This window comes from Taudactylus pleione, unplaced genomic scaffold (genome assembly GCF_031769625.1).
Source record: "Taudactylus pleione unplaced genomic scaffold, aTauple2 ptg000145l, whole genome shotgun sequence".
Lineage (NCBI taxonomy): Eukaryota > Metazoa > Chordata > Amphibia > Anura > Myobatrachidae > Taudactylus > Taudactylus pleione.
The window spans coordinates 7,304,341-7,362,571 of NW_028284547.1; the positions used below are offsets into that span (position 1 = coordinate 7,304,341).

The window sequence follows — 58,231 nt, forward strand, 5'->3', positions numbered from 1 at the left end:
AGGCTGCAGGAGATATAGCTTTCTGCAGCCTGGTCAGGTCCTGGCAGCTTGTGTGGCCAGGAAGTCTGCATGCACCCATTCATTTAAATGACACTCTTTCAGCACCAGAGAATTCTTCTATTTATATCTATCTGCACTTAATGGTCTGGGAAACCTTGTTTTCTCAGGCTGCAGTTAGAGGGTAACCTCTGATCCCGCCTATACCTATTTATTTTATATACTTTTACAATATAATGCAGAGTACTGATAATACAGTAGAAGGAAGGTACAGTATGGCAACAATATGAAGGTATAAGGGAAATAATAAGGAGGTATAAGAGAGATCAGAGAGGAGACCTGTAGGGTGATACAGGACAGCATGTAAGGTTCCTATAGAAATATCCAGAACACAAATCTCATAGGGCCAATTCAATTAGATGTGAGGTTTCTGAACTGTCATTGCAACAACATGTCATCTCTATCAATTACCCCCTCACAGCCCAATATCACCCTGGACTCTTAGATTTCTCTTCCCAGGGCTGAGGGTCTGCAAACAAAAATCCATGAGTCCTGTGTTACTGTGAGTGCGGCATATAGCTGCTCTTACTCATGGAAGAGAGAGTCACATGTAATTGAATAGACCACATAGCAGAATTCCCAGTACTGAGAGGAGCTGCTGGAAATCTTTATTGGATAAAATGTTCTTTCCTCATCTAGTCCCAGCACCTGCATGAGCAGAGCAGCTGTATATTATAGAGATCAGCTGTATCATCATCACTTGTACCAGCCCCAATGATTTTCTATCACATTTATATACCTAATTGTCACTTTCCTTACTATATTTTATATTTCACTGATATTTTATAATTTGAATAAAGTTATGTATTAAACCAGTGCACTTCACCAAGAAAATTATCTCTCTTGTTTGTTGTATACTATTGTTTTAGTTGTTATTAGTAGCTCTGCCCAGTGCACCTATTCCAGCCTAACACCCCTGTATTTCTGTGCAGGCCCATGGCATGTGCACTTGCAGAAGGGGGTGTGGCCTCATGCACTTGAAGTGACTTGCATGTTATACCCCCATTCACATTACACTGGGGTCTTGCCAAGGCAGCCCTCAGCCTCTCCGGGTACAGTGTGGATGACAAGAGCATTCGCACAACTGTCACCGCTGCTTGGTAACATGGTCAGAGCAGCTCTGCTATTTGTTTTCACCCTCTTAGATAGTGTCACCTGGTGCTCACCCCTAGTGATGCTTCTGGCACTGCTTTATGCAAATATAGTAAAAAGACATTTTAAAATAAATAATAATTTCAGACAAACTTGGGAGTTTCATCATACACATTGTTTATTACATTACACTGGTGCAGAGGATAAGATGTAGATATTTCTCCTCTCTTCAGTGTTTTACAATATTGATTTCTATAAAACACTTGTCACATTCAGAAAACAAAAATGTCCTCACATGTAAATATATTGAAGTGATAAAATTTAACTTACTTAAGAAACACATTATACATTTAGGTCTTTTAAATGTCTCCTCATGTGATTAATAAGTGATCTTTTACAACTAAAGCAGTAGTGACATTCACAGCATTTATATGGTTTCTCTCCTGTGTGAGTCCTCTAATGTATAACAAGATGTGACTTGCGGGAAAAACATTTGCTACATTCAGAACATTTAAACGGTTTCTCTCCTGTGTGACTCCTCTGATGTATAACAAGATGTGATTTATGGAAAAACATTGGCTGCATTCAGAACATGTAAATGGTTTCTCCCCTGTATGGCTCCTCTGATGTAGAACAAGATTTGGCTTTTGGGAAAAACATTGGCTGCACTCAGAACATGTATATGGTTTCTCTCCTGTTTGACTCCTCTGATGTGCAACAAGATGTGACTTTTGGGAAAAACACTTGCTGCACTCAGAACATGTAAATGGCTTCTCTCCTGTGTGAATCCTCTGATGTGAGATAAGAGTTGATTTATATATAAAGCTTTTGTCACACTCAGAGCACAGATGCGGTTTCTCTCCTGTGAAACTCATCATGTATTAGATGAGAAACAAATTAGCTATAAAATATTTTTCCTATCCAGAAAATGAAAATATGCTTTGTTTTGATCCTTTAGAAGAGTAAGAAGAAATAGCGTCTTTAGTTGGATTGATCAGAGAACAATATCCCTTTAACACTATATCTTCTAATAGTTTTCGTGGGGATCCTGCTCTTTATTTGTCCTGCAAGAAAAAAATATTATATTTAAAAGGATAAATGTTACCCAAGTAAAAAAACCTTTACAGTAATATTGTAAGTTTTTATATATAAAATTATATATATTTAAATACACTAACAAACATGACAGCTATTTACTCACCCCCTGCACTGACCTTACATGCTACTTATTCTGTCAGTTGATGCATTAGAACGGGCTAGATTATAGTTGGGCAGGATGGGGCCACACATAGGGGGCCCCCACACAGACACAAATATTGCCCTGGCCTGGCCCACTCTGCACCATCCCAGGATTGACTGACTCCCAGCAACATTTCAAATACAAAGACATCACCCTACTCACCTGCCAGTGCTAAGTCTGCTATGTCACCAATCTACTGGTTATACTGTTTTGGTTCATAGGTTAAACAAATCTGGACTATGCAGAATACCAATAATTGTTAATTTCATGAACCTATATATAAGAGAATGTGAAATACCAAGAATAGGATAAATACTACCTCTACATGTGAGTCTTACAGTCATAATTGGACTATATTGGTTTAAATGAAACAGCCTTTTATATGATGCAGAGATGCAGACTCTATACGCCTGCAAATTGTGAAACAGCTCCACCCAGTGACAGCACCTAGCATCAATTATGTCTCATTCTAATTGATGCTATCTATATTGTCACTTAGAAGGTGTTTATGTGGATCTTTCCTGTAAAAGGCTGTATTTTTTCAAGCATTAAAATAATTAGGAATAATACAGACACACCTTAACCAGAATAATGTTATTGCATTTTTAAAGATCACGGTAACAGTATGAAATCCTTGTGTTAGAATCAATAGTGTCAGAATTATTAAGCACCTATCATTATCTGACTTAAAATAAACTATATACAAGTGCCCATATGTTTATACATTAATAACTCCCTCATTAATTACTCAATAACGCCCTCATTAAGAGTTACCCCTTTTTATTTAAAGAGTGTTTTTCTTTGTTTGTTTGTCCTAATTACCTTATCTATTTAAAAGAAAATTAAATAGAAGGGATATTTTCACAATTAATTCTCTATGACTATGAGAGTGCCCCCAAAAGAGTTTTTCTCTCTATCACAATATGAATATACTGACTGTAGGGTCTACCACCAATCTAACAAAAATTGATTTTAGCGACTATATAAATTGTAGGCTTTAATACTATCACATAATCTAAATTTCTAACCATTGCAGATGACACTTTGTCTGTTTTTGCACAGTAATCTGTAATTTTCTATGGGCTCATTCCAATTACATGAAATGTACTCATGGGTGCAAGGCATCATGACAACGGGTGCTCCATGGGGTTTTGAGCAGAATTTTGCAAATATTGGCTTGGAGCGGGTCATGAGGGGTGCGAGGTGTTGTTGTTGGTGTTTTTAACACAGTAGTAAAGTAAACTTGTACCCTTCTCAATTTATTAGAGTGACCCTGATAGATGGCCTGTAGCTTAGGTACCCCTTTATATACACTAACCTGATGCACAGAGTAATATGTAAGATAATATGATGGAGCTGCCACCTAGATATCCCTATATATATATATATATATACTTATCTGATGCACAGAGTAATATGTAAGATACTAGGATGGAGCTGCCACCTAGATACCCATTTATATATAATAACCTGGTGCACAGAGTAATATGTTAGATAATATGATGGAGCTGCCACCTAGATACCCCTTTATATATACTAACCTGATGCACAGAGTAATATATGAGATGCTATGATGGAGCTGTCACCTAGATACCCCTTTATATATACTAACCTTGTGCACAGAGTAATATGTAAGATAAAATTGAAGAATCTGTCTCCTACATACCCCTTTATATATACTAAATAAATAGTAAAAAGTTAACTCACATCTTATGGGAGATGATTAAGTACAATAAATTAAAGCTATTGTTATGATTTTTATTTTAAAAATCAAACAAGAAATATTTTGAATTCTTTAATCCATACTAATAAAGAATAGTTAGTAATTTTACAAAATATAAGAATAAAAGAGATATAGTTTACATGCTACTACAATATGATAGAGAGGATGTACGTATATTGATTGACTGATCAATAGATCAATCGATCTATAGATAGATATATCCCTAAGTACTGACAAGAGATATATTAACCACTGGGTTCCACAGTGATCAGATTTCGGCCTTGACAATTTGGGTGGGGGGTGTGACCTAAATGCTGGAGGCATCCCATCTGAAAAAAATATGAAAAAAGATTTTCTGAGCACGGAACAGGGGGGTTTTTATGTACAATTATGGGACAACTGAATTATTTCTGGCTTCTACCATTTATGTGCCAGAATATAAGTGCCCAACAATAATATTGCTAATTTATTACGAAATTATATTATTCATTTTTTACATTAGTTCATGGTTATCTCACATCAGTCACCCAGAGGAAAATGTGAAATCATACAATATACAGTATAATATCTGGATATTTGAAATGTTTCATTTGCAATTCAATATTTGTTACTATATAATGAAAAATATAGTATATAAAGCTTAATGTATTGTACCACTTTAAAAATACAAATATTTTAACACTAACTAAATAACTATTGTTGAGGTGAAACTTTTTGAGTATTGACAACAAGACAACATCTACAAAATAATATCTATGTATGTATCAATATATTCTGATGTATAATGTAATTACCTTACTCTGGAAATTTTTCTGTTTGTCTCTTTATTAATCCTCCATCCATTCAGCTCTCCAACCAGCAACTAAACCAGCAACTTGTCCATCAGCTGTCAGTAGCCTGATACAACCCTTTTATAGTCATTCCCCCATCTCTCTCCAGTAGTTCCCATGATGACTAGTCAGAATTCTTATACCTAGAGGTGACATGTAAATTAGGGTAAAGTAAGATTTTTATATATTTATATAACAAAGTAGCTTCTCCTGCCTAGCTCCTTGTCTTGTAAATGAGGTGTAAATATTCCTAAAGTAATTTAATACATTGGGAAATTCGAATTATACCTTGGCAGGGGTAACACCTTGTATTCTAATTAGATCATAGCAGCCTCTGGCATCCTGTTATGTCACCACAGGGACCTTTTGTTTAGGAGTCACCTATTGTCTGGGCAGAGTTTCAGCAGAAAGATCTGTTCTACGTATCAGCAGGAACCTCACAATTATTCTGTAAATAATAACATCAATAGATATATGTATAGTATAAGTCAAAAGTTTGCACAAACTTGAATATTTAAGACATTGTGATATAAACACTTGATATGACTTTGAAATAGACAAATCTCAGGTGCACAACTCCAATTTATTGATAATATATCAATGGAATAAAATTGTGCAATCAATAGAGGTTTTTAGCATAATCTTTTGGAGTTGTGCACCTGAGATTTGTCTGTTTCTGTGCCTGCAATTAGTCTCACCCGGTAGCACCTCCCATTATATATATATATATATATATATATATATATATATTCAGAGTGTGCAGTCCAGGTATCTTTCCCATATACTCCATTTAATGTGCTTTATTGCACTTCTGAGGGAAAGGAGATGCCCTCATTCTGGACTAGCACCCTTCCTTATTGGTTTAAAAACATGGAGTCTGGTAATGTATATTCAGACTGGTATTAGGCACAATTCTACGTAAGTACTACAAGTTATATACTGTAGTGCAACTTTGGTTCATTTTTGGGGCATGGATCCCCCCTGGATTGCTTTGGTTGATCTGTTTCAGGGCACCACATTATAACACATTTTTCTTTTATAACACATTTTAACCCTTCACTGTTTGTTTATTATACATGTACTTCACTTTTGTATTTTCATTCTTTATATGCAGCTGTGGCTGTTCTTAACTATCTCTTTTACACTGCACTTTTCTTACTATGGCGGTGCCCTGGGGAATATTTAGTAATTTTACAAAATATAAGAGTAAAGAGATATAGTTTACATGCTACTACAATATGATAGAGACAATGTAAGTATATTGATTGACTAATCAATAGATCGATCAATCTAAAGATAGATATATCCCTAAGTACTGACAAGAGAAATATTAACCACTGGGTTCCAGAGTGATCAGATTCGGGCTTTGATACTTTGGGTGTGGGGGTGTGACCTAAATGCTGTAGCTGTCCCCTCAGAAAAAAATAAGAAAAAAGATTTGCTGAGAATGGAACAGGGGGTTGCTGTGTGCCCCTTATCCAGGAACAAATCCAGGGAGGGTGCAATCAGTTAGTTTGTTATACCCCACATCCAAACAGACAGGGGCGACTACTGTACCTAGCAGCAACAGCCTTCCTGCAGCAAAGAACAAATCAGCATGTGCTGGGCTGGGGAGGTAAAAGGGAAGAGGGGTGGTGGCAGACCCAGAACTTTCTAACAAGCCCGATTATGTGTATTTACTCAATCCCCCCTCTCGGCACCCCTGTATATAGATACACTATACACAAAGGATACATTAGCACTGATAGAGAATGTTTAGCTATGTTACTCATAGGATCCCACAATTTGGGGGTACATTTAAGTAATTGTTTAGCAAAAGAGTTGTATGTAAAATTATGGGACAACTGAATTATTTCTGGCTTCTACCATTTACGTTCCAGACTATAAGTGCCCAACATTATTTTTGCTTATTTATCACAAAATTATATTATTTATTTTTTATATTAGTTCATGTTTATCTAACATCAGTCACCCAGAGGAAAATGTGAAATCATAAAATATACACTGTAATATCTGGATATTTGAAATGTTTTATTTGCAATTCAATATTTGTTAATATATAATGAAAAATATAGTATATGAAGCTTATAGTACTGTAACACTTTAAATATAAAAATATTTTAACACTAACTATATTACTATTGTTTAGGTGAAACTTTTAATATAATACAAAATATCTATGTAATACAAAATAATATCTATGTATGTATCAATATATTCTGATGTATAATGTAATTACTTTACTCTGGAAATTCTTCTGTCTGTCTCTTTCTTAATCCTCCATCCGTCCAGCTCTCGAGGGCATGCTTGTTCCTGTAGTGCCATTAGTAGGACTTAGGGGTGACTCCAAGGTTAGCTGGCTCTCATTTATATATATGTTTAGGTATGTGCCATTATCATGTGGCCTTACATTTGGCAAATATATACCCTTGATTGTATGTCATTTTTGGGGATGAGTTTGTAGTGCGTTGCTCCTTGGGTTAGTGTGGCAGGACTGCTTTGGGGTGGCACACTATAACTCTATTTAGCATTTTCTTAATACTTATTTTTACTATTACTACTTTATTTAGCATTTTAATTACACCCTTCACCAGTGTATCACTCCCTAACACATAGCTTTTGATTTATTAATATTATTATTATTATTATTATTAACACTTACTAACACTTTTAGTCTTTCACTGGTGTGCTACCCTGGGGTGTCTGGCCTTTACTGGCTTTTTGGGGTTCCATGCCCCAGACTTTGACCTTAGAATTAGATACCTCCAGTAACAGAGACGACGTGACGTGGCCTGGAGGCTTACACATATTTTTGCAAACATATGCAACTAAGATCTTTGATTTATCTACCACCATGTAGTTTTTCATGTTTTATTGCTGATATCATTCTGAGTGCTGGGGGAAACCTTTTTTGTTTCTTACCTAGAGGTGACATGTAAATTAGGCTAAAATAACATATTTATATATTTATATATCAAAGTAGCATCTCGTGCCTAGCTCCTTGTATTGTAAATGAGGTGTAAATATTCCTAAATTAATTTAATTCAATGGGAAATTCGAAATGCATCTTGGCAGTAGGTAACACCTTGCATTGTAATTAGATCACAGCAGCCTCTGGCCTCCTGTTATGTCACCACAGGGTCCTTTTGTTTAGGAATCACCTATTATCTGGGAAGAGTTTTAGCAGAAAGATCTGTTCTATATATCAGCAGGAACCTCACAATTTATTTCTCTAAAAAAATAATATCAATAGATATATGTATAGTATAAGTCAAAAGTTTGAATAAACTTGAATATTGAAGACATTGTGATATACACAATTGATATAACTTTATTAGTTAAATAGTGAAGGTGTGTCTATGTAAAAATGTATTTCATTTATTTTTTCAAATGCACCCCAACAAGTTGATTTTATTTAGAACATGAGTAAAATTTATAGGTGGAAAACGTTGGGCCACAATGATTTAATCCAGTGATTCCCAAACTGTGTGCTGTGTCACCCTGGGGTGCTATAGGATACTTGCAGGGGTGGTTCAGCACCAAATCAAATTATTGATGGTCAATGTAATTTAAATATGTGGACAAACAAAAGTGCAAACCTATCCACCACCAAATAATTGAACCTAAAGATGACAGATCAGCACAATTTACTTCACTTTACTACTTACTTAATTTTTTTCTGTATTTCTATTTAACAAACTTTGGCTTAGGGGTGCCGTGAGAACAATGTTGATACTCTAGGGTGCCATGATTCAAAAAAGTTTGGGAACCACTAATTTAATCATTTATTTTGTTTGTTAAAGCCGAATGTCAATTAATAGTGCTATGAAAGGGTTTTTTGGGTATTAAATTTGTATAATACCATATATTCTTGATGTAGACGTCCATAATATTTCAAGTACAGCTCACTTTAGCACAGATGCTGTAGACAATCCATCATTATTTTAAAAGATTAAAGTTGGGCAATCTGAGAAATTGCAACAACTTTGAAAGTTTCATCAAGTTTCATCAAGTGCAGCTGCAAACTGCATAAAGCAATGTCATGGAACAAGTAGAGATAGAGCGGGTTTGGTTTCCAGAGATCCAAACCCACCCAAATTTAACAGAACCGAGTCGGATCCAATCAGGATTGGAGTTTCCCGCCTGACTTGGATCTCGAAACCGAGGCAAAATGATAGAGTCTGAAATCTCGCGGTTCGCGAGCTATCGTCTCTATGATCAATGTAGAATATAAGGGACCACGCAACGGGTGCCATTTCACTCCAGCTGTGCAGACTGAACAGGGAGGGTGGGTAGTGTAGGGCTGGGAGAGGTGCTGGTGCTGTCTGCTGTGTCCTGGGCTGGTGACTGCTGATCCATTCTGGGCTGGTGCTGTCACTGTGCTGTCTGTTGTGTCCACCTGGGCTGTTGCTGATCCATCTGGGCTGTCTGTGTTGTCTGCTGTGTCCTGGGCTGGTGTTTTTCATGTCTGCTGTGTCCATCTGGGCTGGTGCAGAAATGCAGATACATCTGAACTGGTGCTGTGTCCATCTGAGCCCAAGTTCTGGACTCAAAAAATAAAAATATATAGTAAAAAAAACTCAATCAAAGTGTCTTTTATATTATTCTGTGTGTGTGCGTGCGTGTTAGGCTTAACAGCAGTACCGCACAAGATCCAGCCATCAACACAAGTTGCAAGCTAGTGCTGGCCGACTCCAGTCGTGCTAAAAAAAAAATCAATCAAAGTGTTTTTTATATTTTTCTGTGTGTGTGCGTGCTTGTTTGGCTTAACCGCAGTACTGCACAAGATCCAGTAAGCAATGTAAGTTGCAACCTAGTGCTGCCCAACTCCAGTCATGATCAATCTGTACTCTGGGCCCAGATTCTGGAGCATAAAAAAATTTAAATCAATTGTCTTTTTTTTATAATAATTGTCTGTGTGTCTGTGCATGTTAGGCTTAGCCACACAAGATCTAGCAAGTTGGCAATGCAAGCTAGTGCTGCCTGACTCCAGTTGTGATCAATCTGTGCTCTGGGCCCAAGTTCTGGAGCATAAAAAAATTGAAATCAATTGTCTTTTTTTATCTTTAACTTTAACTGTCTGTGTGTGTGCATGTATCCAGCCAGCAACGCAACTTGCAACCTAGTGCTGCCCAACTCCAGTCGTGATTAATCTGTGCTCTAGGCCCAAATTCCGGAGCAAAAAATTAATAAAAATATATTGTCTTTTTTCGTCAAATTTTTTTTGTGTGCATGTCAGCCACACCTGGCTTTCACTGTCATCGATGAAGGTGCACAGGGGTGCTGTGCTCCTGTCTGTTGAGGGGCTGCTGCCCAAAATAAGAAATAAACAAATTTTATTGTGTGCATGTTAGCCACACCTGTCATTGGCGTAGCTACACAGGGGTGCTGTGCTACTGTTTGTCAAGGGGCTGCATGAATTTTGCAATGAAAACTTTTTTGGAAGTTTTTCGGTTACAAAAAGTTGTTTTTTTAATCTTAAACATAGCAGAAATATTATCCTAACAGCTTATAAAGTTTTATGCTCTAAACAACTAAAGCCTATATTTATTTACAAAACTGTATAGAGTAGACATCGTAAATTCTAAAACTGTTCTATTCAAAAACATTAACAAAAGTCAGAAGAGGCCTCAGAGAACATGAAAAAAGATGCTCTAGGTGCTGAACTTCAAGGGATTTCTCCATCATGTTCTGCAGTGTGGAAAGGTTTCATTCACATGTTTTCTATAAAGCAGTTCAAAGTTACAGCCTTCAAAGTACCTGGCTATAACACACACCTTTGCCAGGAATTACCAAATATTATTACAAGCAAAGGGTTCATCTGTCCGGAATCTGTCTGGGAATTCATGGATCGTATTTGGCCTGAATGCACTAAGACATCCAGTGATTCTGTCACTGTGTTCTGTAGCTGACTTTATTCCTACCTGAATCGCAAACTGAAATACGGAATAGTAAGCACAGACAACATGGAGGCCTTTGTTATTCTGCTGCCAGCATCCCAACCAATACCTCCCCGACTACACCCTCTGGGGAACCAGGTCTTGATAATGACGATCCCCATCTGTTGCTAAGCCTTCTTCTTCCAAACCATCCATCCTGGACTTCCTGTCCAAAAAGTGTGAGCAGGGTACAGAAAGAGGAGCTAGATGTCCCTGATGCCATTTTTTATCTTCTATAATAGATGATGTGGAGAGATAAGAGCTTCAGTTGTTGGAACAGGGGCTCCCACCTATTTGGCTTCCCTCCAGAGAACAGAGTTCTGTTCCTGAGGAAGTGTCTATGCCTGAGCTGATAGGTAGGTAGTCTCTGTCTGTTGGTAAACACCCTTCAGGAGATGGCAACCCAAAATAACAACAACTATAATAATGTGTCCACTGATGATAACCAGCCTGATCCCTTAACAGCAACATACCCCATATGGCAAACTCATAACATGACACCCAGTTTGCAGCCACCTCTTCCTTATGACACTAATCCAGTCACCATGGTTGATCAATCAGCCATGTGAGGTCCACCCAATTTTTGGCCTTCTACATTCTAACATTCACATATCTAAGAAGTGGACAGTGGGAGCAATGGCAATTTGAAGGCCACTAACTAACTCCCTGTACAGGCTGGGAAATTCTGTTACAGAACAGAAGGTTTGCAGAGGATTATTTAAGTCAATTGTTTATTTATTTTTGGAAAGCACGCTTTCTGGTCCCTGGGATGAAAAAAATCAACTCCCAGCAAGCAGGCATGGCGCTCAAGAAAGAATTCCCAAGAAAGACACAATGTAATACTTAAATCTTAAGTCTGAAATGTTGCATTTGCTGCTCTGTTCCACTTGCTCACAATATCTCATATGGTTAAGTGGACAGTGGGAATAATGGCAGTTTGAAGGCCACTAACTTACTATGTTTTTTATGTCCCTGTACAGGTTGGGAAATGCCTTTAGAGAAGATTTGCAAAGCATTATTTAAGTCAATTGTTTATTTATTTTTGGAAAGCATGCTTAATGGTCCCTTCTGGGATAAAAAAATCAACTCCCAGCAGCAGCAGCCATGCTGATGGATTATTCTGTGGCAGGGACAGATGTAAATGTACTGTATCACATTTTTTTGTAAATGCATCCTCCCCTCCCCTTCTTCCTCATAAATTTTCTTTGGAATCAAAAAACGAAACTAAATTTACTACCAATCAACCCTTCCTGTCCCTGCCCTACCTTCAACTACATACATTCTCCATCTCCCTCAGGCCTCTCTTGCATAATCAAAGTGTTTCCTGATGTGCCATGTTTGAAGATGAACTGCCATGTGTTTGTGCTACCCACTGCAGAGCTTAGCTTAGTCTGCCAGCTATCTTGGTGCAAATTTTGGAAAGGTGGTCAAAATTGACTTGAAATGAGTGGAAATAAATGTTATTGAGGTTATTAATACTGTAGGAACAAAAAACGCCCATTTTATGTGATTTTAGCTGTTTTTTTTTATTTTTTAAGAAAAAATCCAGATACAAAACCAAAACACGAAAACAAAACATGGAGGTGAGGTTTTGGCAAAACCAATCCAGATCCAAAACCAGGGAAGATCCAAAACCAAAACTAAAACACAGGGGTCGGCGCACATCTCTAGTAACAAGTTCCCATGAGAATCACCACAGCAGAAGCAGAAGATACATTTATTAGTTTCACCACCCTTAGAAATCACATATTCATGGCATCATAGATTATAGACCAAGCAAATGCTAAACTGATATCCTTTTTCCACCAAAAGCCTGGGTTTGTTTAAGGATTATGACCCAGTTTCCACTGCATCCTCATCCTGGGTTTTTCCCACGTCGCCTACATTTCAAATGAAAGATTGTAAGCCTAGCAAAATCAGTGGATGTCTTTAAAAATGACCTTTATTCAGATAATTTTTAATGACATTCACATTTAATTACATTTTTAATGAATCCTTTATTATTTATTAATTTTATTTCATTTGTATTATTTATTTAATTAAATTCTTACTATTATTATTTATTTTATTTACTATTTATTTAATTATTATATTTTATTACATTTTTAATGACATCCTGTATTTAGGCATCTCCTTTGATTTCTGGGTGATTACATCAGCAGCCAGCACCCTGAAAGGACCAATTAGTAGTTTATGCAATTACCTGGGTCAAAAAACCAAGGTGAGAGCTGTTTCCACTGCAGTGTTACCAGTTTTACCTGCTAAAACCCTGCTCAATAGCGGAGAACAAATCCTGGGTCAGTAGACATAGCTATTACCCTAGATTTTTAGGCTGTGGAAAAGGGGTATGACATCAAGCTGCAGACAGATCTCATCTTTAACTATTCGAAGGGTTATAAATCTGATTTTAATTTCTGCAAACAAAGTATTACTGTAGGACAGAAATAAGAAGAGACTTGCTTAGGCCAAGGTACACAGGCTGTGGTCATCAGACCAGCACATGAGTCCAAATTTATGTTTCCAACTGCCTCACCATCCCACTGCCAATCTTGTAAGGGATATTAGCCATTTTCATTTCTGTAACAAATCACCACATTAACCAGTAACTTTAACTGATGACTTAAATGAAGAGCTAAGATCTGCTTTGAGATTATCGACACTGTTTGGATTTGGAGTGCACTTTATGAAATTTTCACAAAAATATATTATTTAAATAAAAGAGGGTGGAACACTGCTACTACTGCCAGTGATAGTACTGGGAGGCTCCTGTTCCATACACTGATCTATGATTGACAACGGCATAAAGATACTCGATATTACATCAGGTGATTGCAAAATATGAAGGACAGTTCAAGTGCAATTTAAACACTGTCCACTAATATAGTGTTAAATCAAAATAATGCAACTGATTAATCTTTTTAAAAAATATTTTGGTTTTTGGGGTGTTCCTGACCAGTCACCCTGTGTTTATACTGATTCTATTAAATATGTGATACTGGTCACCACACACTAATTAATCACAATAGACATACAGCGATTCAGAGGTGGACGGAATTGCACAGCCGCACGCAAGCGGCTGTACAATTCTGTCCTTTTAAAATGCAAATGCAGAAGGATGTTCATTCAGCCAGGCTGCAGGTGATATAGCTTTCTGCAGCCTGGCCAGGTCCTGGCAGCTTGTGTGGCCAGGAAGTCTGCATGCACCCATTCATTTAAATGACACTCTTTCAGCACCAGAGAATTCTTCTATTTATATCTATCTGCACTTAAGGGTCTTTAAAGGGTTTTTTCTCTTTAGGCTCCCTTTATAGGGTAACCTCTGATCCCGCCTATACCTATTTATTTTATATACTGTTATGGGATACAGGGAATCAGTGGCTTAGTTGCACCATGTTACAATATAATGCAGAGTAATTATAATACAGAAGAAGGAAGGTACAGTAAGGCAGCAATAGGAAGGTGTGAGGGAAAGAATAAGGAGGGATAAGAGAGATCAGAGAGGAGACCTGTAGGGTGATACAGGGCAGCATGTAAGGTTCCTATAGAAATATCCAGAACACAAATCTCATAGGGCCGATTCAATTAGATGTGAGGTTTCTGAACTGTCATTGCAACAACATGTAATCTCTATCAATTACCCCATGACAGCCCCCTCACGGCCCAATCTCACCCTGGACTCTTAGATTTCTCTACCCAGGCCTGAGGGTCTGCAAACAAAAATCCATGAGTCCTGTATTACTGTGAGTGTGTTGTGTTAACTCTAGCTCTGGCAGCAGGCAGGGCACCGGAGCTAGAGAGGGCAACCTTGTGCGTGCGCCAAAGTCACGAGCGCATCTGAAAAGGGTGTGTGATCATAAAAAGGGGGCATGTCTATAAGTCGCATCCCCTTTTCGTTATACTTGGGGGCATGCCCGGCACTTATGGACATGCCGGGCAGCCCCCAAGCGCTGCAGAGAGGGAGAATAGATGCCAGGCGAATGTGCCCAGCATCTATTCTCTGGCAGTGACCGGGTCACCGCACATTTCTCCACCCATGGGACACTGCGTCCCACTGGTGAAGACGGCACCGCAGGCTGTGAGGGCAGGGCGCTTTTTGCCCTCCTTCTGGAGGGCAGAGTGCTTTTTGCCCTCCTGAAGGAGGGCAGGGTGCTGCACCCTGGTAAAACAGCCTAGCAGGAATGCTAAGTGTGAGCATATAGCTGCTCTTACTCGTGGAAGAGAGAGTAACATGGAATTGAATCAGCCACATAGCAGAACTCCCAGTACTGAGAGGAGCTGCTGGAAATCTTTACTGGATAAAATGTTCTTTCCTCATCTAGTCCCAGCCCCTGCATGAGCAAAGCAGCTGTATATTATAGAGATCAGCTGCATCATCATCACTTGTACCAGCCCTAATGATTTTTCTATCACATTTTTATACCTATTTGTCACTTTCCTTACAATATTTTATATTTCACTGATATTTTATAATTTGAATATTCTTCCATTTATCAAAATACAATAAGTAATGTATTAAATCAGTGCACTACACCTAGAAAATTCTCTCTTGTTTATTGTATACTATTGTATTAGTTGTTATTAATAGCACTGCCCAGTGCTCCTATTCCAGCCTGACACCCCTGTATCTATTTCTGTGCAGGCCCAAGGCATGTGCGCTTGCAGAAGGGGGCGTAGCCTCATGCATTTGAAGGTACTTGCATGTTATACCCCCATTCACATTACACTGGGGTCTTGCCAAGCAGCCCTCAGCCTCTCCGGGTACAGTGTGGATGACAAGACTATCACCACTGCTTGGTAACATCATCAGAGCAGCTCTGCTATTTGGTGTCATCCTCTCAGATGCCACTGGCACCGCTTTATGCCAATATAGTAAAAAATTACATTTTAAAATAAATAATAATTTCAGACAAATTTTGCGTTTCATCATACACATTGTTTATTACATTACACTGGTGCAGAGGATAAGATGTAGATATATTTCCTCTCCAGTCTTTTATAAGATTGATTTCTATAAAACACTTGTCACATTCAGAAAATAAAAATGTCCTCATATGTAAATATATTGAAGTGATACAATTTAATTTTCTTAAGAAACACATTATACATTTAGGGCATTAAAATGTCTCCTTATGTGATTAATAAGTGATCTATTACTACTAAACAGCATCAACATTCACAGCATTTATATGGTTTCTCTCCTGTGTGACTCCTCTGATGTATAACAAGATGTGACTTATTGGAAAAACATTTGCTGCATTCAGAGCATGTAAATGGTTTGTCTCCTGTGTGACTCCTCTGATGTCTAACAAGATGTGACTTATGGGAAAAACACTTGCTGCATTCAGAGCATGTAAATGGTTTCTCTCCTGTGTGACTCCTCTGATGTCTAACAAGATTTGATGAATTGGAAAAACACTTGCTACATCTAGAACATGAAAATGGTTTCTCTCCTGTGTGACTCCTCTGATGTGAAACACGATGTGACTTGCAGGAAAAACATTTGCTACATTCAGAACATTTAAAAGGTTTCTCTCCTGTGTGACTCATCTGATGTTTAACAATCTCTGAGTTTTGGGAAAAGCATTTGCTACATTCAGAACATTTAATTGGTTTCTTTCCTGTGTGACTCTTCTGATGTATAACAAGAGATGAGTTAATGGAAAAACACTTTCCACATTCAGAACATATAAATGGTTTCTCTCCTGTGTGACTCCTCTGATGTATAACTAGCTCTGATTTACAGGAAAAGCATTTGCTGCATTCAGAACATTTAAATGGTTTCTCTCCTGTGTGAATACTCTGATGTCTAACAAGAGATGAGTTAAGGGAAAAACACTTGCTGCATTCAGAACATGTAAATGGCTTCTCTCCTGTGTGACTCCTCTGATATAGAACAAGATTTGGCTTTTGGGAAAAACATTGGCTGCATTCAGAACATTTAAATGGTTCCTCTCCTGTGTGAATCCTCAGATGTATAACAAGATCTGACTTTTTGGAAAAACATTTGCTGCACTTAGAACATATAAATGGCTTCTCTTCAGTGTGACTCCTATGATGTAAAACAAAATGTGACTTACGGGAAAAACATTGGTTGCATTCAGAACATCTAAATGGTTTCTCTCCAGTGTGACTCCTCTGATGTAAAACAAGATGAGACTTACTGGAAAAACTTTGACTGCATTCAGAACATGTAAATGGTTTCTGTCCTGTGGGACTCCTCTGATGTTTAACAAGATCTGATGAATTGGAAAAACACTTGCTACATTCAGAACATGTAAATGGTTTCTCTCCAGTGTGACTCCTCTGATGTATAACAAGATGTGACTTACGAGAAAAGCATTGGCTGCATTCAGAACAGGTAAATGGTTTCTCTCCTGTGTGACTCCTCTGATGTATAACAAGATCTGACTTATGGGAAAAACACTTGCTGCATTCAGAGCATTTAAATGGTTTCTCTCCAGTGTGACTCCTCTTATGTAAAACAAGATGTGACTTATGGGAAAAACATTGGCTGCATTCAGAACATGTCAATAGTTTCTCTCCTGTGTGACTCCTCTGATGTGTGATAAGCTGTGATTTATATGTAAAGCATTTGTCACACTCAGAGCACAGATGCAGTTTCTCTACTGTGAGACTCATCATGTATTAGATGAGAAACAAATTAACTGTAAAAGATTTCTCCTATCCAGAAAATGAGAATAGAATTTGGGAATCCTTTAGAGGTGTAAAAAGAAATAATATCTTTAGTTGGCTTGATCAGAGAACAGTGTTCCTTTACCACTATGTTTTCTAATAGTCTTTGTGAGAATTCTGCTCTTTATTTGTCCTGCAAGAAAAAAGATTATATTTAAAATCATGAATGTTACACAAATAAGATCACTTTTACAGTAATAGTGTAATTTTATATATAGAACATGATATATATTTAAATAATCTAAAAAACATGACTTAGCTATTTATTCACACCCTGCACTGACCATAGATGGGTAACACATGCTACTGATCCTGTCACACCTACTGTCAGATGATGCACCAGCACAGGGCTGGATTATAGGTGGGGAGGATGGGGCCTCATATTGGGGCCCCCACACAGACACAAATATTGACCTGACCTGGCCCACTCCACAAAATCCCTGGATAGACTGACTCCCAGAAGCATTGCACAGAATTTTCAATTATGAAGGCATCCCCCTACTCTCCTGTCAGTGGTGAGTCAGCTATGTCAGCAATCTACTGGTTATACTGTTTTGGTTAATGAGTTTAACAAATCAGGACTATGCAGAATACCAATGATAGTTACCTGCATGAACCTATATATAACTAAAAAGATTATGAAATTCCAAAAAAAGCATAAATACTACCTCTACCTGTGAGTCTAAGAAATAAATTTACTAACAATCGAGATTGCTCAAGATGACAATCTCGGGTGATTTAGTCCTTTTTTTCCATCTCTCATATTTACTTTTGCCCATCTCAGGTGAGATGTCTCAATCAATTTCATTCAAATCAGGTGAGATAGCAAAATCAACTTAAATCACCATTGGGCCAATTTGGAAGTACTTTTCACCTAAAATATACATCTCTCAAATTTACCAAGAATCAAGATAAGCTGCGAGATTATTAGAAACATACACAAATCTAACCACATTGGCTGGAACTCACGTTGAACCAGCCAATGAGTGGCAGCTACATGTAAAGCGGCCGCTGATTGGCTAGCAGCCCATAAAAAATTACAGCTGATTTTGGTCAATTGTCATTTCGAGAGGCATAAGTATATGTAACAATGTATACTTGCCTCTGTTTGGCATGGTTTGGGTAAGTCGCTTTGTTGCTTTAACAAGACCCTGGATCCTATTGAGAGCAGCACCAGGATGTAGGTGAGTAAAGGATCGTATTTGCAGGTCCATACACATGGATTTCTACTTTGGACAAGTGGATGTAATGGCTGGTATCGGTAAGTATGTGTGATTGAAGTGTGTGTGTATTAAAATTGTACTATCAATGGTGTGTGTTGTGTCTTTATTTAACTATTTATTTTAAAGTGGAGATATGGGTGCTGGACACCAGTTTCACTTGTAGTTCCACAAGTGTAAAAGGGCAGGCATGCTGTCACTTGTAGTTCCACTGTAAAATACAATAGTTTCCTTCTATTTTACATGTATTACCCCCATACCCAATGCTCCAGTGGTGCGGGAATAGCCCTGGGCTTCAGACCAAACCTGGGGTGCTCAGGAGAGGGAAGACACCTTGTGGGGCCCCCATCACCCCTGAGATCCCTGGCTTGGCCTGACCAGCTTGGGGTGAGAATGCTTTGGCCCTGGAGAACCAGTAATTAGGGTCTCTTGGCTATGGCATTATACCCCGGATGGTTTGGGTCTGGTGCTGGTTTTAAATATAGGGTACTCCTATGCATTTTTCCCCCTATATTTAAAACCAGGACTGGTTCCTAAATTACAGTGGAACCCTACTCATTTTTTTCTTTCTGACAAGTCCTGGGGTGGTTAGGCTTTTGTGGGGGAACCTTCATAATTTTTTTAATTTAATTTAACCCGATTTTACAGGTAAAAGAATCAAGCAGTTTATACATATCTCACTGATATGTGCAAGCTGCTTGCTCGGGAGAGTTAGGCAGAGAGAAACTCTACAATCTCGGGTGTCTGCACCTGTAAAAATGACTGAAAATGGCCTCATTGGCCATTTTCCCATCATTTGCACATGCACCATACAGGGAAAATGGCCACGCAACCATTTTCTCAGTGACCTGTATATGCACTATAGACTCTGGGCACACTCTAGTGCCCACAGTGCCCACAGTCTATAAGTGTGGCGCTGGCCGCACACCGCTCAGTCCGCAGCTGGCCACCAGGCGGAGATGACAGGGCCCATGTCGGAGACTGCACATGGGTCCCATCCTCTCTAGAAATGCCCCTGATACAGACTCTATACACACAGCACAAGCATCAATTATATCTCATGCTATTTAGCATATTTTTATATATATATATATATATCTATATATATATATATATACACAAAGGAAATAATCAGCACTCACAAGATATATGAAAAAAGACTTATTTATATATGCAAAAGCAGGTTTTGAAATACCCATAGCAGCAAGATACAAAGGTTCAGTCCAGTCGACGTTTCGATCCCAATCCAGGATCTTTATCAAGACCACAACGACCATGCAGCAACAATTCCTGATGAACAACCAAGTGCAGGCTATACACCATCACCATGCTAGCCAGACTAAATACCCCAAACAATTAACACAAGGTGCCACCCCCAGCCGCACAGCTTGCTGGGTAGCAAAAATAGTACAACACAATAATTCCACTATATTCTTCAAATAGAGCCTCTCCCTTTAGGTAGAACGTTACTACCTGTATATAGATCGTACAGTGAGGTCAGCGCCATGTACACCAGCTCTAAAAGCACAATATTACTAGAAAACATGATAACCGGAAGTGACATGCGTTCCACAGCTGTGGAACGCATGCCAAAACCAGAAGTCACGTGTCCGGTCACCATAAGGAATCGAACAAACATCATAAAACTAAAGGAATGCGACCACCGGAAGTTGCATGCGCTCCACCACCGTGGAACACATGCCAGAACCGGAAGTCACATGTCTGGCCAACATTACCAATCAAAAGGCAATTTAGACTACATGCCACCATTAAAACACATAGTCAGTGTGTAGCAAAGCCTATATAGGCGCCATCTGCTGGATTACAAGCATATAACACATAAAAGGAAAGTTTACTCTTTTGAATATATTACTCATAAACTTGAAATATAATTAATCATTATGGGTAAATAGTATGGCTAGTTCTAAACACCAAGTGCATGTTAAAAAACCATAATACATCCACAATACTGTAAATAACAAAATTATAATATAGAAACTATACTAAAACAAACAAACAAATATTAGTATCTTCATGTGCAAGGTCAAAAAAATATATAATGAAAAATAAAAAATAAATAATAAAAAATAATGTATTACTTCAAAAAAATATTATAAGAGTTGGACTCGTTAAGTCCTCTGGGGGCCAATGTATCAAGGTAGAAAATCCATCTAGCTTCACATTTGTGCAAAGCTAATTCCCGATCACCACCCCTAGCTAGGGCTGGTATGTGGTCAATAAGCATACACTTGAGACTTGCCACAGAATGTCCCTGTTCAAGAAAGTGGATTGCCACTGGTTTGTCCGATTTTTTCTGCTCAAGCGCCATTCTAATCGTAGAGCGGTGGTTCGCCATTCGTTCGCGAAAGCATCTCTTTGTCATCCCAACGTAGTGGAGACCACATGGACAAATTAGCATATAAACCACAAAGTTCATCATGCAGTGTAATCGATGTTTGATCTTAATTCTTTTTCCACTATGTGGATGGGAAAAGGTACTGCCAGTCAGTAGTGATCTACAGGTAGTGCAATCCGCACATTTAAAGCATCCCATTCTCGTAGATGGAAACCAAGAAGCTGTAGTTGTTGCTGGTTTTAATGTGGGTCGCATAAGCATATCCCATAAATTGGGACCGCGTTTGTAGGCGCATATCGGTGGTCTTTTGCCAAGTGCACCCAAATCAGGGTCGGTTGCAATAATCGGCCAATGCTTGTTGACTATTTTTCTCGAATAATTCGATGTGGCATCAAACCTGCTGGAAAAAAGAATTCTGGTAGGGTCAATTTTAGAACCCCCAACAGACTTGCCGTCTGCGTGCCGTTTAATAGCCTTATGTAAACATCTCTGTATAGTTGTAGTAGAGTATCCCCTAGCCAAAAATCGTGTGGACATCTCATCAATTTGTACACTAGCCATAGAATCAGAAGAGTTATTCCTAAGTATCCGTAGAAATTGAGAGATCAGCAAATTCTCTTTTAGGTGGCTTGGATGTTAACTACTAGAGTGAAGAAGGGTGTTCCGATCAGTTTCCTTTCTGTATAGAGTAGTCCCAAGGACATTTCCTTCAAGAAACACTGTGACATCCAAAAAATTCATTGTCGTTGAATGAATACTACTAGTGAATTTAATGGGAGAAGCCAAACCATTGAGATAATGGACCATGTCCATGAACTGGGTTTCTGTACCTGACCAAATCATAATGAGGTAATCTATAAACCGTCTATAGAAAACTATATTTTCAACAAAATTTGGCAAGATATGTGTTTTGTTCATACCCCGTCATGTACAAGTTGGCATACGCCGGAGCAAGGTTTGACCCCATGGTGGTGCCAGTATTTTGTATATAAAAGCTACCGCCATACTGAAAATAGTTATTGGTCAGGACTAGTTCGGTGAGTTCAACCAGAAACTCAATCGGTGGGCCACAATGATCAATATTAATCAATGCCTGTCTAATAGCATGCAATCCACCTTCATGTGGGATTACAGTATATAGCGAAGCTACATCCAATGTGGCCAACCAAATTGGTCATGTAGGTAAACTCACTGATCTCAAATTTCTTAAAAAATCATCAGTGTCTCTTAAATAGCTAGGCATCTGTACTACCGCCACCTGGAGAAAAGAATCAATAAATTGAGCCACTGTCTGTAATGTTGAGTTGCGTGCGGAGATTCTCGGTCTCCCTTGTGGGTCTACCAGTTGCTTGTGGACCTTAGGAAGAGTGTAAAAAATAGGGCACACTGGATGTTCCACCACCAAGCAACTGGCAACACTAGCATCAATCCACCCCTGTTGGCATGCACGCTTAATAGTAGTATCAACTTTATTTTTGACCGAAAGTAGCGGGTTAACAGCAACTTTAGTGTAAGTAGAGGTATCATATAGTTGGTGTAATATTTCTTTATTATATGCAGTCCAATCCTGGACCACTGTTGCCCCGCCCTTGTCAGCCTGTCTCACAACTATGTTGTCATTTTTGATCAAAGACTTTAATGCCAATCTCTGAGCAGGGCTCAAATTATCGTATTTAGACTTACTAGTGGCGAGCGCCATATCCTGTTCGATGAGTCGCAAAAAAGTTTTGATACTAGCATTAGTGCTCGAAGGATCAAAGCTACTAGGAGATTTAAATAATTGGTCTGGCATGGAATTATTGTTATTCCCAAAAAACTCATGTAGCCTCATTTTTCTGCCAAGTTTATAGTGATCAACTGCAGAATCAAACCTATCATGTGCTAGTGTAGGTACAAACGAAAGGCCTAATGATAATACCTCTAACTCAGCATCAGACAACTCATAGCTAGAAAGATTAAATACTGTATCTAATACCGGCTGCCCCTGCCTCTCCTTCTTCTTGTGTCGCCCTCTCCTCGTAGGAAATCTAGACCTCCTCTGGTAGATCTGGTCACTCTGTCTAAAAAAGAACCACTGGGAGGCCTAGATTCACCAGGATTTCTTTGATTAGGGTCTATAGTTTCACCCTCTGAATGGGACTGAGATGATGAAGAATCGTAGAAGCGGGGTGTCCGTGTATATTTTATCTGGTGACGTCTAGATCTAATGCCACCCACCTCACTCTTTAGCCATTTATAGACCTGATGGTTAGCATAATCATAATTAACAGTACTTAATTTTTTCTTTTTGAAGGCTATTAGCTCTTGTTGGAAACCAATAATTTGTTCTGTAATTTTATCACTCCAGTTATTTGTTTTGTCTGCAGATAGTAGTGGAAGTGAGCTTTCATTAAACACGGCAATTTCTTGACGTATTTTAACCAATTCGGACCCCACCTCCTCAATGACTAAGACCATCAGGTCTAGTGAGCACTTATTAAGCACTCCGCACCATTTGGTGCAAAATGTTAGATTGTTATTGGCTAGGGTAGGTATGTTATTAACTCTAAAGCCTCTAGGGATCCTCTTATTTCTAAAGTAGTCAGATAAAAATTGACCATGTAATACAAGCTCAATTTCACGTTTCCTAAGCCTTAAGCCCCTATGAAATAAATCCTTAGGGGTTTCATCGGGAAGACAGAAAATTCAGAGTAATTAAACAATACCTTATCAGCATCATCATCAGTCAGTGAAATGACATTAGTCTCAATGGCACTAAACATAGCCTCATCAAGCTCACAACCCTGTCCCGATGCCATATTGCTACTCCCAATCTAATAACACACGTTATGTTCATAAAACAACAAACAACACAGAGACTACAAACAGATACCAACCCAGTTCATGGAGACAGGATCGACATACATTCCAAAGGCTAACCAAAACATAAGACCTTGCACATGAGAAAAAAAACAAAAAATTATATATCAAAACATGTTAAAAAATATTCTTTAGAAAGAATGTGATGCTGAAGTACGTCACTTGGCAGTTCAATGTTCCATATGTAAGATTAATTAAATGCATCCATAGTAAAACAAATAGGGTGCCAGACAAAAATCCAAACTTATATTGAAGACAGGATAAATTGTATATTCCAATGTGTCCACACTCCAGTATAGCAAAAATACAGGCGGGGTGCTCAATTTAAAGGCAGTTAAAGCTGTCCATTTATATACAGAGGAAATAATCGGCACTCACCAGATATATGAAAAAAGAATTATTTATATATGCAAAAGCAGGTTTTGAAATACCCATAGCAGCAAGATACAAAGGTTCAGTCCAGTCGACGTTTCGATCCCAATCCAGGATCTTTATCAAGACCACAACGACCATGCAGCAACAATTCCTGATGAACAAAAAAGTGCAGGATATACACCATCACCATGCTAGCCAGACTAAATACCCCAAACAATTAACACAAGGTGCCACCCCCAGCCGCACAGCCTGCTGGGTAGAAAAAATAGTACAACACAATAATTCCACTATATTCTTCAAATAGAGCCTCTCCCTTTAGGTAGAACGTTACTACCTGTATATAGATCGTACAATGAGGTCAGCACCATGTACACCAGCTCTAAAAGCACAATATTAATAGAAAACGCGATAACCGGAAGTGACATGCGTTCCACAGCCGTGGAACGCACGCCAAAACTGGAAGTCACGTGTCCGGTCACCATAAGGAATTGAACAAACATCTTAAAACTAAAGGAACGCGACCACCGGAAGTTGCATGCGCTCCACCACCATGGAACGCATGCCAGAACTGGAAGTCACATGTCCGGTCAACATTACCAATCAAAAGGCAATTTAGACTACATGCCACCATTAAAACACATAGTCAGGGTGTTACAAAGCCTATATAGGCACCATCTTCTGGATTACAAGCATATTACACATAAACAGGAAAGTTTACTCATTTGAATATATTACTCATAAACTTGAAATATAGTTAATCATTATGGGTAAATAGTATGGCTAGTACTAAATACCAAGTGCATGTTAAAAAACAATAATACATCCACAATACTGTAAATAACAAAATTATAATATAGAAACTATACTAAAACAAACAAACAAATATTAGTATCTTCATGTGCAAGGTCAAAAAAATATATAATGAAAAATAAAAAATAAATAATAAAAAATAATGTATTACTTCAAAAAAATATTATAAGAGTTGGACTCGTTAAGTCCTCTGGGGGCCAATGTATCAAGGTAGAAAATCCATCTACCTTCCCATTTGCACAAAGCTAATTCCCGATCACCACCCCTAGCTAGGGCTGGTATGTGGTCAATAAGCATACACTTGAGACTTGCCACAGAATGTCCCTGTTCAAGAAAGTGGATTGCCACTGGTTTGTCTGATTTTTTCTGCTCAAGCGCCATTCTAATCGTAGAGCGGTGGTTCGTCATTCGTTCGCGAAAGCATCTCTTTGTCATCCCAACGTAGTGGGGACCACACGGACAAATTAGCATATAAACCCCAAAGTTCATCATGCAGTGTAATCGATGTTTGATCTTAATTCTTTTTCCACTATGTGGATGGGAAAAGGTACTGCCAGTCAGTAGTGATCTACAGGTAGTGCAATCCGCACATTTAAAGCATCCCATTCTCGTAGATGGAAACCAAGAAGCTGTAGTTGTTGCTGGTTTTAATGTGGGTCGCATAAGCATATCCCGTAAATTGGGACCGCGTTTGTAGGTGCATATCGGTGGGCTTTTGCCAAGTGCAACCAAATCTGGGTCGGTTGCAATAATCGGCCAATGCTTGTTGACTATTTTTCTCGAATAATTCGATGTGGCATCAAACCTGCTGGAAAAAAGAATTCTGGTAGGGTCAATTTTAGAACCCCCAACAGACTTGCCGTCTGTGTGCCGTTTAATAGCCTTATGTAAACATCTCTGTATAGTTGTAGTAGAGTATTTTGTTGAAAATATAGTATTCTATAGACGGTTTATAGATGACCTCTTTATGATTTGGTCAGGTATAGAAACCCAGTTCATGGACATGGTCCATTATCTCAATGGTTTGGCTTCTCCCATTAAATTCAATAGTAGTATTCATTCAACGACAATTAATTTTTTGGATGTCACGGTGTTTCTTGAAGGAAATGTCCTTGGGACTACTCTATACAGAAAGGACACTGATCGGAACACCCTTCTTCACTCTAGTAGTCAACATCCAAGCCACCTAAAAGAGAATTTGCCGATCTCTCAATTTCTACGGATACTTAGGAATAACTCTTCTGATTCTATGGCTAGTGTACAAATTGATGAGCTGTCCGCATGATTTTTGTCAAGGGGATATTTGATCGCTTCTAAGCCTTTTGGCTAAGATCAAGTGTAGTATCTGTTCTTATCAGTGCTGACTGACAGGACTTTGACTACACTCGGGATCCAGAGGACCTGCTGCTGCATTTTTTCTTGACCTGCACCGGCCGAGGAAGCTGAACGAGGACTGCTGGAAGGAAGAAGGATTTTCGACCTGCCGAGGGTGAGACTAGCCTGCTCTGCCCTCTGGAGAAGCGACTGCCGATCTCTGACCAGCGTCCCCCAGACTGCCGACTGTGACGAGGAAGGACTACAAGTAGCAGAGGGTCAGACTTGTTTGCTCTGCCCTCTGTGAAGCCAACCTCCGACCAGCAACGACCAGACCCTACGATGAGGAAGGACTTCGACCAGCATTGGGCTAGACTTGTTTGCTCTGCCCTCTGCGAAGCTGTCTCCCGATCTCCAACCAGCGGCGACCAGACCCTGCGACCGCGATGAGGAAGGACTTCGACTGGCATTGGGTTAGACTTGTTTGCTCTGCCCTCTGCAAAAGCGACTTCTGACTTCCGACCGCCACAGGCCCTTCTCCAGCCCAACTTCAACCCCGGGCAAGAAGCAGGAGAGATGGCCTCAGCTGCCCCAACCCTGGTGCCAGCTCCAGCCTCCGCTCCAGCCACCTCTGCAAGGAAGAAGACGGGAAAGAAGGGACCGAAGCAGGCCAAAGCTCTGCCCGACCAGGTCCCATCCACCGCCCCACCAGCAACAGCCCCTGGGAAACCCAGCCAGACCCAGCCCAAGGGTACCCCAGCCTTGGAGCCCTGGATGAGGCAGACCGTGGTCATGAAGCTGAAGGAAGTGGAGGGAAAGATGCCGGACATGACAACGGAGACCTTCGGCAAGAAGATGATCCTTGAACAGGGGTTCTCGACTGCTGAAACCCTCAGCATACAGAATTACATCAAGGGCATCTTCTATGTGACATTTGCCTCCATTGCAATCTGCAAGAGGTACTGGGAAGCGGTGAAAGCGGCGAAGCCTGAATCCCCTTTCTCTCGCTTTGTGGGCAATTGCCCTATTCAAAGAGAGGAGAGGCGTGTGATGGTTTCAAAGCGGAACCCACACACACCTGGCAAGGACATCGCCACCTTCCTGGGCCGTTTCTGCACGGTGATCAAGGACCCCTCCAAGATCCTGGACAGGAATGGCTTCTGGACAGGCAAGTGGGCTGTCATTGTCAGGCTACAAAAGGACAACTGGAGCCCCGATGGAGTTGTGCACATGCCACAGTTCTTCTCCCTGGGCGCATCTGCTGGATTTCTCAGTTATCCTGACCAGCCGCGGATCTGCAAGACCTGCGGTGGGAAGGACCACATTGGGAGAGACTGCAAGGTGGCAGCCTGCAAGAAGAGCAAGGTGGCAGGACACGACACCAAGGATTGCCCCACCCAGAAGGCATGCAACCTCTGTGGGGAGGTGAACCATGTGTACAGAGACTGCCCCAATAGGGCGAAATCCTATTTGGCAGCAGTGACTGGACAAGGCCAGCAGAGGCGCCAGGAGGGTAAGAAACCTTCCACCCCCACCCCACTCCCCCGCACCCATCCTACCCTTCCTACCCCACCCCTTCCCACCCATCCTACCCCACTCCCTCCTCCCACTGTGACAGCAACTCCCATCCCCACTGCTGGCACAACCCCTCCCCCCTCTCCCTCCCACTCTCTTCTCCACCCCACTGCCTCTTCCACCCCCCCTGTCTCTCTCCTCTCCGAGGAAGAGTTTCTCCCTCTTGTATCCTCTGCAGGCACTCAACAGTCGAGTAGGAAGCGAAAGGAGTTTGACAGCCCAGCTGCTGACCCTGATCCTTCCAAGAAGTTGGCGGTAGAGCAGGTCGAGAACCCTCTTCCACTGAAGGACGAGATGGAGGCGATGGTGGAAAGCCTCGTGGAGGAGGAAGTACCTGACCTGAATGCTGACAACTTGATTGAACAGCTGATCCAGAGCTGTATGCAGCTGCCCCAACAGGGTGACCCAGCAGCTGATAAAGAGGAAGCACCGCCCGACAAGAGTGGTAGTTAAATGTATTTTCCATGTTCTAACCTTTTTTCTCCTGACTAATGGTGTCTTTTTCCCTTTTTACCATTAATGTGAGGAGTATTAAGGATAAGTTTAGAAGACAGTCTGTGTTTGCATTTTTAGATACTCAGAAATGTGATGTTTACATGTTGCAGGAGTGCTCTATTCCTTTTTCCAGGTCCTATAGACATCTGGGCCAGCAGTGGTCTCACGGTCCATCCTATTGGTCTGGTGGGGGTGAGTGTAAGTCTGCAGGGGTCGCCATTCTTATTAGGGGGAGCCTCTTCACACTAGATTCTGTTCAGGAGCTTGTCTGCGGCAGATTGCTTATCGTAGACGGCTCCTGGGCAGGTGAGCCTATCAGGCTAATCTGCGTGTATGCCCCCCCTGGTAAGAATGAGCATTTGGAGCTTTTCCAGACCCTGCGGCTGCAGCTCGCAACCACTAGGGCAGTAGTGATGGCCGGAGATTTCAACTGCCCCATGGAGGAGGATGGACGCAGCACCTGTAACACTACTAAGCTTGACTTGACATCAAAACTGCTCATAGAAATGGTAACCGAAGCTTCTCTGCGGGATGCTGTGGGCTCCATGGGGGCTGGCTCCGTGAATTACATGTGGTGCCGCCCCGATGGCTCGGTGCATTCCCGCATTGACTTTGTGTTTACCTCTAGAGCCGTGAAGCAGAATAGGCATGCTATGGTTCCCTGCTTCTTCTCTGACCACAGAGCAATTCTCTTCCAAGGAGACCTGGGCAATGGTTTTCCTCCTGGCCCAGGCTCCTGGAAGTTGAACTGTGCTCTGCTGGAAAGGGAGGAGGTGCTGGCCGAGCTGAAGGATACCTACATCACATGGAAGAATGATAAATGTTATTTTGAATGCATGAGTGATTGGTGGGAATATGTTAAGGCTAACATTCGCAGTTTCTTTCAGGTCAAAGGAAGACAACAGGTGTGCGACCAAAAGAGGAACTTCAAGGGACTGCAGAGACAACTGCAGTCCCTGCAGGACCTCCAACGGTGCGGCTGGGATGTGAGAGGTGATCTGGAGGAGACCAAAAAGAGCCTTCAAGGAGGAATCCAGATGCATCATCTTCCGTTCCAAGGTGGAGAACCTGGAGTAGGGTGAGAAATGTAACTCTTTCTTTTTCAGGAAACTCCACTCTGGCCACACGCCCCTGACTGAGCTGCGAGATGAGACCGGTATTCCCAGGCAGGGGAAGGAGGGCGTCATGAAGGTCATCACGGACTACTATGGCGACCTCTACTCCCCAAAGACGATGGACAGTGCTGTGGCTGATGAGTTCCTGTAAGGTATCACTATCACTATTGATCCTGCAGGTAAAGCAGCCATGGATGCTCCCTTGGTGTTGGAGGAGTTGCACTCTGCCGCTAAATCCTTTAGGCAGGGCAGGACCCCGGGCAGTGATGGTCTCCCAGCAGAGCTCTATGTAGCACTGTGGGACCTCATTGGCCCGGACCTGCTCGAGCTGTACAAGGAGATGGTGGTGGAGGGCAAAATGCCTCCTTCACTGAGGGAGGGACTGATCACGATCTTGTATAAGCGTAAGGGGGAGAGATGTGAGCTGAAAATTTGGAGGCCCATCTCTCTCCTGAACGTGGACTACAAGATCCTGGCCAAGGTACTTGCCAACAGGCTGAAGGCTGTCATCGGACAGATCATTCACCCGGACCAGACCTGCGGCATTCCTGGCTGCAGGATTGCAGATAGCCTTGCTCTCCTCAGAGACACAGTCCATTACATCAAGGACCGGAACGTGCATGCTGCTCTGGTCAGCCTTGACCAGGAGAAGGCCTTTGACCGTGTCTCACATGAGTTGATGGGTAGGGTCCTGCAGAAATTTGGGCTTGGTGAAATGTTTTGCACGTATGTTAACCTGATGTACCTTGATATTCACAGCTCGGTGTTGGTGAACGGCTGGAAGACTGACCCCTTTCCTATTCTATCTGGGGTCACCTCTTATTTTTGTTTGTGTTATAGAGCTCCTGGCTGTATGCATCAGACGGAAACCTGAGATCAGAGGGGTCATCGCACCGGGTCCAGACTGTAGAGAGGCCAAGTGTTCGCTGTACATGGATGACGTCACTGTCTTCTGCGCTGACCAGAGTTCGGTGACAGCACTCGTCCAGACCTGCGAGAGCTTCGGCCGAGCTTCAGGGGCAAAGGTCAACTGCGGGAAGTCAGAGGCTATGCTGTTCGGGCAGTGGCACCTGTCATCCTCTGCTCCATTCTCCTTTGCTGTCAAGCCGGACTTCATAAAAATTCTGGGAGTCTGGCTTGGTGGTGAGGGGGCGGCCCTGAAGTGCTGGGACGAAAGACTTGCCACTGTAAGGCAAAAAAATGGACTGTGGAGCCTCAGATACCTTACCATCGAAGGAAAAGCACTTGTACTGCGCAATGAGATCCTTCCCATTCTGCAGTACACAGCGCAGGCCTGGCCACCTCTGGTTAGGGTCTGCAGGGCCATCACAAGGGCAGTGTTTCACTTCATCTGGGGCTCCAAGATGGACAGAGTTAAGTGGACAGTTAAGTACAAGGAACCCCTCAAAGGTGGAAAGGGAATACCAGATATCCCCACCATGCTGCGAGCCGTCTTTGTTTGCAACTGTATCCGCAGGACTTTGTGTGAGACTGATAATGACTCTGCAGGAAACTCCATGTCTCGCTTTTTCCTCCTACCCCTTTGGAGGGCCCTAGGCTGGGCTAAGTGGGACAGCTCCATCCCTTACAACTGGAACACTCCCTGGTTCTACCTGGATGTGTCCAAGTTTGTGAGGGAGCACCAACTGGAGGGAGTTAAACCTGACTTGTGGAAACCTAAGACTATCCACAAGCTCATCAGAGCCAAAGATGTTATGGAGCCTATTCCAAATGCCAAGCAGGTATGGGAAAATGTGACCTCCAAAAGGCTCACAAATAGACACAAGGACATGTCATGGATGGCAATCCAAGGGGGTCTGCCCCTAAGGACATTCATGCACTCCCGTAACCTGTGCAGGTACAGACATTGCCCCTGGTGCATCTCACATGAGGAAACATCAATGCACCTGTTTTGGGACTGTACTTATGCACAGTTGTTGTTAGATGCCCTGGGAAATGAACTCAAAGACTGTGTGCCAAGGAGCAACCTTTCGTACCACTCAGTACTTTATGGACTGTTTCCTGGCACCCACACCTATGGTGCAATCCAGGAGGCCTGGCGCCTTATGAACTGTGTTAAGGATGCTTTGTGGCTTGCCAGGAATCGCCTCATTCTGCGGAGGGAGAGGATGTCTATCCAGGACTGTCGCAGGCTGATTCACAGCCTGCTAAGAGACTATTCCATTATAGACAGCCCTGAGGAAGAAGAGGACTAAACACCCCTTCTTCTGCCCCCTCCCCCCATGCTTGATTGTCCAACAAGGACTGGGACATTGGCCCCTTCCCCCATTTTTCACAGAGACTGATGTTTTGTTGATATGTCTATTTATTTAACCTTCCCATATATGTGTCTGTCTTTCAATAAAAACTTCAGTTCTGTGATTCCCCCTCCCCTCCCCTCTACCCTCCACACCCATAGACCTTGTTGATTGTTGTTTTTGTTTAAGTACTGAATGAATAGTGCAGTGCATTATGTATAGTATAGGATGTCTTGTGCTATATGTTTTGCAATGCATTATATTGTATGTTTGATTATGTTTGATAGTGTATTGGGTTTAGGCTGTGCTGCGACACAGTACACTTGTATGTGTGATTTATGTATGTTTTTTGCTATCTTTATGTTAATAAAGAATGCTTTTTTCAATCAAAAAATAAGTCAAAAGTTTATACAAACTTGAATAATAAATACATTATGATATAAACACTTAATATGAGTTTCTTAGACTTACATAAATAGTGATGGTGTGTCTGTTTAAATATTTCTAAAAACAAACAATTAAAAACATTTTTATTTTTAAATGCTCACCAACAAGTAGTTTTAATTTAGAACATGAGTAAAATTTAGAGGTGGAAAATGTTGAGCCACAATGATTTATTTGTATCTTTTGTTCGTAAATATTTCATTGATGTAGAAGTCCATAATACTGTATGTCAAGCACAGCTCACTTTAGCAGAGATATACAATCCATAATTATTTTAAGAAATTTAGGTCGGACAATTTGGGAAATTGCAACAACTTTGAAAGTTTCATCAAGTGCAGCGACAAACTCCATAAAGCGCTATCATGTTACAAGTTCCCATGAGAATCACCAAAGCAGAGGCAGACGATACATTTAATAGTGTCACCACCCTTAGAAATCACATATTAATAGCATATTAGATTATAGGCCAAACAAATGCTAAACCGATACTGTTACACCAAAAGCTCAGGCCTGTCCTTGGATTTTTAAATCAGCATTTTGCTGGGTCGTACTCGGCTTAGACCCTGTTTTCACTGAATCTTCATCCTGGGTTTTTCCCAGGTCGCCTCCATTTCCTCTAAAACCTGGGTAACTCCAGCTAAACCTGTGGATGTCATTGAAATTGTCCTTTATTCAGGCCATTTTTAATGACATCCACATTTAGTGAAATTTTTAATGACATTCTTTATTGTACATAATTATTACTTATGTCTTTTTATTATTTATTTAATTTAATTATTCTTATTATTATTTATTATTTAGACTGTTTTTTTATTATTATTATTAATTTAATTTAATAAATAAAGGATGTCATAAAAATTTTAAAAGGCTGATACTTATTAAGCCACCTGTGCTCAACCATGGATATCTCAAAACCTGAACTGTTAGGGAGCCTTGAGGATCACATTTGAGAACCTATGGTCTAGTGTATGGGAGCAAATGATAATTATTTGTTTGCTCCCACACACCAAAAATGTCCAAAATGTTTTTTCCAACTAATTGTTCTAGTTTAGGAGCAAAGTTCCCCCCAACTGAACAATAAGTGAGAAGATACTGGCCATCAGTGCCTGCCTACTTTTGTTACACTCACCCTTTATAGCTACTTGGAGTGCCACCAGTACCAATGCTACTGCTGCCTCTCTGTATTCTGGCCTGCGAACTGCTAGGATTGATGGAGGGCTAGTTGTGTTAGCTCCCATTATCCCAGACAAGAGCTGTGTGCTGGCTGCAGGGAGAGAGACAGCAGCATTCCAGGCAATACTGGCAGCACCTGCACCTTTGATTCCCTCTAAATACTGGCAGTGCATGCTCCATTGATTCTCTCCCCAATACAGGCAGCACCTGCACCTTTGATTCCCACCCCATTACTGGCAGTACCAGCACCTTGGTTTTCTCTCCCACACAATACTAGTGACAACTGCACCTCTAATCACAGGAGCAGCAGCAGGTGTTAGGTCAAGGGGCAGTGTGTCCTAGAGCCCCTCTCTAGGCACTGGCATCTGCAGTATTGTGGGCAGGGGAATAGCTCACCTCCAGATCTTCTACACCCTCCTGAATGACATGGAGAATGTGTGGTGCAGAAAGTTGTGTGTGCTGGTGCTGCTGGAGGGAAGGATCAAATGCCGGGCACCCATAGCCGCATTGCCTACAGTCCAGCTGCACAGTACCTAGAGTCTGAGAGAGCAACTACAAGAACTGCAGGAAGGTGCTGACCATGGGACCCCCTTTAAAGTGCTGACCTGGGACTTAGTTGCAGAACTCCAGGGATCTTGTTGCTGGTGCAGTCATCTATTGTGACTCTGCGGTAGTGAGCAGGTTTGATGAACATTGCACAGTGTCATCATCCTGCTACATGCACAACACTCAGTACTGACACATAGTACCCTCCAGGGCAACTTCATAGCAACTTTAAGATTGTCTACCCTGTGCTACAATATCAGGGGCATCAGTAGTGTGTAGAACTACATATCCTTATCTCCTGATTTATATGCATGAGCTGTGGCCAAGCCTGGCGATGCCACCTGATATTACACTGAGATAAATCCTAAATCATGTTGTATTTATTGGCTATACATATACTATATATATATATATATATATATATATATATATATATGTATATACATACAATCCTACAGGTCCAAACTCACTCCATTTCCATGAACATCTGCTGGGGTGCTGCTCCAAATCCTTGTAGCCAAGGGATCCATAAAGTTTCATAAGTGTAAGGGATGCACTAACCAGACTTGAAAGTTTCAAAAGGTGTTTATTCCAGCTTCAAAAGGGAATGTTTATTACATCGATGTTTCATTCCACCCATGGATCTTTGTCAAGATGTAAAGCCAAAGGCTCCCTATGCTTCTAATATACCCCACCCATACAAACATCCCACCCCTAATTAAGGTATAAAACCCACCTACAATAAAACAACAGACGCCCAGTCACATACCACAACATTAAACATCCACAAACCAGTTCCACTCCACTGCCGCATGCTGTGCCTTGGTGAGAGTACTCACTCAGAAACTTCCAGCAATGAATATCCCATATAGAAATCCAGAAAACCCGGCACTCCATTTAATGTACAGCAAACACTCTAGTACTATCCAAGGTTGTAAACTACAGCCACATGTAGAAAATTCAATTGAGAGGCACTCTGGAGACTTTTAAATAGTAAGTAAAAAACATCCTTTAATCCTATGTTTCGGGTGTTACCCCCATGTCATGGACAAGCAGAATGAGCATTCACATAAAATGACATATTTAAATACCCCCCACCAATATCATATATATATATATATATATATATATATTGTATGTGTATATATATATTATATATTTTCTTGGACCTTCCCAACTTCCACTGCATTCGACAATCCTCCACCTGCACCATCATGGCTCCAGTCCAGCTGATCCATTTTGACTCTCCTCCCCTCATTCGGCAGTGTACCCAGTGTCAATTATATGTATCGCAATAAAACAAAAAAATGAAATCATGAAGCAGAGCGCTACCTTGAGGGATAGGAGATGGCTCAATGTGGGTGTCTTCCTGATACCTAAAAAAGCTGAACAGTGTATGAATGTACACCAAGCTATGTATCAATGTCTGGTATATTACCATAAAATGCAGTAATAAAATGCAGTGGTAAAAATAGATACACTATTTAATGATATGGAACATATAACAAAACATCACATCAAATATAACACATGTATTAGAAAAAGTTCAGCTCGGTGACTATATAGTCAGATGGCTGTTTTACCAGAAAGATGAAGATCATGGGCAAAGATGTTAAATACAGAGAGGTGATCCAGATTCCCAAATTCTGTAGATCCACTCTCTTCAAACAAACTGGCTTAACAGTGATGATCCTCTCTCATGCCAACGCATTTCCGAACCCTTGTTCCTTTATCAAGGCAAGGAGATACAGTGAGACTGGGCCTTCTTAAATACCCATACTGTTGTCAACTAGCTGAAAGAGGTTACCTGGATATGGTGGGTAGGCCCATAACCTTGGCCATGATTATGCTAAAAACCTCTATTAATTGCAAAATTTTATTGCATTTATATATATATTATTAATAATTTGGAGTTGTGCACCTGAGATTTGTCTGTTTCTGTGCCTGCAATTAGACTCATCAGGTAGCACCTCCCATTATATATATAGTCAGGTTGTGCAGTCCAGAAATATTTCCCATATACTACATTTAATGTGCTTTATTGCACTTCTGAGGGAAAGGAGACGCCCTCATTCTGGACTAGCACCCTTCCTTATTGGTTTCAAAGCATGGAGTATGGTAATGTATATGCATACTGTATTAGGCACAATTCTAAGTAAGTCCTACAAGTTATATACTGTAGTGCAACTTTGGTTCATTTTTGGGGTGTGGGTCCCGTGGATTGCATTGCTTAATCTGTCTCAGGGCACCGCATTATAACACATTTTCCTTTATAACACATTTTAACCCTTCACTGTGTGTGTTTAATATATATGTACTTCACTTTTTTATTTTCATTCTTTATATGCAGCTGCAGCTGCTACTAACTATCTCTTTACACTGCACTTTTCTTACTATGGTGGTGCCCTGGGGCGACTTGGCTGGGCTAGTTTGGGGGTGTTCTGCGCTCTGGATTTGAACCCTAGTATTTTAGGGACCTACCCTACAGAGGTTACCTGGATATGGTGGGTAGGCCCATAACCTTGGCCATGATTATGCTAAAAACCTCTATTGATTGCAAAATTTTATTGCATTTATATATATTATTAATAATTTGGAGTTGTGCCCCTGAGATTTGTCTGTTTCTGTGCCTGCAATTAGTCTCATCAGGTAGCACCTCCCATTATATATATAGTCAGGTTGTGCAGTAGAGAAATATTTCCCATATACACCATTTACTGTGCTTTATTGCACTTCTGAGGGAAAGGAGATGCCCTCATTCTGGACTAGCACCCTTCCTTATTGGTTTCAAAGCATGGAGTATGGTAATGTATATGCATACTGTATTAGGCACAATTCTCTGGTAAGTCCTACAAGTTATATACTGTAGTTCAACTTTGATTTATTTTTGGGGTGTGGGTCCCCCTGTATTGCGTTGGTTAATCTGTCTCAGGGCACCGCATTATAACACATTTTCCTTTATAACACATTTTAAACCCTTCACTGTGTGTGTTTAATATATATGTACTTCAATTTTTTATTTTCATTCTTTATATGCAGCTGCAGCTGCTACTAACTATCTCTTTACACTGCACTTTTCTTACTATGGTGGTGCCCTGGGGCGGCTTGGCTGGGCTAGTTTGGGGGTGTTCTGCACTCTGGATTTGAACCCTAGTATGTTAGGGATCTACCTGAAAGAGGTTACCTGGATATGGTGGGTAGGCCCATAACCTTGGCCATGATTATGCTAAAAACCTCTATTGATTGCAAAATTTTATTGCATTTATATATATTATTAATAATTTGGAGTATGTGCACCTGAGATTTGTCTGTTTCTGTGCCTGCAATTAGTCTCATCAGGTAGCACCTCCCATTATATATATAGTCAGGTTGTGCAGTCCAGCAAATCGTTCCCATATACGCAGTGTATAAGATGTAAATATTCTCCTCTCCAGTCTTTTACAGGACTGATTTATATAAAACACTTGTCACATTCAGAAAACAAATATGTCCTCACTTGTACATATATTGAAGTGATACAATTGAAATAATTAAGAAACACATTATACATTCAGGGCCTTAGAGTGTCTTCTCATGTGATTAATAAGTGTTTTTTTACTAGTAAAACATTTGCAACATTCACAGCATTTATATGGTTTCTCTCCTGTGTGACTCCTCTGATGTATAATAAGAGATGACTTACGGAAAAAACATTTGCTGCATTCAGAACATGTAAATGATTTCTCTACTGTGTGACTCCTTTGATGTCTAACAAGATTTGACTTATCGGAAAAACATTTATTGCATGCAGAACATTTAAACGTTTTTTCTCCTATGTGACACCTCTGATGTAAAACAAGTAGTCTGAGCTCAGGAACACACTTACTACATTCAGAACATGTAAATGGTTTCTCTCCTGTGTGACTCCTCTGATGTGAGATAAGATGTGATTTATATGTAAAGCTTTTGTCACACTCAGAGCACAGATGCGGTTTCTCTCCTGTGAGACTCATCATGTTTTAGATGAGAAACAAATTAGCTGTAAAAGGTTTCTCTTACTCAGAAAATGAGAATAGATTTTGGGATACCTTTAGAGGTGTAAGAAGAAATAGCGTCTTTAGTTGGCTTGTTCAGAGAACAATGTCCCTTTACCACTATAATTTCTAATAGTCTTCATGGGGATACTGCTCTTTATTTGTCCTGCAAGTAAAAAAGATTATATTTAACAGCATAAATGTTACCCAAGTAAAACGACAGTAATAGTGTAATTTTATATACAAAACATGATATATATTTAAATACTCTAACAAACATGACTTTGCTATTTACTCACCCCCTGCACTAACCATAGATGGGTAACACATGCTACTAATTCTGTCACACCTACTGTCAGCTGATGCAACAGGACAGGGCTGGATTAAAGGTGGGGAGGATGGGGTCACATATTGGGGGCCCCTAAATAGACACAAATATTGCCCTTACCAGGCCCACTCTGCACCATTCCTGGATTGACTGACTACTAGCAACATTACACAGAATTTTCAACTACAAAGGCACCCCCCCTACTCACCTGTCAGTGCTGAGTCAGCTATGTCACCAATCTACTGGTTATACTGTTTTGGTTCATGGGTTAAACAAATCAATACTAAACAGAATATCAATAATTTTTAACTGCATGAACCTGTATATATATCTGAGGAGAATGTAAAATAACAAAAATAGGATTAATACTACCTCTACATGTGAGACTTACAGTTATAATTGGACAATATTGGTTTAAATGAAATAGCCTGTTATGATTCAGACAAGCAGACTCTATACTCCTGCAAATTGTGCAAGAGCTCCACCTAGTGACGGCAAAAGCATCGATTATATATCATGAAATTTAGCATATATATATAATTGTTATTGTTATCCTTTCTTTATATGGCGCCACAAGTGTTCCACGGTACCTTACAAAGTACATATAGAAATAATTTGTCAACTGACTTACAGTACAAAATTGGACAAGCACATGAATAATATACATTGATTTATAAGTGACCATAACACCTAGATATGCAACATAGCATAAGCAACCAGGTGTTAGGTGCCCTGGTGGGGATTAAGAAGTAGTTGACAGTAAAGTAAGGAGAAGCACAAGAGGGTAGAGGCCCTGCTCAGAAGAGCTTACATTCTAAAGGGGAGGGGTAGACAAACAGGTGTGACACAGATCGGGTAAATGGAGGAAGGAGCATGTTGCAAGTTAGGATGGGAGCTGGAAGGCTTTGATGAAGTAGTGGGTCTTGAGAGCCCGTTTGAAGGATTGTAAAGAGGAGAGTCTGATAGGGAGAGGGAGAGAGTTCAAAAGGTCGGGAGCAGCATGGGCAAAATCTTGGAGGTGGGAGTGGGAAGAAGTAATCAGTTGGCATGAGAGGTGGCATGCATTAGTTGAGCAAAGGGGGCAGCCAGGAAAGTGGAGGGAGATGAGGTCAGAGATGTAAATGGGAGAGGAATGGGTGAGGGCTTTGTAAGCAAGTGTGAGAACCTTGAATTGGGTTCTAAAAGGGAAGGGGAGCCAGTGGAGGGCTTGTAGGAGAGAAAGCAGATGGAAAGCGTTTGGAGAGGAAGATGAGTTGAGCAGCAGCATTGAGGACAGACTGGAGAGGAGAGAGATGGGAGTTGGGGAGGCCAGACAGGAGAAGGTTACAGTAGTCCAATCTGGATATGACCAGTGAAAGTATGAGGGTTTTGGTGGCATCCAGGGTGAGAAAGGGTCTAATCTTGGAAATATTTTTGAGATGGAAACGACAGGACTGTGAGAGGCTTTGGATATGTGGTTTGTAGGAGAGGGAGGAGTCCATGATAACTCCAAGACAGCGCACTTTGGGGCTAGAAGAGATAGTTGTGCCATCAATTGTTAAAGAAATAGTGGGAAGTGAGGTTATGTTGGATGGTGGGAAAATGATCAGCTCAGTCTTAGACATATTAAGTTTAAGAAATCGCTGGGACATCCAGGAAGAAATAGCAGAGAGACAGTTGGAGATACGAGTGAGGAGAGAGGGGGAGAGGTCAGGGGAGAAAAAGTAGATCTGAGTATCATCAGCATAGAGATGATAATGGAGGTCAAAAGAGCTGATCAGTTCACCTAGAAAGGACGTATAGAGGGAGAATAGTAGAGGTCCAAGAACAGAATCTTGGGGAACACCTACTGTAAGAGGCTGTGGTGGGGAAGAGGAGTCATGAGAAGAGACAGAGAAGGACCGGTCTGAGAGGTAGGATGACAGCCAGGAGAGAGCACTGTCACGTAAACCAAGGGAGTGAAGGATTTGCAGCAGGAGAGGGTGGTCAACAGTGTCAAAGGCAGCAGAGAGGTCAAGGAGAATAAGCAGAAAGTAGTGGCCCTTGGATTTGGCAGCAAGGAGGTAATTGCTGATTTTTGTGAGGGCAGTTTAAGTGCAGTGGAGAGAATGGAAGCCAGACTGAAAAGGATCAAGGAGGGAGTGGGAGGAAAGAAAGGTGGTAAGGCATTTGTAAACAACACGCACAAGGAGCTTGGAGGCAAAAGAGAGGAGAGAGATGGGACGGTAGTTGGAGAGAGTGTTGGGATCAAGGGTAGGTTTTTTAAGAATGGGGGAGAATGCAGATGGGACAGTGCCAGATGAGAGGAAGAGATTGAGGAGGTGGGCAAGATGGGAACAGGCACATGGAGAGAGGTAGCAGAGGAGATGTGAAGGGGTAGGCTCAAGGGGGGAGGTAGAAAGGAGGGAGGACTAGATGAGAGCCATGTCTTCCTCTCCAGATACAGGGGAGAAGGATGCCAGAGTCGATTAAATGGATGGAAATGGGTGATCAGGGTGATGTCCTTACGTATGGAATCAATTTTGGATGTAAAGTTGGTGGCAAAGTCAATGGCAGTGAGTGAAGAGACGAGGCAGGAAGGAGGTGGACAGAGGAGGGAGTTGAAGGTGGTGAAGAGACGCTGGGGATTTGAGGATTGGGAGGAAATGAGGTTCTTGAAATAGGACTGTTTAGATAGGGAAAGGGCAATGAGAAAATCTGCCTTAGAGAGTGATCTTCTCCACTGTCTCTCAGCGGTTCTTGAGCACTTTTGCAGATATCTGGTGCATTTGGAATGCCAGGGTAGTATTGAAGATCTGTGAGGGTGAGTAGTAATTGCTGATGCAACAGAGTCCAGAGCAGAAGTAAGGGAGGTATTGTATAGGGAATCAGCTTGTTCAGTGCAGGAGAGAGAGAGGATAGGGGAGAGGAGCGAGTCAAGCAGGGAAGATAATGAAACGGCATTGATAGCCTCAATGTTATGCTTTGTGATGGTGGCCATTGGAGGTAGAGTAGAGGAGGGAGAGAGAGATAGGTTATAAGAGAGAAGTTGATGATCAGAAAGGGGGAATGGGGAGTTGGAATAATTAAAAACATTACTGCGGTGAATAAAGACTAGATCAAGTGAGTGCCCACACACATGTGAGGGTGGGGAGGTCCATTGGGAGAGACCAAATGAAGATGTGAGGGTAAGGAGTTTGGAGGCAGAGGATTCTGTGGGGATATCATTTGGAATATTGAAGTCACCAAGGATAATGGCGGGGAGGTCAGAGGAGAGAAAGTGAGGGAGCCAGGAAGCATAGTTGTCTAGGAACTTAGAGGGAGGGCCAGGGGGATGGTAAATGACTGCTACTCACAGATGTACTCGTTGGAAGAGCCGTATAGCATGAATCTCAAATGTAGAGAATGTAAGGGATGGGTCAGTGGGTAGGAGTTGGTTGGAGTAACCTGGGGATAGAAGGACCATATATATATATATATATATATATATATATATATATATGTTCTTCTCTTTTGGTTGATGTTATCCATGTTCAAGCTTAGAAGGTGTTTATGTGGATCTTTCCTTTGAAAGATTGTATTTTTTCAACCATTAAACCAATTAGGAATAATATAGACACACCTAAACCAGGATAATTTTATTGAAATTTCAAAGATCACAGTAACAGGATGAAATCCTTGTGTTAGAACCAATAGTGTCAGAATTATTAAGCACCTATCATTATCTGACTCAAAAGAAAATATATACAAGTGTCAATATGTTTTTACATTAATAACGCCCTCACTTACTAAGAGTTATCCCTTTTAATTTCAAGAGTGCTTTTCTTTGCTTTTCTGTCCTAATTACTTTATCCATTTAAAAGAAAATTAAATAGAAGGGACATATTTACAATTAATTCTCTATGACTATGAGAGTGCCACAAAAAGAGTCTCTCTCTTGTACACAATGTGAATATATTGACTTTAGGGTCTACCACCAATCTAACAAATATTGATTTTAGCGACTATGTACTACAGAAATTGTAAGTTCTAATACTATCACATAATCTAACCATTGCAGATGTCACCTTGTCTGTTTTTGCACAGGGTAATCTGTAATTTTCTATGGGCTCAATGCAATTACATGAGTTGCTCACTGGTTCTAGTCATCATGACAATGAGGTGCTCCATAGGGTTTTGAGCAGATTTATGCAAATTATGCCTTGGAGCGGGTCACGAGGGGGGCAAGGTGTCATTGCTGGTGTTTTTAACACAGTGGTAAAGGCAACTAGTACCAGTCACAATTTACTGGAGTGACCCCCTATAGATGGCCTATAGCTTAGATACCCATTTATAGTAATTTGTAAGATACTATGATGGAGTTACCACCTAGATATCCCTATATATAAATACTTATCTGATGCACAAAGTAATATGTAAGATACTATGATGGAGCTTCCACTTAGATATCCATTTTTATATACTAACCTAATGCACAGAGTAATATGTAAGATACTATGATGGAGCTGCCAGCTAGATACCCCTTTATATATTCTAACCTGATGCACATAGTAATATGTAAGATAAAAATGAAGAATCTGCCTCCTACATACCCATTTATATATACAAAAGTTCTGTAAAAATTTAGCTCACCTCCTATGGGAGATGATTGAGAATAATTAAATCAAAGATATTGTTATGATTTTTATTTATATAAATAAAACAAGAAATATTTTGAATGCTTGAATTCATACTGATAAAGAATATTTAGTAATTTTACAGAATACAAGAATAAAGGGATATAATTTACATGCTACTATAGTATGATAGAGATGTTGAACATATAATGATCAATTGATCAATAGATTGATTGATATATAGATAGATAGATCCCTAAGTACTGACAAAAGATATATTACACACTGGGTTCCACAGTGATGGGATTCGGGCCCTAACACTTTGGGGGTGTGGGGCATAACCTAAATGCTGAAGGCATCCCCTAAGAAAAAATAGGAAAAAAGATTTGCTGGGCACGGAACAGGGGTGTGCTATGAGCCCTTTAGCCAGTAACAAATCCAGGGAGGGTGCAATCAGTGTGTTTGCTATCTCCCACCTCCACACAGACAGAGGTGACTGCTGTACCCAGCAGCAACAGCCTTCCTGGCCCCACTGCAGCAAATCACAAAGCAGCATGTGCTGGGCGAGGTAGAGATGCTGCTGACAGGTAAAAGGGAAGGGGGTGGTGGCAGACCCAGACTCTTCTAACAAGCCTGAGTCCATTTAATTAGTTCTCAATCCCCCTCCTCTCAGCACCCCTGTATATAGCTATACTATAAACAAAGGATACATTAGCACTGATAGAGAATGTGTAGCTATGCTACACATAGGATCCCAAAATTTGGGGGTACATTTAAATAATTGTTTAGTAAAAGGCTTGTATGTAAAATTATGGGACAACTGAATAATTTCTGGCTTCAACCATTTATGTATACAGGGACAGATATAACAAAATCTGGCAGAATATAATGGCAAAACAATTAGACCTCTCAAGAAGAGGATTCTAGAACATCTGGGAGATATAAGAAATGCCAAACATGACCAACTGCTCTTTAAACCATTGACATCGGTAACGAGACATTTTCTAAGGTACCATGGGGGTAATCCTGTAGGTTTGAGGACTTATGGAATGAGGAAAATTAAAACTAATATTAGGGGAGGAGACACGGATTGTGAACTCCTTAAACAAGAGACCAGACTAATGTTCCTCATGGATACCTTAACACCTACAGGCTTAAATGAAGAGAACAATTATACAGTTTTTCTGAAGTGAAACTATGGACTTATTAAATGAAGAATATAGCCTTAGAATTATTCTTTCTACTCTTTTGGTGAATAATAATGATCTTGTTTATGGTTTATGTTCACACATATTCACTTATTTTTGACAAATACATCTACCCTATATATAGGTACAAAGATCCTTAGGGATGAAGTATTAACCCATCCTAGATATTATACCCATGGGAATGTAAGAATTAGATTTTACTATGGAAATCATGCATTGGAATATGCTTTGAGAGTACCCTTATATATTTATTATATTTAATCTTTATATAATGACAATTTATGTAGTATATTTTAATTTAATTTATTATCAACACTTTATTTTTTGTATAGTTCACTATAACTTATATATTTCATGTCTTATTCATGTATTTACATTAATTTCATGATCTATTTGCAATCATATACACTTATTTAATATGAGACCCCTATGGCCTCTCTTACAAGTTTTCCTTATTATTTTTTTGTCAGTTTTTGTTTTCATCACCTTGAGTTTTGTATTGTTTGTATGCAACACTAATCACGAATATGTATATGCACATAATTTATTTTTTATTACATCACGCAGATTTATTCTTGATAGTAAATAATAACTTGTATTTGGCATTTTGATGAAATATGAGGATATCTCTTTGCCACAACACTGCACATGGACAAATTGTGATGTATAAATTATATTATATATTCACATTTTCATATGAATGGTTTATATGTACATTTATATATGAAATTATTTTTTATTTTAATTTTTTTTTTTTTTTTTATTATTTTTTTCTTCTATTTTTTAAAATAAAGATAATAATAACTTTTTCTATTACATTGACTAGGTAGGAAATGTGTATACATGTATAAATATCGATCCATAACTTTGGATATATTCCATTGTCTTTATTATGGGTCATTTGTAGGATATTTGAAGGGTTTTGCATATAGCTAATTGAGAGCATCGGTTAAATGAGATATTCATTATGGTAGTCTGGATGAATTCCTTTACTTAATATTATGAGGAGGTCACATGACCGAGGAATCTAAATATTATATTATACTTTTGATATAGAATAATTAATCATCTTTCAAAATGAGATAAATAATTATGATCCGTGTATTGCAGAGAGAGAGATACAATGATTATTTCTTTATGCTAATCCTCATTTATAGTGATTATCCGATATACGGATCAGCAATCCTTTAATTGAGTCTGACTATTCTCAATGAATGAACGATCTGACCAGACGTCACTGCTCTCTCTGGGAGCCCCCGGCAGTCAATCATAGAGGAATGGGTGGTGCTTGCCGGGACATGGCTGGATATGATTGGACACTTCTAACTGGGACATCTTTCAATTGGTGCAGGACGATGCATCTGGGTATATAAGGATACCCCGATGTTTGACTCGGCTTGCCTTGATAAAGCTGGTTAGCGAAACGCTGCATTGGCAGCGGCATGTGTGATCCGACCATTTGTCTATTATGATGTTATTACTGATATCAGTGTAATTATACAATGAAGTAATCTCTAAAAATGGGAAAGAAACTGTGACTGATAAGTGTGTTTGATGAGGGACGGTGATAGCATTCATGCTGACACTGCCATATCTACATATCTCCCACAAGTGCTGGCCACAATAGGAGCGATCTCCTTTTAAATAAAAATTTAATAGTAATAGCTGATTTATTAAACGGTTATTTCCCCAAGATACTGTGATCAACCAACTATTACTACATACAATGCTCTGGCAGGTATTTTTCTAGTTAGAATAATATACACTCTAATTATAAGAGTGTACAAGGAAAATGACTCCTTATAGTTGATTTCAAGCTAATGTGGAATAATAGAATGATTTGAATTAAGACATGTATTCCAATGTGTTGATATATAATGAGCCCTGTGACTTGGTGGGCAAATAATATATTAGAGAACCTGCATAAGGATTCTCTGTGTGTGAATACATGACCATAGGATATGGCAATACCCTCGAAAGCAACTTTAATATACTCAATAATCAAGTGACTGAACCTTGAGAGCACCTGATATTAGATGGACTATGTATGACTTGTATGTGTCTTTATAAATTTTAAATAGGCAATTGGACATTTGTATTGAGCCAATTAGACACAGAGTCACATACAGGTGTCAGTCATATCTTTATTATGATACAGTAGGTCAGGATACTTGCACCGCAATTCATTTTTAATCACATTTTACTTTCTTTGTAACACACTTTATTAATTTTTAAACAATTTTTCACTGCTCCTTTTTCCCAATTGGGTATTAACTTATATAAAAAATAAAAGTTAAGTTGTAATAAATAGTGCACCACATATGACATTTCATTTCTATCCTTCTTTTACTGTATATATGATATATGTGTCAGTGGTAGCAGCCCTCAATTAAAAAGATTTATTTGAATAACTTTATATATGTAAAATGAGGGTTCCATTGTTCTCTTCATTTGAGAAATAATGATTCTTGTGCAACTGTTAATATTTCACTGTTCTACCATTTATGTGCCAGAATATAAGTGCCCAACAATATTTTTGCTTATTTATTACGAAATTATATTATTCATTTTTTACATTAGTTCATGTTTATCTAACATCAGTCACCCAGAGGAAAATGTGAAATTATACAATATACAGTGTAATATCTGGATATTTTAAATGTTTTATTTGCAATTCAATATTTGTTACTATATAATGAAAAATACAGTATAAAAAGCTAATAGTACTGTTACACTTTAAATAAAAAAATATTTTAACACTAACTATATAACTATTGCTTAGGTCAAACTCTTTAAGTATTGATAACAAGATAACAATCTACAAAATAATACCTATGTATGTATCAATATATTCTGATGTATGATGTAATTACCTTACTCTGGAGATTCTCCCATCTGTGTCTTTCTCAATCTTCCATCCATCCAGCTCTCCAACCAGCAACTAAACCAGCAACTCTTCCATCAGCTGTCAGTAGCCTGATACAGCCTACTGTAATTATAGTGATTCCTCCCCATCTCTCTCCAGTAGTTCCCCAGATGACCAGTCAGAATTCTTACACCTAGAGGTGACATGTAAATTAGGCTAAAATAACATATTTACAGTATATATTTATATATCAAAGTTGCTTCTCGTGCCTAGCTCCTTGTCTTGTAAATGAGGTGTAAATATTCCTAAAGTAAGTTAATTCAATTGGAAATTCTAAATGCACCTTGGCAGGGGTAACACCTTGTATTCTAATTATATCACAGCAGCCTCTGGCCTCCTGTTATGTCACCACAGGGACCTTTTGTTTAGGAATCACCTATTGTCTGGGAAGAGTTTTAGCAGAAAGATCTGTTCTATATATCAGCAGGAACCTCACAATTTATTTCTTTAAAAAATAATATCTATAGATATATGTATAGTATAAGTCAAAAGTTTGTATTGAAGACATTGTGATATAAACAATTGATATAACTTTATTACATAAATAGTGAAGGTGTGTCTATGTAAAAATTAATTTAATTTTTTTTTTCAAATGCACCCCAACAAGTAGTTTTTATTTAGAACATGATTCAAATTTATAGGTGGAAAACGTTGAGCCACAATGATTTAATCCAGTGGTTCCAAAACTGTGTGTTCCGGCACCCTGGGGTGCATTAGGACACTTGCAGGGATGCCTCAGGTTGGTGGTTCAGCACCAAATCAAATTATTGATGGTCAATGTAATTTAAATATATGGACAAACAGAAGTGCAAACCTATCCACCACCAAATAATTGAACATAAGGATGACAGGTCAGCACAATTTACTTCACTTTACCACTTAATTTATTTCTGAATTTCTTAATAAAAAACTTTGGCTTAGTGGTGCCGTGAGAAGAATGCTGATACTCTAGGGTGCCGTAATTCAAAAAAGTTTGGGAACCACTAATTTAATTATATCTTTTGTTTGTTAAAGCCTAATGCCAATTAATAGTACTATGAATGGGATTTTGGGGTATTAAATTCGTATAACACCATATTTTCTTGATGTAGACATCCATAATATGTCAAGAACAGCTCATGTTAGCACAGATACTGTAGATAATCCATGATTATTTTAAAAGATTAAAGTTGGACAATCTGGGAAATTGCAACAACTTTGAAAGTTTCATCAAGTTTCATCAAGTGCAGCTGCAAACTGCATAAAGCAATGTCATGGAACAAGTAGAGATAGAGCGGGTTTGGTTTCCAGAGATCCAAACCCACCCGAATTTAACAGAACCGAGTCGGATCCAAGCAGGATTGGAGTTTCCCACCTGACTTGGATCTCGAAACCGAGCCAAAATGATAGTCTGAAATCTCGCGGTTCGTGAGCTTTTGTCTCTATGATCAATGTTGTATTTGAGGGACCACGCAACAGATGCCATTTCACTCTGGCTGTGGAGACTGAACAGGGAGGCTGGGTAGTGTAGGGCTGGGAGAGGTGCTGGTGCTGTCTGCTGTGTCCTGGTCTGGTGACTGCTGATCCATTCTGGGCTGGTGCTGTCACTGTGCTGTCTTTTGTGTCCACCTGGGCTGTTGATGATCCATCTGGGCTGTCTGTGTTGTCTGCTATGTCCTGGACTGGTGGTTTTCTAGTCTGCTGTGTCCATCTGGGCTGGTGCAGAAATGTAGATACATCTGGGCTGGTGCTGTGTCCATCTGGGGCCAAGTTCTGGACTGAAAAAAAAAATGTAAAAAAAAAATACATATAGTAAAAAAAACCTCAATCAAAGTGTCTTTTATATTATTCTGTGTGTGTGTGTGCGTGCATGTTAGGCTTAACCACAGTACCGCACAAGATCCAGCAAGCAATGCAAGTTGCAAGCTAGTGCTGCCCGACTCCAGTCATGCTAAAAAAAAATCAATCAAAGTGTCTTTTATATTTTTCTGTGTGTGTGTGTGCATGCGTGTTAGGCTTAACTGCAGTACCACACAAGATCCAGCCAGCAACGCAAGTTGCAACCTAGTGCTGCCCAACTGCAGTTGTGATCAATCTGTGTTCTGGGCCCAAGTTCTGGAGCATAAAAAATTTTAAATCAATTCTCTTTTTTTTCTAATAATTGTGTTTGTGTCTGTGCGCGTTAGGCTTAGCCTCACAAGATCTAGCAACTCGGCAACGCAAGCTAGTGCTGCCTGACTCCAGTCGTGATCAATCTGTGCTCTGGGCCCAAGTTGTGGAGCATAAAAAAATTAAAATCAATTATCTTTTTTTTATATTTAACTTTAACTGTCTGTGTGTGTGCATGTATCCAGCCAGCAATGCAACTTGCAACCTAGTGCTGCCCAACTCCAGTTGTGATTAATTTGTGCTCTGGCCCCAAGTTCTGGAGCATAAAAAAATTTAAATCAATTATCTATTTTTATCTTTAACTTTAACTGTCTGTGTGTGTGCATGTATCCAGCCAGCAACGCAACTTGCAACCTAGTGCTGCCCAACTCCTGTCGTGATTAATCTGTGCTCTGGGCCCAAGTTCTGGTGGTAAAAAAAAATTAAAATATATTGTCTTTTTTTGTCAATTTTTTTTTGTGTGCATATCAGCCACACCTGGCTTTCACTGTCATCAGTGTAGGTGTGCAGGGGTGCGGTGCTCCTGTCTGTCGAGGGGCTGCTGCCCAAAATAATAAATAAACAATTTTTATTGTATGCATGTTAGCCACACCTGTCATTGGTGTAGCTGCGCAGGGGTGCTGTGCTGCTATCTGTCAAGGGGCTGCATGAATATTGCAATGAAAACTTTTTTTTAAGTTATTGGGTTACAAAAGTTGTTTTTTTAATCTTAAACATAGCAGAAATGTTATCCTAACAGATTATAAAGTTATATGCTCTAAAAAACTAAAGCCTATATTTATTTACAAACCTATATAGAGTAGACATCGTAAATTCTAAAACTGTTCTATTCAAAAATGAAAACAAAAGTCAGGAGAGGCCTCAGAGAACATGAAAAAGATGCTCTAGGTGCTGAACTTCAAGGGATTTCTCCATCATGCTCTGCAGTGTGGAAAGGTTTCATTCACATGTTTTCTATAAAGCAGATCAAAGTTACAGCCTTCAAAGTACCTGGCTATAACACACACCTTTGCCAGGAATTACCAAAGATTATTACAAGCAAAGGGTTCATCTGTCCGGAATCTGTCTGGGAATTCATGGATCGTATTTGGCCTGAATGCACTAAGACATCCAGTGATTCTGTCACTGTGTTCTGTAGCTGACTTTATTCCTACCTGAATCGCAAACTGAAATATGGAATAGTAAGCACAGACAACATGGAGGCCTTTGTTATTCTGCTGCCAGCATGCCAACCAATACCTCCCAGACTACACCCACTGGGGGACCAGGTATTGATAATAACCATCCCCATCTGTTGCTAAGCCTTCTTCTTCCAAACCATCCATCCTGGACTTGTTGTCCAAAAAGGGTGAGCAGGGTACAGAAAGAGGAGCTAGATGTCCCTGATGACATTTTTTTTTCTATAATAGATGATGTGTAGAGATAAGAGCTTCAGAGGTTGGAACAGGGTCTCCCACCTATTTGGCATCCCTCCAGAGAACAGAGCTCTGTTCCTCAGGAAGTGTCTATGCCTGAGCTGATAGGTAGGTAGTCTCTGTCTGTTGGTAAACACAATCAGGAGATGGCAACCCAAAATAACAACAACAATAATAATGTGTCCACTGATGATAACCAGCCTGATCCCTTAACAGCAACTCATAACATGACACCCAGTTTGCAGCCTCCTCTTCCTTATGACACTAACCCAGTCGCCATGGTTGATCAATCAACCATGTGTGGTCCACCCAATTTTTGGCCTTCTACATTCTAACATTCACATATCTAAGAAGTGGACAGTGGGAACAATGGCAATTTGAAGGCCACTAACTTACTTTTTTTTTAATGTCCCTGTACAGGCTGGGAAATTCCATTACAGAACAGAAGATTTGCAGAGGACTATTTAAGTCAATGGTTTATTTATTTTTGGAAAGCACGCTTCCTGGTCCCCTTCTGGGATGAAAAAAATCAACTACTAGCAAGCAGGCATGGTGCTCAAGAAAAAATTCCCAAGAAAGACATAACATAATACTTAAATCTTCAGTCTGAAATGTTGCATTTGCTGCTCTGTTCCGCTTGTTCACAATATCTCATATGGTTAAGTGGACAGTGGGAAAAATGGCAGTTTGAAGGCCACTAACTAACTATGTTTTTTTTATGTCCATGTACAGGTTGGGAAATGCCTTTAGAGAAGATTTGCAAAGCATTATTTAAGTCAATTGTTTATTTATTTTTGGAAAGCACACTTCCTGGTCCCCTTCTGGGATGAAATAAAACAACTCCCTGCAGCAGTAGCCATGCTCAAGGATTCTTCTGTGGCAAGGACTGATGTAAATGTACTGTATCACATTTTTTTGTAAATGCCTCCTCCCCTCCCCTTCTCAATCATACATTTTCTTTGGAATCAAAAAATGAAATTAAATTTACTACCAATCAACCCTTCCTGTCCCTGCCCTACCTTCAACTACATACATACTCCAACTCCCTCAGGCCTCTGCTGAATAATAGTGTTTCCTAATGTGCCATGTTTGAAGTTGAACTGCCATGTGTTTGTGCTGCCCACTGCTGAAGCTTAGCTTAGTCAGCCAGCTGTCTTGGTGCAAAGTTTGGGCCTAAACTAGATGAACAAATCAATATTGTGAGCTGAAAGGTGGTCAAAATTGACTGGAAATGAGTGGAAATAAATGTTATTGAGGTTATTTATACTTTAGGAACCAAAAAAGGCCAATTTTATGTGATGTTAGCTGTTTTTTTAAAAAAATTTACGAAAAAATCCAGATCCAAAACTAAAACACGAAAACAAAACATGGAGGTGAGGTTTTGGAAAAACCAATCCAGATCAAAAACCAGGGGAGATTCAATAACAAAACACAGGGGTCGGCGCACATCTCTAGTAACAAGTTCCCATGAGAATCACCACAGCAGAAGATACATTTATTAGTTTCACCACAATTAGAAATCACATAGCATCATAGATTATAGACCAAGCAAATGCTAAACTGATACCCCTTTTCCACCAAAATCCTTTGTTTGTTTAAGGATTTAGACCCTGTTTCCACTGCATCCTCATCCTGGGATTTTTCCCGGGTCATCTACATTTCAAATGAAAGATTGTAAGCCTAGCAAAATCTATGGATGTCTTTAAAAATTACCTTTATTCAGATAATTTTTAATGACATTCACATTTAATTACATTTTTAATGACATCCTTTATTATTTATTATTTGTATTTCATTTGTATTATTTATTTAATTAAATTCTTCCTATTATTATTTTTTTTACTATTTATTTATTTATTATAAATTATTTTATTTTTTTACATTTTTAATGACATCATGTATTTAGGCATCTCCTTTGGTCTCTGGGTGATTACATCAGCAGCCAGCACCCTGAAAGGACCAATCAGCAGTTTATGCAATTACCTGGGTCAAAAACCCCAGGAAAGAGCTGTTTCCACTGCAGTGTTGCCCAAAAACAAAGTACAGGTGCTCAACTCCAAAATAAATGATTGTATATAAATAAATACATTTTGCAATGAATAGAGATTTTTAGCATAATCTTAGCCAAGGTTATGGGCCTACCCACCGCATCTGGGTAACCATTGTCGGGTAGGTCCCTAACATACTAGGATTCAAATCCAGACCACAGGACACCCCCAAACTAGCCCAGCTAAACTGCCCCAGGGCACCACCATAGTAAGAAAAGTGCAGTGTAAAAGAGATAGTTAAGATATTTTGGAGTTGAGCACCTGTACTTCTTTTTTTGTGCATATATCATTTGTCTCCACAGGTAGCACCTCCAAATATATATATATATATGTGTGTGTGTGTGTGTGTGTGTTTTCAAGGTGTGCAGTCTGAGGCCAATTTCCGATATAAACTCAATCGGTGCATTGTTTTGCACACCTGGAAAGCCTGAGACACTTTCCACTCAGACTAGCACCATTATTACATTGGTTAGAGAGTGGAGTCTGGCATTGTAATATGCACACCAGTCAGAGGCACAATATAGGTAAGTCCTGCAAATATTTAGACTGTGTAGTGCAGCTTTGGTTCATTTTTGGGGCGTGGGTCCCCCTGGATTGCTTTGGCTGATCTGTTTCAGGGCACCACATTATAATAAATTTTTCCTTTATAACAAATTTTAACCCTTCACAATTTGATTATTATATATGTATTTCGCTTTTTATTTTTATTCTTTATATGCAGCCTAGTCTGCTCTTAACTATCTCTTTTACACTGCACTTTTCTTACTATGGCGGTGCCCTGGGGCGGCTTAGCTGGGCTAGTTTGAGGGTGTCCTGCGCTCTGGATTTGAATCCTAGTATGTTAGGGACCTACCCGACAGAGGTTACCCAGATGCGATGGGTAGGCCCATAACCTTGGCCAAGATTATGCTAAAAACCTCTATTCATTGCAAAATGTATCTATTTATATACACTAAGTTATTTTGGAGTTGAGCACCTGTACTTATTTTTTTGTGCATATATCAATTGCCTCCACAGGTAGCACCTCCAACTATATATATATATATGTTCAAGGTGTGCAGTCTGAGGTCCATTTCCCATATCCACTGCAGTGTTACCAGTTTTACCTGCTAAAACCCTGCTCAATAGCGGAGAACAAATCCTGGGTCAGTAGCCATAGCAATTACCCTGGATTTTTAGGCAGTGGAAAAGGAGTATGACATCAAGCTGCAGACAGATCTCACCTTTAACTATTCGAAGGGTCCCAAATCTGATTTAAATGGTAGAATTTCTGCAAAGAAAGTACTACTGTAGGACAGAAATAAGAAAAGACTTGCTTAGTCAAAGGAACACAGGCTGTGGTCATCAGACCAGCACATAAGTCCAAATTTATGTTTCCAACTGCTGCACCATCCCACTGCCAATGGTGTAAGGTATATTAGCCATTTTCATTTCTGTAACAAATCAACACATTAACCAGTAACTTTAACTGATGACTTAAATGAAGAGCTAAGATCTGCTTTGACATTATCAACACTGTTTGGATTTGGAGAGCACTTTATGAAATTTTCACAAAAATATATTCTTTAAATAAAAGAGGGTGGAACATTGCTACTACTGCCAGTGATAGTACTGGGCGGCTCCTGTTCCATAGACTGATCTATGATTGACAACAGGCATAAAGATACTCGATATTACATCAGGTGATAGCTAAATATGAAGGACAGTTAACTTGCAATTTAAACACTGTCCACTAATATAGTGTAAAATCAAAATAATGCAATTGATTAATCTTTAAAAAAATATATTTTGGTTTTTGGGGTGTTCCTGACCAGTCACCCTGTGTTTATACTGATTCTATTAAATATGTGATACTGGTCACCACACACTAATTAATCACAATAGACATACAGCGATTCAGAGGTGGACGGAATTGCACAGCCGCACGCAAGCGGCTGTTCAATTCTGTCCTTTTAAAATGCAAATGCAGAAGGATGTTCCTTCAGCCAGGCTGCAGGAGATATAGCTTTCTGCAGCCTGGCCAGGTCCTGGCAGCTTGTGTGGCCAGGAAGTCTGCATGCACCCATTCATTTAAATGACACTCTTTCAGCACCAGAGAATTCTTCTATTTATATCTATCTGCACTTAAGGGTCTGGGAAACCTTGTTTTCTCAGGCTGCAGTTAGAGGGTAACCTCTGATCCCGCCTATAACTATTTATTTTATATACTTTTACAATATAATGCAGAGTACTGATAATACAGTAGAAGGAAGGTACAGTATGGCAGCAATATGAAGGTATAAGGGAAATAATAAGGAGGTTTAAGAGAGATCAGAGAGGAGACCTGTAGGGTGATACAGGACAGCATGTAAGGTTCCTATAGAAATATCCAGAACACAAATCTCATAGGGCCAATTCAATTATATGTGAGGTTTCTGAACTGTCATTGCAGCAACATGTCATCTCTATCAATTACCCCCTCACAGCCCAATATCACCCTGGACTCTTAGTTTTCTCTTCCCAGGCCTGAGGGTCTACAAACAAAAATCCATGAGTCCTGTGTTACTGTGAGTGCGGCATATAGCTGCTCTTACTCGTGGAAGAGAGAGTCACATGTAATTGAATAGACCACATAGCAGAATTCCCAGTACTGAGAAGAGCTGCTGGAAATCTTTATTGGATAAAATGTTCTTTCCTCATCTAGTCCCAGCACCTGCATGAGCAGAGCAGCTGTATATTATAGAGATCAGCTGTATCATCATCACTTGTACCAGCCCCAATGATTTTCTATCACATTTATATACCTAATTGTCACTTTCCTTACTATATTTTATATTTCACTGATATTTTATAATTTGAATAAAGTTATGTATTAAACCAGTGCACTTCACCTAGAAAATTATCTCTCTTGTTTGTTGTATACTATTGTTTTGGTTGTTAGTAATAGCTCTGCCCAGTGCACCTATTCCAGCCTAACACCCCTGTATTTCTGTGCAGGCCCATGGCATGTGCACTTGCAGAAGGGGGTGTGGCCTCATGCACTTGAAGTGACTTGCATGTTATACCCCCATTCACATTACACTGGGGTCTTGCCAAGGCAGCCCTCAGCCTCTCCGGGTACAGTGTGGATGACAAGAGCATTCGCACAACTGTCACCGCTGCTTGGTAACATGGTCAGAGCAGCTCTGCTATTTGTTTTCACCCTCTTAGATAGTGTCACCTGGTGCACCCCCCTAGTGATGCTACTGGCACTGCTTTATGCCAATATAGTAAAAAGACATTTTAAAATAAATAATAATTTCAGACAAACTTGGGAGTTTCATCATACACATTGTTTAATACATTACACTGGTGCAGAGGATAAGATGTAGATATTTCTCCTCTCTTCAGTGTGTTACAATATTGATTTCTATAAAACACTTGTCACATTCAGAAAACAAAAATGTCCTCACATGTAAATATATTGAAGTGATAAAATTTAACTTACTTAAGAAACACATTATACATTTAGGTCTTTTAAATGTCTCCTCATGTGATTAATAAGTGATCTTTTACAACTAAAGCAGTAGCGACATTCACAGCATTTATATGGTTTCTCTCCTGTGTGAGTCCTCTGATGTATAACAAAATGTGACTTGCGGGAAAAACATTTGCTACATTCAGAACATTTAAATGGTTTCTCTCCTGTGTGACTCCTCTGATGTATAACAAGATGTGATTTATGGGAAAACATTGGCTGCATTCAGAACATGTAAATGGTTTCTCCCCTGTGTGACTCCTCTGATGTAGAACAAGATTTGGCTTTTGGGAAAAACATTGGCTGCACTCAGAACATGTATATGGTTTCTCTCCTGTGTGACTCCTCTGATGTGCAACAAGATGTGACTTTTGGGAAAAACACTTGCTGCACTCAGATCATGTAAATGGCTTCTCTCCTGTGAGATAAGAGTTGATTTATATATAAAGCTTTTGTCACACTCAGAGCACAGATGCGGTTTCTCTCCTGTGAAACTCATCATGTATTAGATGAGAAACAAATTAGCTATAAAATATTTTTCCTATCCGGAAAATGAAAATATGCTTTGTTTTGATCCTTTAGAAGAGTAAGAAGAAATAGCGTCTTTAGTTGGATTGATCAGAGAACAATATCCCTTTATCACTATATCTTCTAATAGTTTTCATGGGGATCCTGCTCTTTATTTGTCCTGCAAGAAAAAAATATTATATTTAAAAGGATAAATGTTACCCAAGTAAAAAAACCTTTACAGTAATAGTGTAAGTTTATATATATAAAATTATATATATTTAAATACACTAACAAACATGACAGCTATTTACTCACCCCCTGCACTGACCTTACATGCTACTTATTCTGTCAGGTGATGCATTAGAATGGGCTAGATTATAGTTGGGCAGGATGGGGCCACACATAGGGGGCCCCCACACAGACACAAATATTGCCCTGGCCTGGCCCACTCTGCACCATCCCAGGATTGACTGACTCCCAGCAACATCGCCCAGAATTTTCAAATACAAAGACATCACCCTACTCACCTGCCAGTGCTAAGTCTGCTATGTCACCAATCTACTGGTTATACTGTTTTGGTTCATAGGTTAAACATATCTGGACTATGCAGAATACCAATAATTGTTAATTTCATGAACCTATATATAAGAGAATGTGAAATACCAAGAATAGGATAAATACTACCTCTACATGTGAGTCTTACAGTCATAATTGGACTATATTGGTTTAAATGAAACAGCCTTTTATATGATGCAGAGATGCAGACTCTATACGCCTGCAAATTGTGAAACAGCTCCACCCAGTGACAGCACCTAGCATCAATTATGTCTCATTCTAATTGATGCTATCTATATTGTCACTTAGAAGGTGTTTATGTGGATCTTTCCTGTAAAAGGCTGTATTTTTTCAAGCATTAAAATAATTAGGAATAATACAGACACACCTTAACCAGAATAATGTTATTGCATTTTTAAAGATCACGGTAACAGTATGAAATCCTTGTGTTAGAATCAATAGTGTCAGAATTATTAAGCACCTATCATTATCTGACTTAAAATAAACTATATACAAGTGCCCATATGTTTATACATTAATAACTCCCTCATTAATTACTCAATAACGCCGTCATTAAGAGTTACCCCTTTTTATTTAAAGAGTGTTTTTCTTTGTTTGTTTGTCCTAATTACCTTATCTATTTAAAAGAAAATTAAATAGAAGGGATATTTTCACAATTAATTCTCTATGACTATGAGAGTGCCCCCAAAAGAGTTTTTCTCTCTATCACAATATGAATATACTGACTGTAGGGTCTACCACCAATCTAACAAAAATTGATTTTAGCGACTATATAAATTGTAGGCTTTAATACTATCACAAAATCTAAATTTCTAACCATTGCAGATGACACTTTGTCTGTTTTTGCACAGTAATCTGTAATTTTCTATGGGCTC

At 39.7% G+C, this 58,231-nt stretch overlaps 1 protein-coding gene and 2 pseudogenes across 1 annotated transcript; 2 read left to right on the forward strand and 1 right to left on the reverse strand.

Annotated features, from left to right (window-relative positions):
- Positions 1-1,491: 1,491 nt before the first annotated feature.
- LOC148522675 (uncharacterized) lies at positions 1,492-56,772 on the reverse strand (annotated as a pseudogene).
- On the forward strand, positions 26,501-26,600 carry LOC148522676 (U2 spliceosomal RNA; annotated as a pseudogene).
- LOC148522677 (uncharacterized) lies at positions 30,534-31,909 on the forward strand. Its single transcript, XM_088473982.1, has one exon. It carries the CDS (start codon positions 30,626-30,628, stop codon positions 31,907-31,909), a length of 1,284 nt encoding a protein of 427 aa, XP_088330108.1. The 5' UTR covers positions 30,534-30,625.
- Positions 56,773-58,231: the final 1,459 nt, after the last annotated feature.

What these genes read in the sequence shown, in the direction of transcription:
- LOC148522677 (XM_088473982.1), top strand. Translation starts at nt 30,626, where the DNA reads ATGGATGACGTCACTGTCTTCTGCGCTGACCAGAGTTCGGTGACAGCA.